The following is a 72,089-nucleotide window of genomic DNA, read 5'->3' on the forward strand; positions in this document are numbered from 1 at the left end:
ATATATAATATTTATACTGATATACATATACATACTGAATCACTTGGCTGTACATCTGAAACTCAGCACTGTAAATCAACTATACTTCAATAAAAAATGTGAAGTAAAATAGAGATGGAAAAGGAAAAAAAGGGCAAAAGACCTGATCAGATACCTCAAAAAAATTAGAATGGAATGATTATGAAGTAGAGAGGCATCAATTAATTCACTCTAAGACGCTTGGGAAGGTTGAAAATGAAGAAGAGAACAAAGATAACACTTAGGGTAACAGAATAAAGGGACATATTCATGGAATACAAACTAGGAAAACATGCAAATCAGTTAAGGACATATTTCAGGAGATCAGCTAACAGGGGAAAACAATTCAGCTCAGGCCAGGCTGAAGCTCAATAAATCAGTGGCCCTATTCAATTAAATTTGTAATAGTGAAAGTGAAGCTGGGGATTTCCACAAACAATAATGTCCCTCAAATATATTAAATAATAGAAAGGGTACTAAAATGGCAATGCAAAAAAGAAAACAAGGCAATGCTAAAGTATCGGTGCAGTTGAAATAAATGTCAAAGGCAAAAATGATGATAAATCTTCATAGCAGGGAAGAACAATGACCAGTCTCTCTTGAATGTGTTTGTTTATACTTCCCCATGAATTACCTAAAAGCAAATGAAAAAAACCAAGCTCCCTAGTGAGAAATAAAGCCTCATGCAAGAGAATAACAGTTCCTAAATACAAACATAAGTTTTTTACCAAGAAGAAATGTTATTTAAAGTAGGTAAATAATTAACTCTAGGAAACAGAACACAAAAATACACAAATTTTATATGTTTGATCATTGTTCTTTTCAATGGTGAGATATCTTTGTCTATGGTACCTTATGTATTCTGTATCAGTGATCCTAGGTCTCAACCCCGGCTGCATATTAGAATTTTGGGTGGGAGAGCTTTTAAAAAGTGATTCCTAGGCCCCAGTGCAGACCAAGTGAATCACACTGGGGATGAAGTCTCATCAGAATCCAATCCAAGTTATATGCTTACATATGGTCTGCTCTTTTCCTTAAAGGGTTTGAAGTGCTTCACAATCCTAAGGATGGAATTTAGTCTAACACGAATTCAACCTTACTTGGCTTAGTTACTACCACAATTTAGGCTATACATAAGAGGCACTAAAGTTGAAGCTTCAGGAGTTCCCTGGTGACAGTGGGTTAAGGATTCAGCATTGTCATTGCTGCGGCACAGGTCACTGCTGGTGTGGGTTTGATCCCTGGCCTGAGAACTGCCACATGCTGTGGGCATGGCCAAAATCAAATAAAACTGAAGCTTCAAAGCACTGACTGAACACGATAGGGAATACACAAATGACTTAGATCTTCTTCCTGCTCACACGACCCTCACAATCTAGCAGAAGGAGAAGAAAAGTGCTTAATAATCACAACAGTTAATACAACATGTAGCCATGGAAGAGGTACTCATGGAGGCAATTAAAAGTATAAAGATAATCACCATACACTTGCAGGGATGAGAGAAAGCTCCATTAAAATAGGTGACCTATACTATAAGCTAAAAGGAGAACTAGTTCTTGACAAGCAGAGGTAGAGGGGAGTGTATTCCAGAATGCAGGGATAGCATAATCAAAAAAGCAAAGAAAATAAACTGTGAGGTGTTTTCCAGAAGCAGTGAGTAGTATATTTCAGTTAGGTAGATAGAAGCAAAGACTACACAGAGGATAGTAATAGAAAAAAAAAAAAACAGTGAGGAATATAAAATGTGGTCAGATTATGCAGGCTTTCTAATGCTAAAATTAAGAAATCTGAACTTCATTCTGTAGAAGAGAAGAGAGATGTTTTTTTGAGCAAGGGAGGCCACTATCAAAGGACTCCTTTGGGAAACTAATTTGGACACTGGTCTATAGAATTGTTTGGAAAAGAAAGAATTTGAGGTGAGATAACACTAAGGAAGAGGTTGTTACAAAAACTTAGGTGACTGATAATGCCAAAAATTAGCTTAGTGGCAGTAGTCATGAAACAGGAGTAATGGCTTTGAGAGTAATTGTGAAGGAACATTTGACAAAACAAGGAAATTGCTTTGATATGTACAGGATAAGGCTGAGGGAGAGGTCAAAAAGATGAGTCTGTGGTTTTAAACCAAATGGATGATACCATTCATAGAGAATCAGAATAATAATACTAGTCAGCATTTATTGAGCACCTACTGTGTATCAAGCTAAGTGCTTTACTTACATTTTCTCATCTAATCCTCTAACACTCTTATGAGAATTAAATTGTTCAGATAAAGAAACAGAAATGTAGAGAGGTTAAAAATTTGCCCAAGAGGTTAAAAATTTACCTAAGCTAGCAAGTGGTAGGATAGAATGGTATAGGAGATGTATGCAAATGGTTTATTAAACAGTATGAACTCAAGAGAGTACAAAGAGAAAATGGCTTTATTTTTCATATACATTGACTTAAAGTGTTTGGCCAAGGTCTCCTTCTCTATCCCCTTTTGACGTGTCAGGCCAATTTTAATTCAGTCCCTTTTAATTATAAGAACAATTCAAGTAACCATAAATAGCTTTAGAATCTTAAAGATCTAGATCAAGTCAAAGTCAATATAAGTCAAAACTGTAACATCATGTCCAAATCGAACCTCTCTTCCTCCAGTTCAGTCCTGACCTATGTCCCTACAGTGGAGATGGGGGAGCACTTTGTTCCATTTCAGTCTTAACTTGTCTGCTAGCTTTCTCCCAGGCATCACACCAAGTGAGAAGCAGGTTCCAATATTTTCAGTAATGTATGCTCTCAAAATTTAGAGGACCAATATCAAAGTCTCCTAAGAAATATCCACATTCTATGTTATTACAGGCCTATCAATTTTGCAGCTCAGCAAGCATTCAGTTGGAAGTGAGTTGCCAATCTCCATTTTTCTTCCTGACAACTCCAGTGTCTTAGGTAGAGTTCTCTCAGAGAAAACCCTGAAAGAAGTATTTAAGTGCAAGTAGTCAATTTGGAAGGTGATCCTAGGAACTACTGACAGAGGAGAACAGAAATAAGACTGGGAAACCAAGGCGCTCAATACATACTGTGTTAAGAAAGCTGCATCAGTAGGCAACAAGGGCTGGGGAAACCCAGAGCTGATATAAAACATCTGCCTCAAAGTTCTACATGAGGTGGAAGAGAACAAAGGCATTTATACACAAATGCTAGCATCACTGGTTGAGGGCTGTACCTGGGGTGTTAGTTTTCCAACATTTTTCAGCTTGCCCTGCGCTGAGGCAGAGAAAGTGTCTGCAAGCTTCTCAAAGAACTTCCAGGTGAAGAGTACCAGATGTTGGTAGTTGAAAACAAGCCAGAGCACAAGAGAAAGAAAATTCCCAAATAAACCTAACAAGGTCAACAATTCACTAAAATGTTACAAATTCCCTCTTTCATGGAACACCTTTCTTTAATGAGCTCTCCTTATATGGCTTAGCTTTCTCCATGGGTTGGTTGGGGTGATGATGCAGATTAAGGTCTACCTCTTTTAAACTCTATGAGGATCCTGGCAGTATCCTGGCCCTAATGTTCAAATGGGGGATACTTAACACCTGTTGTCCTCAGTCTGGGAACTTTAATGGGAATTCAAACAATAGAAATATTTTTCAACCTCCTATTATAGCATATATAGTATATATATACTATATATGGTAGGAGGGCAAACTGGACAGCATTCCAAAAGAAGAAAGAGACAAAATAAATGTGTAATGCAGTAGCACTGTTTATAATTGTGAAAAAAAACCTAAATGCCCACCAATATGGAAAAAGTTAATAATGGTGCCTCTATATAAGGTATATATCAAGTACATAATACTTTCAGGAAATAAGGTCAATGTATTTATACTAACCTGGAAAGCCTCCTAAGCAAAAACTCAAACATCAAATTAGGAAATATAGAATAATCTTAATTTTGTGTGTGAATATATATATATATATATATGTATACACACATAGATATACACGTTCATTCATGAACACATATACATATATAGATATATGTAAATACACAATTCATTCCTGCACCTCTACAGCAACCTTTTCCCCGCTTCTAAGGAATATTTTTGTTTATCTCAGATCCTGAGTCTTTGCAGTGCTACCTGGGGAGACTATAGAGCTACCTGGGGAGAAAAACCGGCAGGCTGTGGTTTGTTGGAGAAAGAGAGCGAAAGAGAGAGGGGGTGGGGAGGAAAGGAAAGCGACACAAAGCGACAGACATCATGGTGACTCTGAGTGAGAGAACTGTTTAAAAAGGAATTTTTGAAAATTTTGCTATTTGTCTGTGTTTACTGGGGTGTTATTTCCTGCTCCGCATTCTCTGTGAAGGCGGTTTTAATAAAAGCGTATATTAGAGTTCAATGTTTTAGAAAGCTAAATTTAGATTCTTCTGAATATGACATTTTTAATGAGATCAGTTTAAGGTAGTAGCAAAAAAGCCTTGTTTTATTTGTAGGATATGTATATATTTTATGTATGTAATATATAAAATATCTGTATTTCACATATGTGAAATGTATATTATACACTATATTACACATTACATTATATATTATATAGAATTAGGGTTATTATAGTAATTTTTACTTATGTATTTTATATGCATAGAGAATATCTTCAGAAAACATCCAGGAATTCCCATCGTGGCTCAGTGGTTAATGAACCCAACTAGTATTTCTGAGGATGTGGGTTCAATCCCTGGCCTTGCTCAGTAGGTTAAGGATCTAGTGTTCCAGATGTGGCTTGGATCCTGTATTGCTGTGGCTGTGGTGTAGGGAGGCAGCTGTAGCTCCGATTCGACCTCTAGCCTGGGGATCTCCATATGCCACAGGGCGTGGCCCTTAAAAAAAAAAAATAGAAAAAAAATCCAATAAACTGCCTGCAGCCAGAAATGATTATTTCTGGATAATTAGGTTGGGCAGGGATGCTGAAGAGAAATTTGTAGTTTCATATTATATATTTCTTCTACACAAAGGGAATTTTTCACAAGAATATATTCTTTTTAATAATAATAATAAAACAGCAACAAAGAAAATGAAAAAAGTGTGATCTATTCTGGGACCAATTGGTAGAGCAGTCGTGTAGCTGGATGTTAAGTTCTTGAGATAGGAAGAATGTTTAGAGGTGAGACTGAAATGGTAAGGTGAAAATAGATTTTACACCTCTGCATCACAAAGGCCTTTGAACTTAACCCTGCTGGGAATGAAGGACCTAGAGGAAATTTTGCCCTGCAATAACTTAATCAGAGTTGTAATGTTTTTTTTTTGTTTTGTTTTGTTTTGTTTTTGTATTTTTGCCTTTTCTAGGGCCGCTCCTGCGGCATATGGAGGTTCTCAGACTAGGGGTCTAATCAGAGCTGTAGCTGCCGGCCTACACCAGAGCCACAACAACGTGGGATCCAAGCCGCATCTGCAACCTACACTACAGCTCACGGCAATGCCGGATCCTTAACCCACTGAGCAAGGCCAGGGATTGAACCCGCAACCTCATGGTTCCTAGTTGGATCCGTTAACCACGGAGCCAAGACAGGAACTCCTAAAGTTGTAATTTAGATAGAGGATACAATTTCTCTTCATAATGATTTTCTTTAAAAAAAAAAAAAAAAAAAAAAAAAAACTTTTTTAAAGGCCACACCTGCAGCATATGGAAGTTCCCGGGCTAGGGGTCCAACCAGAGCTGCAGCTGACAGCCTATGCCACAGCAATGCCAGATCCGAGACTCATCTGCAACCCATACCACAACTTGTGTCAACGCTGGATCCTTAACCCACTAAGTGAGGCCAGGGATGGAACCCAAATCCTCATAGACACTATGTCCTTAACCTGCTGAGCCACAACGGGAACTCCCACAATGATTTTTCTAACAGCATTTAACTTAATACTCTTTCCAACTTTACTTCTTGCATTTTGTTTCTTAAGTCATCATCTCTGATATGCTAACTTATTGGGCACTTGAATAGATTAATATGTGTAGTAAATCCTTTAGAAACTGTAAGGAACTATATACATGTAGGTTTATTATTATTATATTACTATTACATTATCCAGCTTTAATTCATAGCTTTTGTATATGAATAACTGTTTTTGATTTATTTCCAGATTGTCAATTATGTATTCTTTTTTAGTATCTCTCAGTTTAGTCTCCCATTCCAGTTAAAGATGTCTGAAGTTTTAAGTGACATTTCCATCACCATTTATTTATACTTCCAAAGTCTAGGCATTCTTCCCTTTCTGCTTTATATACTGTTATTTGCAGAATGCTGCTATTTTTTATCATTATCTGTTGTTGACAAATACTCACTTTGTCAGAGGGAGAGGGAATGCACTAACTACCAGAAAGTGCCCTCTGCTATGTGCTATTGGAGGCCTATGCCAGGAGAAAGAGAGGATTCAGGGCAAGAGCAGATTCGTGATTAGAAGTGATATAATTGAAAGGCCCATGTAATGTCAATGTGAAATTTCCAATCATGTAAACCTTAGCAAGCCTTCCAGGACCTTCCAAAACTCAGAGAAAAGAGAATATTTAGCATTTATCAAGCAAATTCCTAGCAGGTAACAAAAGGTATCTGAGGCAAAGGCAAGAAAGCAAAAGGAGTAGTCGTCCAATCTTTGTTTCATTTTTAAAACATGAATAGACTCTTTTTTCCTACAAGAATGGAATACCATCTTTATCACGACATTAATCAAACTCCCACTAGCCCTTTTAAGACAAGAAAGATCTACAGAAGCCAAGAACTTGAACTACTTAAGAAGCTGTTTTCTCCCCTCTTGAAAGGCTTAATGAGAATTCATTTTACCTTCAATTAAATCCAACTTCAGAGTACACTGCAGGCCAGAGGCTTATCCTAGATAATAATTCAGGGAAACAAACAAATTTGTTGGATTCTCCTGGCAAGAAATTTTTTTTTTTTGGTCTTTTTGCCTTTTCTACGGCTGCTCCTGCAGCATATGGAGGTTCCCAGGCCAGGGGTCTAATCAGAGCTGTAGCCGCCGGCCTATGCCAGAGCCACAGCAACATGGGATCTGAGCCATGTCTGCAACCTACACCACAGATCACAGCAATGGTGGATCCCCAACCCACTGAGCAAGGCCAGGGATCGAACCCGCAACCTCATGTTTCCTAGTTGGATTCGTTAACTACTGATCCATGATGGGAACTCCCAAGAAATTTTATTCCATATTAGTCTCCTGGAGAAATCACAGGTGGAATTCTCTCAGAGAGAGAGAAATGATGGCACTTTGGTCCTCATTTACCTTCCTAGGCATGATAAAGCCAGAGATTCCTTGTTGCCTTTTTCTGTTGGTTGTGCAAACAGGCTCTGAGCCTATCTGAAAGCTAACAAAGGTTTTTCTATTCAGATTTACCTGTCATGAAGTCTTTGCTTATGCTCATATAAACCTCTTTTAAAATTTTTTTTAAATTGTCCCTGTGATATTTTAGGTTACTCATGGATATCCATTTCTTCTTCAAATGAAATCATCTAGCCTAAGTTTTTAAGGGCACAAGATTTGAACAAGGAGTAGTTAGTATTTAAAACAAAACTGAATAGAACAAAAGCACTATTTTGTGACTCATGGGGTTGGGTGTGTGTGGGTTTATACGTGTGGTATTTTCTGGAAGGCTAGAATTACAAAACAGGCAGTTTAAAAACATACATAAGGAAAGAAAATTTGACTTCAAATTCAGGCTGTATGTCAGATTGTACAGCATGAACTACCCTCTCTAAATGTTGGATAAATACAAAGGGCATCATCACTGTTGAGTTCAAATGTAAAGAATCAATGGAAATAAAGGGGTTTTTTCCCCCTGCTTTTAGGGCTGCACCCATGGCATATGGAAGTTCCCAGGCTAGGGGTCAAATTGGAGATACAGTTGCCAGCCTATACCATAGCTACGGCCACATGGGATCTGAGCCACGTATGCAACCTATACCATAGCTCATGGCAACACCGGATCCCAAACCCACTTCGCAAGGCCAGGGATTGAACCCACATCTTCATGGATACCAGTTGGATTCATTTCTACTGCACCACAATGGGAACTCCCAAGATAAAAGTTTTTAAAAATTAAACCAAGAACCTGGGTGGAGGGTGGGGGTGTGGAACAGGTGGGAAGGGGAGCAGCAAAGGCAGCTTTCAACTTGGGGGTTTTGCTAACTCTGGAGATTTTGAGCTTCTTCCTTTCACAACTGTGCAAGGTGTAGAGGATAGGACCAAGGCCGTTCCAAGCAGAGTTTATGGAAGTCATGCTCAACATATACACAGGTCTCCAAAGGAGCACATTCACCACACCCATAGAACACGGGTGAATTGAAAGTCAACTTCCATCAGAAGAGACAGAAAGAAATTATTCAAAATCCTAAGTCCTCTCTACAGTTCACTATTCAAATTCACATTATTTATGTGGTTAAAAGTTTTCAAGTGGAAATTTAAATTTAATAGTCCAGGTTTCTGAAACAAATATCTCAGAAACAAACAGAAATTTGTTAAGGAAGAACTTGATTTTGTTTTGTTGTTGTTTTTGTCTTTTTGTCTTTTTCTAGGGCTGCACCCGTGGCATATGGAGGTTCCCAGGCTAGGGGTCTAATCAGAGCTGTAGCTGCCGGCCTACACCAGAGCCACAGCAAATTGGGATCCGAGACACGTCTGTGGCCTACACCACAGCTCACGGCAATGCCGGATCCCCAACCCACTGAGTAAGGCCAGGTATTGAACCCTCATCCTCATGGTTCCTAGTCGGATTCGTTAATCACTGAGCCATGACAGGAACTCCAGGAAGAACTTGATTTTAATCCAGACTTTGAAGAATAAGCAAAAATAAAATCCTAAGGAAAATGAACATCTTAGAATTAAAAATCACAAAATACATCAGAAACAAAGCATCATGAGTAAGAACCAGAAAAATTAATAGGTGATAGAAAGAAACACATAAAACTTGAAATGTTAAAAATTGTCAAGTACAGAATAGAAAATAACAATGTTTGTAGAAATAAAAGAACAGGGTGAAAGCAGCTATCAATACAGCCAACTAGAGCTTCTAGAAAGGAAAAAACAACATTGATTTTTGGTAACTTTTAATTTTAAATAATTATAGAATCACAGGAAGTTGTAAAAATAGTACTGTGAGGTCCCATGTTACTTCATCCAAATTCACCCAATTGTTACCTCTTAAGTAACTATAACCCAATGTCAAAATCAGGAAATTGACATTTGCATAAAGTGTGTATATAGTTCTACGTCATTTTATCAGATAGATTCTAACCACTATGGCAACCAAGATACAGAACTATTCTATCATCACAAAGATTTGCCTTTATAACATACCTATCCTCTCAACCTTCACCATCCCTAAGCCCTGGAATCCACTATCTCTTCTCTGTCATTTTGACAAAGTCTTAAAAATGGAATCATATAGTACATGACCTTTTGAGTTGGCTTTGTTTCACACAGCATAGTGCCTTTGCGATCCATCCAAGTTGTTGGGTATATCAGTCATATGTTCCTTTTTACTGGTGAGTAGTACTCAATAGCAATGGATGTACCATAGTTTGTTTAGGCATTCAGTGACTGTAGGGCAATTTGGTAGTTTCTAGTTTTTGACTATTGCAAATAAGCTGCCATGAACAATCATGTAAAGGTTGTCTGTGTGTGTGGATACAAGTGTTCATTTTTCTAGGATAAATGCCAAGGAGTGCGATTGCTGGGTCATATAGTAAATGTATGTTGGTTTTTTTAAAGAAACTGCCAAATTGTTTTCCAGAATGGCTATACCATTTTGCATACCCACATTTTCTCCACATTCTCACCAGCATTTGGTATTGTTGCTATATATTTTTTCTCTTTTTTTGGCCACACCTGCATCATGCGTAAGTTCCCAGGCCAGGAATCAAACCCACACCTCAGCAACCCCAAGCCGCTGCAGTGACAACGCCAGATCCTTAGTTCACTGAGACACAAGGGAATTCCACTGGTTTTTAAATCCAGCTGTTGTAATAGGTATGTAGTAATATCTCATTGTGATCTTATTCTCTAACAGCTAATGACATATTTTCATATGTTTATTTGCCATCTGTATATGATTTTCAGTGAAATGTCTTTTGAAGTCTGTTCTCATTCTAATTGCATCATTTAGTTTTTTTACTGTTGAGTGACTGAGAGTTCTTTACGTGTTCCAGATATGAGTACTTCATTTGCTATGTGGTCTACAAATATTTTCTCCCAGCCTTTAGCTCTTTTCATTGTCTTAACGGGGTTTTTACAAAGCAAAGTTTCTAATCTTGATGGTCCATAAGATAAAAAGAGATTATTATAGCCATCACATTGCCACATATTAAACCTTCAATCCTTCAAGAATATATCAATAATTAAAATTTGTATGTTTAATAAATTACCATCAAAATATAGTAGTGGATTACCTATAAGTAATGATAAACAGTTCAAAGACCCCCCAAATAAGCGCCATACACCCTCATGATTCCTGAACTTCCCTTTGACTGCCATGTCTGGGGTTAACGTGGATCTAAATGCAGAGCCAGACAACTACACGCACAGAGACCTGAACCACTTATGTGAAGAGGCCACTTTCAGGGATAAGCAATCCTTACAAGAGAGTGTTTTGAAGCAATGGGAGGTAGAAGCAAGGGCAGAACTTGCTTAAAGCTAAGACCAGGGTTAACAGGTGCCAGTAATCAATCACACTTCAGCTTTGTGAATGGTATTATGATAGGTGATGCAATAAGTAATATATAGTTCTGATGCTCAGTTTATAATAATAGTAAAATAATTAAATATTTGGAAAATAATATTTATAATTAAATATTTGGGGGATATTAAATAATTCCCTACTGTACACATAAAGCTCTAAGTCAAAAATTTGAGAAAATTCCTAGTATGGTACAGAATATTATACAGTTGAATAGCATAAGTAATGCCAAAGGAACTCTAAGGATGGAGCACAGAGGGTTTGAGACTGAGGGACTCTGTGGACTCCTTGGGTACACAAAAATTATCTGAAGGGAATGTGGTCATGGATAGTTTTAAAGCAATCAATTTCTAGAACTTCAACTCTCCTATGTATTCTTTCCTAAATTGGTCTGACCAGGAATGTGCTAGCCATCATTCTGCTTTTCCTTTCCCACGTTTGCTGTTAGAACCACTTTACAAAATGAAAAACCTATTATTTCTCAATCATCCTGAACCTTACTCTCAAGCATTGTTCTGGGTGTGGAAACTTTGCTGGTGCTAAACAAGGGGACAATTTGAAATATTGATTTCATTGTTATCAAAGTGAATGGTTCTAATGAGAAGATAAATCGTTTGCCAAGTGACAGTGTGCAATTCCATGCTTTCAGCAAAATTGAAAATAGTATTTAATCAAGTTATTGGTTGACAGATCATTAAAAGTTGTTTATAATAAAGCACATGTGATTTTTGGCATAGAACTTAGAAGGCATTCAAAGAACTGAGAGGCAATGCTGTAACTCAACTCCTTCCCATCTACTTCTGTATGTGTACAAGCTTGCTTAGTTCTCACATACATAATGTGAAAAAATGGAAAAGAACTGATGCTGACCCATCTCATTCTAGCAACAAGTGACTGTCATCCTTAAACACATAAGTAAATGAAAAAAAAAAAGCCCTATTCTCATTGAGAGATGCCTTTTTGATGAAACTTGGCCATATTATTTTGATGATTATCAAATTTTTTTAAGACCACATCCACAGCATAAGGAAGTTCCCAGGCTAGGGGTCAAATTGGAGCCATAGGTGCCAGCCTACACAAGAGCCACAGCAATGCCAGATCCAAGCCGCGTCTGTGACCTTCACTACAGCTCATGCCAGTGCTGGATCCTTAGCCACTGAGCAGGGCCAAGGATCGAACCCACATCCTCATAAATCCTAATTGGGTTCGTTACTGCTCAGCCACAATGGGAACTCCCAATTATCAAAAATATTAATGCATTTATATTGTTTTGGTTACACAGTAATATTTGCAAGTCAGGAGGCTTGGGAATTCTAAAACTCTGTAAGAATAATAAATATCTCTACCACCCCTGCCACAAACACACTGTTAAGTTTCCTACTTGGACTGTATTTATATCTGTTCTTTAAAATTTTTAATAACTAAAGATGTAAATTATTGTTAAAATGTTTCAATGTGTCACAAAGTTCTCAGCAAAACAACATTTATAAAGGCTCATCATGGTCTGGGGGTCAAGTATGTGGGGTGGCACATGGCGCTGGGAAGAGCTAGACATCCAGAGCTATTAACAGCCTGGCTGTGCAGCCATCTGAAATATTCCCTTTTGTTTGTAACTTGGTTTTCCTTAGTTAGCCATTGTCTAATCTCCAGTTTCTTTGTAATTTCTGCCTATATCAGCTATAATTTTGATTTAAAATACGCCAATATTTTGGCTCTAACTAACTTGGGTCCCATGAAGTGCTCTGGAAGATGGATGAAATAACAGAGGTTATCAAAGGAAGGGGCAGACAGGTCGGTTACACACACACGCACACATATACCAAGACAGGCTAATCTGGACCTGGTAGTGACTGCAGTTTGGTTAGATAAGCCAACAGCAGAGTGTGGCATGAGCTTACAAATCAAGAGACAAAATTTGGATATGAGTGATCAGAGCTCCTGTGCTGGCACAAGTAAGATGCTCAGGAGCTATTATCAATAGGCAAGGAAACATGATTAAGTAAGAGGAAATTCATTCCTTAAAAACAAAGCAAGCCTCAAATTCTGCAGGGCACAAGGAGGGGTCTAAGTAAATAAGCACACTGCTATTACAAGGTAAAATATGTTGGCTGTCTTGAGAAAAGTTCAGCCAAGTTTCCATGAGGATTTATATTTATTTAGTAAAGTCAGAGAAAGCTTTCTGATGTGACCTTGAGATGGGCAGGTTGATAGGATCTTGACATATCTCTTTTTGTTTAGGAAAAGTTGTGAAATACATTTCTTTCATGTCCATGATCCTTTACCATAAATATTACACTTAGAAGCCTGGTGGGAGGTTAAAGTTTGGAACCAAATGTTAAGGAAGAAATTCTTTCGCAAAAATAGAAGGGCATTAAGACCTAGGATTTTCAGTGTCCGGTGGTCGGGGAGGCTGTGTAATAATGTAACCATCTATTATCCTCAAGTCTTAAAGTATGTTATAAGCAAAAGCCTTTGTTCATAGTTGTTTTGGGGAATCAAGAAAAAGGTCAGTGTTCCATGTTAGAGTTGGCAAAGAGGGAAGAGACCCAGCATTGGAAAGGAGACATAAGAAAACAGAGCCATCCTAACCAATACAGTAGCTACGAGGCACATGGGGATATTGAACACTTGATTCATAGCTGATCCACATGTTGAAATGATCATATTTGGACATATTGGCTTTTAAAACCTAGAATGCTAAAATTAACTTGTTTTATTTTGCTTTTCCTAATGTGGCTACAAGAAAAATTTAGATTCTGTATGTGGCTTTAATTATATTTCTATGGACAGTGTTGAATAGAATGCAGAGGAACACAGATAGTAGAATAAGAGATGACTGGGAGAAATGTATGCTCCCCTAAAATTTCTCAGTCTCCCACAATGTGAGATGTGGACTCGAGCCACTTTATTTAAGTATGAAATTGAGAGGACTGCCCCAGGGCTGAGGAATTGGGAGTACACAGTTATAGGGATTACATGTATCCACATTTTTAATCCAATGACTTATTTGTATTTTACTAAATGATACCCTTTAAAATGTACTAATGAAGGTTGCAAATAATTTAATTATTTTAAAAAAAACCAATATAGGAGTTCCCGTCGTGGCACAGCAGAAACAAATGTGACTAGGAACCATGAAGTTTCAGGTTCAATCCCTGGCCTTTCTCAGTAGGTTAAGGATCCACCATTGCCATGAGCTGTGGTGTAGGCTGCAGACACGGCTCGGATCCCATGTTGCTGTGGATCTGGTATAGGCCGGCAGCAACAGCTCTGATTAGACCCCAAGCCTGGGAACCTCTACATGCCGTGTGTGCGGCCCTAAAAAGACAAATGACAAAAAATATATATATATATATATATATTCTCATAAAACAAAATAGTATCATGTTGTTCACAATAAATCCTGCATTGTGTTCTAAGTATAAAGAGGTCTCCAGTTCTCTTAACTGTCATATAAAAAGTGAAATTATCTCCCCATAGTTATTCACAACATACCATCTCTGGTAGTAGAAAAGTGACAAGAGGCAGTCACTAAAACCGTTCAGTAGGTAGAATTGTTCCTGAACTTTCCCCTCCCTGCCTGAAGCAGGAGGACTAGAGGAAACAGCTAGCACAAACAGTAGGGTACAGTTAACTCTTAGTTCTAGAGAAATAAATTTTGTGGCTGCTACTTGTGTCGCTTCTTCCTCTCACCTGGATATAGCTGTGAGTAATGTCTGCTGAAAACAATGCCATTCCATGGAGGAAAATTCTGAGACGGAGGTTGTGAAAAAAAATGTTCCAAAGTATCCTTCCCCCAGAAGAGCACTGGATTTGTATGTCGTGATGAGCAAAAGGGATGTGAGACCAATAGTGGAAATCACTTATAATGTAACTCCCCTCAGGAGTTCACAGGAATGAGGGTAGAAGAGTGGGATTCTAAGAATGGTATAAAAGGCTAGTCCTTTGCATCAAACCTATGCCTTCAGATTCAGTTGGCCCTCCTGCCATACTTTGGATAGAACTCTACGCAGGCTGGACAATAATCTGCTACTTAGAAAAACACCCAATGGAGATTCTAAGATAACTAACACTCACTGCTTGGAAATTCTTTTTTATATCTAACATTACAAGAAGGTACTGTGAGATATTAGAATGAAAAATGTGTCTTTAAAAAAATAAATGGGGAGTTCCCGTTGTGGCTGAGCAGGTTAAGACCCCCACTTAGTGTCCATGAGGATGCAGGTTCGATCCCTGGCCCCACTCAGTGGGTTAAGGATCTGCCATTGCCTCAAGCTGTAGCACTGGTTACAGATGCAGCTCGGATCCAGAGTTGCTGTGGCTGTGGTGTAGGCCTGCAGCTGTGGCTCTGATCAACCCCTAGCCTGGGAACTTCCATATGCCACAGGTGCATCCTTAAGAAGGAAATAAAGAAAATAAATGGAGTTCTCTTGTGGTGCAGTGGGTTAAGTATCTGGTGTTGTCTCTGCTGCGGCTTGGGTAGCTGCTGTGACAATGCCTGATCCTTAACCACTGAGCCACAAGAGAACTCCAGGAAACATTTAATAAGAAACATATAAGTAATTTTTTTTTCCTGCCTCTGAACTTAGGTATACAAAAAGATGTTAGTAGAGCTACTGCAGCCATTTTACAACCATGAGGGGAGCTATCATATAGAAAATAAAGAACTGAGTCCATGATAAAATAAATCTTTGAACAACTGAAATAGTAAACTGTAGAGCTGCCTTACCTCTAGACATTTTGTTGTGTGTGAAATAATAAACACCCTGTAGTTTAAGTTATTTTGAGTTGGGTTTTCTGTTACTTGCAGCCAAGATCATTCTAACGAATGTGACAATGTAGCACATAACTTAGAAAACTGATGCTGATTGAGTCATTCTGTGCCTCTGTGCCACAATATTAATAGTCCTAGTTTTCTTTCATTTTACAAAATAGCTTTAGGAAAATCTCTAAGTTTGGGCTTAAAATGGATACCCCAATGAATAAATTCCAAAATCTAAAGCCTTTGAAGTTAAAGAACTCTCTCTCATCATAGGTTGTATTATTCATTTTCCCTACCCAAATGTCTTCTTTTCCATTTACCACATACTGTAGGATTTTAGGTCTACTCTCCTGGCTGCTTCATCAACCAGAGCTCTCTTCTACTTGCTTAGAAGCCTGATAGTTGTAGCAAACATAGGCTGGCTAATATGAGCGGTGGTAGTGGCAGGAACAGCTGCTGCAAGTGCTTTCCAAGAAATCTGACAAAGAATCAAGGTCTGCTATTGGGAAAGTTAGAGATACTAAAGCATGACTCAGCCAAGGTAATACGTAACATCTGAGTTTTCTCTCTGAGGAAGTCCTTTGTAGTAATAAAGTGTGTGTTTCAGAGGCTAAAATTCAGAAAAAAAAAATATCAAGTGCAAACAGAAGTTAAAGGAGACTATTTGAGACTTCCTGATTTTTTAAAACTTGTCCTTAGAGGAACAACTCATTTGGTCAAGAAAGATTTATAGTTTATGAATTCCTTAACAGATTTGTTTCAATTCAACACATCTTCACTGAAAGCTTGAGCTCACTCGTTTGAGCTCAGCTCTGCACTAGGCAGTTGGCATAAGCATAGAAGCTGAGAAAATTGTTCTCTACTTTTAAGAAGCTCAAACTTGGTATTGAATCTAGCTAAGAACTACTAAATTAAGATACAAATAGAGTTCTCTGTGAGCAAAAAAGGTGGGGTTATCAGTGCTGACTGGGGGACCAGGGAATATGTCAGATAGGAGCTAACATTTGAACTATATCATAAAGGATAAGTAAGATCAATAGGGAAGAATGGAACCCAGATGGTTAGATTAGAGTGATGTAAAAAGACACTCCTGGAATGACAAAAGAGCTGCAATTAGGTTGTATGGTTTTTATGACTTCATCTTTGGAAGTTAGATAAACAATGAGACTCATTTCCCCATCTTCCTTTCCCCGACTTAACCAGCTGTTAGCATTTCTCCCATCTTTGACTATTGTTCAGCTCTTCAGTCTGAGCGCTGCAATTTCAATCTTAATGTCTGCCCTTTGTGTAACAGTTCTTGCATAAAATGCATTCTTAGTCAGTCCCTTCCATGGTACTTATTCCTGATGCAGGGAACAGATGGCAGAAGCCAAAGTCATTCCTTTTTATGGACAATTCAAGATGTAAGTGAAGGACATGGATGCTGTGACTTATGACTGTTAGAGACCTTTTACACGGTTTTTACTTCAATCATATGATGGTTTTTAAGAAGTACTTAGCCATTTTCTTTATATCTGAACAGGGAAACAGAAATGACCATCTATTCTCAGTCTTTTCCTAATCAGCTTTTACAGCTTTTAAGTATAATGGTATGATTTAACTTTTTACTACGGATTTAATAGCTGTACTATATTGTTCTTTGACATTTGCTCAGCCCCACCCCCACAGATTCTGGTCTTTTCAATATATAATATATACTTTAGGCACTACTGTTTGTTTGACCTAGGAAATACAAAAATGACTTCATGGAGAGATAGGTCATTAAACAAATACACCTGGGCAACATCATGATGACAAGCACTGGTCTAGATAATACATAAGTTTGGGTTTCAGGAGTTCCCGTCATGGCTCAGCAGAAATCAATCTGACTAGTATCCATGAGCACACAGTTTTGATCCCTGGCCTCACTCAGTGGGTTGGGGATCTGGTGTTGCTATGAGCTGTGGTGTAGGTCGCAGATGTGGCTAGGATCCTGAGCTGCTGTGGTACAAGCCATCAGCTGCAGCTCCGATTCGACCCCTAGCCTGGGAATTTCCACATGCCGTGGATGCGGCCGTAAAAAAAAAAAAAAAAAAAAAAAAAAAAGTTTGGCTTTAAATTTGAGATCCACTATTTGATAGCAGTGTGGTCTTGAGTAAGTCATTGCAACTCTCTATACCTTAATATCATTATGTTTAAAACAGGGATATCCATACATAGTTCCTAAAACTACTATACAGATTGCCTAAAATAATATATGTAAAAGGCTTAGTGCAGTGTCAGACAGAGAATAAATGGTTACTATACTCATTATATACAGGGTGCTATCCTCCAAATATTGCCTGATGAAGTCAGGAAAAGTCTCATAGAAGAGATATTATCTGTATTCAGAGTAGAATAAATAGGTATGCTAATAAGGCAGAGACATAAAGGGTCTTCTAGGCAAAAGGGGCAGCATAAGAAAAGGCATGGGGACAAAAAATGGCTTTAGGTCATTTGAAGAACTAAAAGAATTTTGGTATAACTGAAACTCAGGGTGAATGTGAAAGAATAGGAGTCAGAACATGGGAATAGGGAGATGAGGCCAAATAAATAGGTTGAGGCCAAAACACAGAAGCTTTTGTATGTCATTACAAGACATTTAATAGTTTAACTTGTGGCTGATCAAGACTAATACAGAGTTTTAAATAAGAAAGTGACATGGTCATATTTTCATTTGAGGTCAAGTTGGTAAATTTGGCGGGGGGGGAGGTGGGTAGGGGATTATCAGGGAGGATGACACTAGAAGCAGAGCATCCATTAAAATCTGGCTATTGAAATAATCCAGTAAAGAAACTACGTGGGCAAAGAGGGGCAGAAGATCTAAACAGACATTTCTCCAAAGAAGATATACAATAGGTACATGAAAAGATTCTCATCATCTCTAATTATTAGAGAAATGCAAATCAGAATTACAATGAAGTATCACTTCACACCAATCAGAATGGCCATCATCAAAAAGTCTATAAATAACAAATGCTGGAAAGGGTATGGAGAAAAAAGAAGCCTCCTCCACTGAATGTAAATTGGTACAGACACTATAGAAAATACTATGGAAATTCCTCAGAAAACTAAAAATAGAGTGGCCATATGATCCAGCAATTGCACTCCTGGGCAGATACCCAGACAAGATCATAATTTGAAAAGATTATGGATCTGGCATGTCTGTGAGCTGCAGTGCGGGTCACAAACGCAGCTTGGACCTAGCATTGCTGCGTTTGTGACCCCCATACCCCTATGTTCATAGAAGCTCTATTTACAATAGCCAAAACATGACAACAAACTAAATGTCCATCAACAGAGGAATGGATAAAGAAAATGTGGTATATATCTACAATGGACTACTACTCAGCCATTAAAAAGAATGAAATAGTGCCATTTGCAGCAACCTAGATGTAACTAGATTATCATACTAAGCAAAGTAAGTCAGAAAAAGACAAAAACCATATGATATCACTTAAATGTGGAATCTAAAATATGACACAAATTCATGTATCTACAAAACAAAAACAGACTCACAGACAGAGTACAGACCTGTGGTTGCCAAGGGGGAGGAGGGGGGGTGAGGGATGGACGGGAGTTTGAGGTTAGCAGATGCAAACTATATTACATACAGAATGGATAAACAACTAGGTCCTATTGGATAAGACAGGGAACTATATCCAATCTCCTGTGATGAACCATAATGGAAAAGAATATGAGGAAGAATATAGTCACTTTGCTATACACCAGAAATTAACACAACATTATAAATCAACTATACTTCAGTAATTTTTTTTTAAAAGAAACTGCAAGAGACTGAACAGAGGTAATCGATGGATATCCACAAGAGGAAAGGGCTATCAGCAAGGTCATCAAAGGTAGAATAAGGAGGACATTATGACCAATAGAAAAGAGCAGGGGTTGGTAAGAAGAGAGAAACATCTAGGATCTCTCTCATCTTTCTAATTTGGAAAACTAGATGGATTGAAAGCTCATCAACTTACATTGTAATAAGAGCTCAGTTTTGAACATGTTGAACTTGAGTGCTCTGTCAGATATCTAAGTAGAAAGATTGATTTGGCAATTCTATAATTCAGAACAAATGGACTGAAGTTGTGGATTTGTAGTGGTCAAAGCTAAATTAACTATTAGTTAATTATGATGAAGATTTGCAATAAAGAGTCTAATTCCAATTTTAAATTTTTAACTGCTGACAGCTTTCAAGCTCTGCCACTCTGTCTTCCCCTATAAATGGGCGAATTGATAAGAATGCCTAGATGCTCCCTACTTTGGTGTGAGGGGGATGCTGAAACTATGGAAGCCCCAGCCCATGCAAGGGAATCTTCATCCCAGAGCTCTACAACCTAGCCACAATAAAATCCAAAGGTAGCTGGGCCTTCTTGCTCTCTCAAGCCATTTTTGGACCTTTTTGGGAACCCACCCTTCTCTCTTCAGAAACTCTCATTATGTGAAGAATAAATCTCTTTAATAACCTCTTAATCCATATTTGATATCATCTGTCTCAATATCCAAACCAATTTTAGGTGGAGGGGGTTCCATTTCACCTCTCTTGTACAACAACAAGGCCAAATTGTGTCCATTATGTACAAGTAAAACGTTGTGTGTCTTTCTCATGATAATATGTTAATTTTGATTATTTAAGAGGTTAAGATCATGGCAATGGAATCACTTAGATATGATATGTATAATGTATAATGTGTATGTATAGAATCAAAAGGGAAGTGGTCAGGATGTGGAGAATACTGAGAGAAAACCAGCATTTAAACATCAAGTGGAAGAAGAATTCATGAAAGAATCTGAAAAAGACTTAGCAGAAAACTAAGAGAGAAGGAATTCAAGCAAGGAGAACATTTTAAGTAAGAAAAAGAATTCATGAGGATCAAATGTTTAACAGAGTTCAAATTAGATTTGAAAAATGTTATTAGTTTAATAATTAGGAGGTGACTAGTATAAAGAAAGTACTGTTTTGATTTCTCATATGGGATGAAAAAACTATCCCTTGAATTTTTTTTTTTCTTTTTAGGGCCATACCTGCAGCATATGGAAGTTTCCCAGCTAGGGGTCAAATCAGAGCTGCAGCCACTGGCCTGTGCCACAGCCACAGCAATGCTAGGTCTAAGCTGCGTTTGTGACCCACACTGCAGCTCACAGACATGCCAGATCCATAACCCACTGAGTGAGGCCAGGGATTGAACCTGCGTCCTTATGGATACTAGTCGGATTCTTAACCCACTGAGCCACAATGGGAACTCCACCCTTGAATTTTTGACTGTTATTACCCTTGGTCCACTTTCCTTTAGAGTATTAGATAACTTTCACTAAGACATTCATGTGAGCTGCTCTCAGTTTAACACTTTAGATAAACACAGATTTAAAAAAATCATAGAATTGGAGTTCCTGTGGTGGTGCAATGGTTAACGAATCCGACTAGGAACCATAAGGTTGCAGGTTCAATCCCTGGCCTTGCTCAGTAGGTTAACGATCTGGCGTTGCCGTGAGCTGTGGTGTAGGTCACAGACACGGCTCATATCCCACATTGCTGTGGCTCTGGCGTAGGCCGGTGGCTGCAGCTCTGACTGGACCCCTAGCCTGGGTACCTCCATAGGCCGTGGGAGCAGCCCAAGAAATAGCAAAAAGACAAAAAAAAATCATAGAATCACTGAAGAAGTTCTTTAAACCATATTTCATTTAAAGCTCAAGAATAGCAAAGAATAAATAAACACAAAGAATATCTAGCTTAAAGGGTATGGCTATTTGCTAGAAATCAGAGTATTTTCTGTCCTAAATTCTGGTCTTACTCCTAGTATTCAACACCAGCTTGGGACCCACCTAGATGTCTGTACTTCTAAAATCCTAGAACCAATAAAGCCAGCACAGCCTTGCACCAGCATTAAGATTTCCTATATGAGTGAAGTCTTATGTCACAAGCTCCAGCTTGATATTATCTGCCAAACTCAATTAATGTCAGTGTTCTGGGTTAAGGAGAATTCTAATGTCACAACGGAGTTTGGCGTGTTTTCTAACCTTGACTTTTCCACACTGAGTAGAGATTTGTTCTGTCATTTGCTGCTCGACCGTGACCACATCTTACAGTACCTGTTGGCTCATAGCTTTGCCTTTAGGCCACATAAGCTAATCTGTTTCCCCTCCAGTTTCACAGCTACAGGATCTCTCTCAGTTACATCCCAAAGCCAATAGGTGTTTTATGGTTTTTAGACAAAGTTCTTTTTTATGCATTTCTGAACTAAGGAACAGGCAAAATTATCAAGCACTCCCCACACTGTGGATTAATTATGATGTGATTCAAAATACAGGTTCAAAGTTAATGTCTTTCTTATTAAAACATATAGAGGTTGTTTGGTTTTATAGATTAGAATCATAGTCTATGGAATTAGAAAGGCTTTTGTTCAAATCCAAAACTGACCACACACAAGCCATGTGACCCTGCATGAGATATATAACTTATCTGAGCCTCAGTTATACATCTATAAAATAGGAATTAAAATAACTATCTCATAGAATTTTAAGCATATGGTGTATGTGTGTGTCTATGTTATGTGAAATGTAGCACATGACAAAAGAAATATTTTACAAATGACAAATATGTGAAAAACTTAGGTGATAGCAGTTAATTTTTTAGACCTATTTTATACATCAGGACGCTAAGATTTGAAGGATGAAAGTAAATATCCTAAGGCCATGCAGCTAGGAAGCAGTAGAGTTGATATTTTCAACTGGATCATTTGATTCCAGGTCACTTCTGTGTGTGGCTGGCTCATTACAACTCACTCTTGCCTTCACTGTCTTCACAGATCTAAATGTAGCTAACAGCATTACAGAAATCAGTCACTTCTTGCGGAGATAACTGATCCACTATGAGTGGGGTGTTCTGGTTTATTTACCAGGTCCAATATTCTTTCATCAACATTAAAGCAGTATTTTTTTTTTTTGTCTTTTTGTCTTTTCTAGGGCCATTCCTATACTCCTGGGGCATATGGAGGTTCCCAGGCTAGGAGTCTAATCAGAGCTGTAGCCACTAGCCTACACCAGAGCCACAGCAATGCAGGATCCGAGCCACGTCTGCGACCTACACCACAGCTCACGGCAACGCCAGATCGTTAACCCACTGAGCAAGGCCAGGGATCAAACCCGCAATCTTATGGTTCCTAGTTGGGTTCGTTAACCACTGCGCCACGACGGGAACTCCTCCTTTTTTTTTTTTTTTTTTTTTTAAGCAGTATTTTAAAAGAAAAAAAAAGGTCAAACACCCTCTTTTAATCATCAGATTGAAAGAAAGGCCTTAAGTCTGGCCTTTTATTTCAGTTGCTCCAAAAGACATGTTGGAAAATCTTCGGATGGTTAGATTTTTTCCAATATTTACACTTTGAAATCCATCTTCTTAAGATAGTTGCCTATTGTCTCTCTTGGAAAGGCAACACTAATATTTCTTTATTTTTAGGTATAGCAACTAGTTACTGAAATATGTGTCCACTGAGAGTTAACCTGTAGTAACGGGACAAAACAAAAAATATTAAAAACCACCAGTATGAACAGTATTTTCAGAAATATGGTATTCATTTCTTTAAAAACACTGTCACTCCAATGGTTATCTCTTACATCCATCTATCATGTATATTAACTATTACATGAGGGTAAGGGTAATATCTGATTCAAGTTGAAATGACTGAAGCACCAGAAAATTTTAATAAACACTGCAACTTTTAGAGGAGTTCCAATTTGTTTTACAAATCATTTCTCTCAACAAAACTGTAACATTCTAAAACTTCATGCTTGGGATTTCCCAGGCTTTTTTTTTTTTTTTTTTTTTTTGGTGATTCCTCATGAGATTCCACATATCAATGTCACTATTGTGCTTTTTTTTTTCACTTAGTATGAGAGCATTTATGTCATAAAATTACATGAACGAGGCATACACCAGGAATTATCTTGAGGTTTGGTGATGACCTTTGATCATCATTTAATTATTTACAACTAATTAGTAGATGGATTGCTAGGAGCTTTGCCAGTGGAACAATTTAAAATTCTGACCATCAAGGAATTCTCTTTTGGTGCAGCAAGTTAAGGATCTGGCGCCACTACAGTGGCTCAGGTCACTGATGTGGTACGGGTTTGATTCCTGGCCTAGGAACTTCCACATGCCATGGTGCCACCAAAAAGAGATTCTAACCATCAAACTTACCTGAAAAATTCCTCTTACTCTTGATTGATTACTAAATAAATAAATCTCCAAAAGTGTGGATCCCTATGGAATTGTGGATCAATCTTCAATGGCAGAGATACTTGAATGATTGTCATATCTGTGTAAATCAGGGAAATTTGGGTTGGAAATAACAGAATATCCAAACTAAACTAGTTTAAGCAAAGAAAGAAAAATTAAAGGACTTCATTCATCTACATAAATGAAAACCAGAGACACCCTGATCCAGAGGCAGGGCTAGCTACAGGCACAGTTGGAGACAGTGCTCAAAAGATGTCATCAAGACTTAGTTTCTCTAGAAATAGACCCACACTTATATGGGCAATTAACCTACAACAAAGGATGCAAGGCTACACAATGAGGAAAAAGCAGGCTCTTCAATAAATGGTACTGAAACAACTGAACTACTTTTTCACACAACATACAAAAATAAACTCAAAGTGATTAAAGATTTAAATGTATGACTTGGAAACCATAAAACTTCCAGAAGAAAACATAACTAGTATTCTCTCTGACCTTAGTTTTAGCAATATTTTTTTGGATATGTCTCCTCAGGCAAGGAAAACAAAAGCAAAAATAAACAACTGGGACTATATCTAATTAAATAGCTTTTGTATAGAGAAGAAAACTATCAAAACAAAAAGGTCACCTAGTGAATGGGAGAAGATATTTGCAAACAATATTTCCAATAAGGGATTAATATCTAAAATATGCAAAAAAATTCATATAGCTCAACATCAACAAAATCCAAAAAACCCAATTAAAAAATGGTCAGAGGACCAGAATAGACATTTTTCCAAAGAAGACATACAAATGTCCAACAGGCATATGAAATGATGCTCAACATCACTAACCATCAGGGAAATGCAAATCAAAACCATCATGAGATATCCTCTTACACCTGTTAGAATGGCTATTATCAAAAGACAACAAATAGCAAGTGTTGACAAGGATGCAGAGAAAAGGGAACACTTGTGAACTGTTGGTGGGAATGTAAATTGGTGCAGCAACTATGGAAAACAGTATGGAAATTCCTCAACAAATTAAAAATAGAACCACCACATGATCCAGCAAGTCCACTCCTGAGGATTTAACTAAAGGAAATCGAAGTACTAATTTGAAAGGATATATATGCCTCTGTGTTCACAACAGCATTGTTTATAATAGCCATAATATGGAAGTAACCCAAGTATCCATCAATATATGAACAGATTTATACACAATGGAATATTAGCCATAAAAAAGAATGAAATCTTGCCGCTGTGACAACATGAATGGACCTAAAGGGTACAATAATAAGTGAAATAACTCTGATAAAGAAAGACAAATGCAGAGTTCCTGTCATGGCTCAGTGGTTAACGAATCCGACTAGAACCATGAAGTTGCAGGTTCAATCCCTGGCCTCCCTCAATGGGTTAAGGATTCGGCGTTGCCATGAGCTGTGGTGTAGGTCACAGATGCAGCTTGGATCCCTCATGGCTGTAGCTCTGGCATAGGCCGGCAGCTGTAGTAGCTCTGATTCGACCCCTAGCCTGGGAACCTCCATATGCTATGGTTGCGGCACTCAAAAAGACAAAAAAAAAAAAAAAATACAAATGCTATATGATTTCACTTATATGTGGAACTTTAAAAACAAAATAAATGAACAAACATAAATAAATACAAACAGAGTCATAGATACAGAGACTGAACAGGTAGTTGCCAGAAGGGAGAGGGATGGGGGAGTAGAGAAATAGGTGAGAGAGATTAAGAGGTACAAACTTTCAGCTAAAAAATAAATGAGTCACAGGTACGAAATGTACAGGGGAATATAGTCAATAATTATGTAACATCTTTGGTGATAGATTATAAATAGACATATGATGATCATTTTCAAATATATAGAAATACTGAATTCCTATGTTGTACACCAGGAATTAACATAGCACTAAAGGTCAATTATACTTGAAAAACAAATGAACTCATAGAACAAGAGGTCACACTTGTTACCAGAGGCAGGAGTGAGAGGGAATTGTATGAAGGCAGTCAAAAGGTACAAACTTCCTGTTTCAAGATAAATAAGTACTAGGGGTGTAATGTACAGCATGATAAATATAATTAACACTGTTGTATGTTATATCTGAAAGTTGGTAAAACAGTAAATCCTAAGAGTTCTTATCACAAGGAAAAATATTTTTTGTATATATTTAATTTTGTATCTGTGTGAGATGATGGATGTTCACTAAACTTACTGTGGTAATCATTTCACGATGTATGTAAGTCAAATCATTGTACCATATGCCTTAAACTTATACAGTGTTGTCAGCTATATCTCAATAAAACTGGGAGGAAAAAAAAAAGGCTTATTTTCTCTACCTCTCACTATCTCTGACCCCCATTTTACTTTTAGCCTCAGGCTCCATGTTACAGCAGTATGAGTGCAGTCACTATAGTCCCTTATGTTCAAGTAAAGGAGGAAAGAATAAATGGCTTATCCCTAGAAGCCCTGAAAAACCCTCAGTGTGTTCACAGACTCTTACAGCATCATGGGACTATCACTGAACCAACCATTCGGACCCAGAAAATGCAATACACTGAATGCCTTTGGCCTAGCTTGGGTCGCTACAGCAAAATGCCATAGGCTGGGTAGCTCATAAACAAAAGACACCTATTTCTTACAGTTCTGGTAGCTGGGAAATCCAAGATCAAGGCACCAGTACGACTGAGTTTTGGGACAGTGGGGAGGGGATGGCCCTTCCTGGTTCATAGCCAGTGACTTCTCACAGTGTCCTCACAGGTTGGAAAGGGCAATGGATCTCTATGGAGTTTCCCTTTAAGAACATTAATCCCACTCATGAGGCCTCCACTTTCATGACCTAAGGACTTCCCAAAGGCATCACCTCCAAATACCATCACATGGGGCATTAGCATTTTCATATACTGATATTGAGGGGACACAAACATTCAGACCATAACAGGCATAATCTTGGCCATATTCTCCATCCCACTCAAAACCATGGGCTAAAAACAGGAGACAAATGAACCCACAGACATCTGTACAGATAGGATGACTAGATGCCCAGCCACCAAAAAGTAACATCTGTACCCTCACTTCTTTATGCTTTCCCATGAGTATCTCCAATGCACCCCTCCCCCTACATGGAGGTCATGAGGTAAGGAATATTATTTCCACATTTAATTTCTACTAACAGGTACTCTTTAAGGGGAAAAAATGCTCAAGTTGCAGCACCCAGAATATATACTGTAGGAGTTGGCTAATAAGGCTCTCTGTATTCTTCTGCCACCTGTCATTTGGGATCTATCACCATTCATTATCTGGTAGCAGGCCTGCAGTGTACAGATGGAAAAGTCACCCCAGAGGGAAGAGAGCTGTTACACTCTACCCCCCTTCTGGTTCCACTTCTGTGCAATGCTAACTTAATCGGGCACATGATTCACTCACTCACCTTAAGCTCAAGCCAGACCTCATTCTATTTTTAATGTTTTAATTTTATTATTCACCCACAAATGTATCCATCCCAGTTTAGGCATACTTCTGAGTAGTCAAATATTAGTTGAAGGAAAAGGTCCTCTCTCTTCACTCCTATTCCAGTTCTCCCCAGATCATTCCAAATATTTTGTTCTAAGCCATATACTTTGAAAGCATTAGTTTCCCTGAAGCCAGAAGTGAATAGCATACTGATTGAAAATCCAAGTCAACATCCAAAATGACCCCTCATAGCAACTCCACTGGAAACAAGTGCCAAAACCAGTGGGGAAACTTAAGCTGATTCACATGAGGCCAGGCTGGCATGTTTGGGTTATCATGCAGAAACTGAAAGTTTTTAGTCCCATTATCAAATTTGGTATGATCAATATCAGAGTTTGCAAAGGGTAATAATGTAGGTAGAGAAGTGGGAACAAGAGAACGGAAGGTTCTAAAAACCCAAGGAAGCCATAATCACTACTTTTGGATAATAGAAATTCCAAAGCAAGCACCTACGAGACCTTTGAAAAATAAGAGAAAAAAAAATAAGAAAAATAAGAGAGAGAGCTCTCACACAGCTAATTAAAATTCCTTTAGCCACAATAGTGACTGTGGGTGGGTGGGGGTTATAATGTACTGCTGCTAATTAACCATTAGAACCTGGTCAATAACTCATGAGTCACCCCATCTCATTTAATAATACCAAATTATATTTGATTCAGTTACAAAGAAATGCTTAGCTGCACCAGTGAAATCCACACTATATAGATAAATGCTTCAATTTGATTTTCAAGTTGATGATAGAGATGTGGAAAAAACTTAATATTATTTGCTATTACATATATGCATGATAAACTGAGTTCTGATTATCTTTCCAATATTCTGATTTATGGGAGGAAGAGAAGAAGGGAGGTGGTGAAATATACAAGATAATAGTCACGTCTCAAAGCAAAATTTACATGAGACACCGCCATGTAAACAACATTCTGAAAACATCACTCTTCAAGAATAGTCTCCTGCATAATAAATAGTTCTATGCTGAATCAATAATTACTTGAGGCACTAAAAATTATTTTAGACAAATTCTAAAGTTCCATTGGAGCCTGTGAAATATCCAATAATGAAAGTTGTATTTTAATGCCTGTTAGTGTGTGCATTATAAATTAACTAAATGAGAAAGTTATTTCAAGAAGAAAAATAGAACAGTGTGGATTTTAAAGTAACTAATAATTTTTAAACATCTCATTATAAATTTTCACATCTGATAACAGTAGTTTGTAAGTCTTGCTATCTATTGGCAATGAAGATATTAAATTGAAGTTTTTAATAGTCATGGAAGATATGACTGAAAACTTTTAGCATCCAAAGATGCTCTCCATATCTTTAATTTAGTGAGAAACACTATCGTTAAACATTTTTTTCTCATTCAATTACACCAAAAATTATTGAATGCTATTATTTGGAAAGAAAATTACTAATGGCTGTGGGAGATACAAGAGCATTTTGGATGCTCAGAAATTAGTGTAAGAAAATAGACAAGTACCTAAATAACACTTAAAACATGGCAATGCTATAATAGAAACAACATTATTTTAAAATTACAACAGCAAATAATATTTTTGTATTTGAAGTAAAAATAACTTTAAACATTTATTTTTCTAGTTGGCCACTAATACTGTCAGACATCCTACTAGGTGATGGATAATACTAATGGCCAGCTAGAAAAATACTCTGGAAGCCCTTAAACGAAAGGTAGTACAATACAGTGCAATGGTTCTTAAATGTGAGTATGAGTCAGAGAGGGCTTGTTAAAACAGATTACTATATCCAATCACTTGTGATGGAACATGCTGGAAGATAATATGAGAAAAAGAATATACATATATGTACAACTGGGTCACTTTGCTGTACAGCAGAAAATGAAAGAACATTGTAAATCAACTATAATAAAATTAAAAAAAAAAAAAAGATTGCTGGGTTCCACCTCAGCAGTTTCTGACTGGGTAAGCCCAGGGTGAGGTCAATTAATGTGCATTCCTAACAAGTTCCCAGGTGGTGCTGACCTGGCTTGGGAGCCACGGGATTAGAAGCAGGGAAGAACTCAAGCGCCAGATCACCCAAGTCTGAATCCTAGCTCACTATTTATATCTGCACAATCTTTGGACCGTGTCATCATCACTTCACCCAAAAACTGTGTGTAATGAGGGCACTGTGGTGCAAACTGCAAAGCCATGTCCAAAACTTTGTTTTCTTCTTCCTGGGCCTACAGCTAGGCAACCGTTGACATTAGGTATGGACTTGTGGCTGAGATCTAGCAAAGGAATATAACCAGAAGTGATGTACATCACTTCCAAGCCTGACTTCTAACGACTCCTACACACATCCTTTATTCCCTTTCCCTCCCTTCTGGCTTGTAGCAAATAAGTATGAGAAAACTTGAAGGCAGCAAGCTGAAAACAGCAGAGATACAAGTTGGAAGGCAGTTGAATCCATAAAACAAGACTTGGAAAAGAGATGCCCACCAAACAGCAACACCCATTTGGGCTTTCTACATGAGAAGAAGGTTGACTTATTCTGCTTCATGGTATTCCCAACAGCTAGCATGCCATCTGAGACATAATTTCTCAGCAAATAATTGCTAAACTGACAAAGAAAAATTTTAGGAATAGATCAGTCTAACAGCAGCCCTGAGTGGAGATAATAAATTCCACAGCAGTGAAGATATTTAAGCAAAACTAGATGGTTGCCAATCAAGGGTTCTATAGAGGTATTCCTTGGGTGGTGCAGGGGGATAGGATAAAGCAGTCAAAAGGTACAAACTTCCAGTTATAAGATAAATAGGTATTGAGATGAAATGGACATGTTAAATATAATTAACACTGTTATAGGTTATATATGAAACTTTTTAAGAGAGTGAATACTGAGAGTTTGCATCACAAGGCAAACATTTTCTCGGTTTAATTTGTAATTATATGAGATGATAGATGTTCATGAAACCTACTGTGACCATCACTTCATGATGCATGGAAGTTAAATCATTGTGTTGTACACCTTAAAATTAGATAGTGCTGTATGTCAATTATATCTCAATAAAACTGGAAGAAAAAAAGAAGAAGATATTCCTCAATAGGTAGAAGGTTAGGTTAGAGGTCATCTCTGGGGACCCTTCTATAATATTATATTCTATGATATAATATTTTATGATGTTATATAATATTATATGACGTTATGCCCCAAATTTAAATGACTAGGATGCAACTTTTGAGAGCTGTATCTTACTCCCCAGGTCCATTACAATCCACTCCTTTTTTCCCCTTTTCTAAATGTTTCACCTTTCCTCAGTCATTATTCAATAAGCATTCACTGAATAATAAAATATGCCCAGGCCTGTCCACAAGGTACTTGGCATCTTGGTGGGGAAACTGCTTGGGAAGCAACAACACACTGGAAACAAGTGGTAAATAATATCAAAGAGATTACTGAATGCTACAATGAAATGTGATCCAGTTGCTTCAAACATGTTACTGTGCATGAAAAATCCTATCAGCCTACTGGACAGAAATAAAAAAGTTGAAATTCAACTTTCTTTTCTGTAGATAAGCTGTGCAAATGTGAGCAAATCATTTAACCTCTCTTCTCCCATCTATAAAATAAATAACAATTCTGTCCGATTTACTAAGGTGCAAAACAGAAAAAAAAAATGGATTCATGAGTAAAAGAGCATGATCCTTTAGAATAGAATGCTCTATTTTGGAACCTATTGTTTTAACTCAGCTTTACTTGCACTGCTTGTTATTCTTTCTACATGGAATCAGCATTTTGGTTGTTTGTGAGGGTTCATCTAAGAGTCCTTCATTCCACCTGTCTGCAGTACCCCCCAGAACTGCCTGTTTGGGATCATGGTGGAAAAGCACAATAGGCCTGTGGCACTCCACAGCAAGGAATGTGATCGATGTGCTTCATTTTGGACTTATGCCCCCTTCAGTAGCCAGTTGTCACCACTGCTGTCGACCTGCCACCTGCTTGAGTTCAGGGTGGAGACAGGAAACTCAAATGTTTCAGTAGGATTGCTAGGCCAGCTGCTGATGTTACCAATTCAGAGATTACATTTCATAAGCATTGTTTCATGTTCTGGCAGATATACTAAATATTCTTTCATATCCAAAGAGATGGCAAAGAAAACTTAAAAAGAAGAAAATTTAATGTTTTTTGTAAATGAACATAATGTAATAATAATTTATGTAAAATTGGGCAAGTTCGCCCTGACTAGCTAAGCTTCTTCCCCGCCAGCTGTAAACACTGCCTCCAGCTGTATTCTTTTCATGAGGAAACAGTTCAAGTTTTGTACATTTTTACCAGAGTCATTTTAAAACCATTTCCAAAATGTTTTCCTCTTGTTCCATTTTAAGGATTCTTGCATCTGCAATATATTTCCTAGATATTTTTCCCCGATTAAGTCATTTGAAAAAGAAGTGAATGAAAAGTCGTATTTCAGCTTTTCCAAAAGTTTGACTTCATTTCAGATGGCCCCCTGAATATCTGTGAGATGTATTTATGAAAGTTGTCTGTTAATTCTTTTGTCTCCCAAACTGGTTACGATCTTATTAGTCCAAGAACAGAAGATAATTAAGTATCTCACTGTTCTGTGTTTTTAGCTTTGCTATAGAGGACTTCTCCATAAATGCTGGAAATCAGTGCCTCCTAGAATTTAATGTGAATAAGATAGCCCAGAATTCAACCCACACACCTACAGCCAACTAATCTAAGACAAAGGAGGCAAGGATACAATGGAGAAAGGACAGCTTGTTCAATAAGTGGTGCTGGGAAAACTGGACAGCCACATGGAAAAGAATGAAATTAGAACACTCCCTAACACCATACACACATATAAACCCAAAATGGATTAAAGACCTAGATATAAGACCAGATGCTATAAAACTCTTAGAGGAAAACTAGGCCAAACACTCTCCGACATAAACCACAGCAACATCTTCTCAGATCCACCTCTTAGAGTAATGACAGTAAAAACAAAAATAAACAAATGGGACCTCATCAAAATGAAAAGTTTCTGCACAGCAAAGGAAACCATAAAGAACACGAAAAGACACCCCACAGAATGGGAGAAAATCTTTGCAAGTGAATCGACTGACAAGGGATTCATCTCCAGAATTTATAAACACCTTCTGCAAGCTCCATACCAAAAAAACAAACAACCCCATCAAAAAATGGGCAGAAGACATAAACAGACAGTTCTCCAAAGAAGACATACAGATGGCCAAGAAACACATGAAAAGCTGTTCAGCATCACTCATGAGTAGAGAAATGCAAATCAAAACCACTCTGAGGTCCCACCTTACACCAGCCAGAATGGCCATCAGCAAAAAGTCTATAAACAGTAAGTGCTGGAAGAGGGTGTGGAGAAAAAGGAACCCTAGTACACTGTTGGTGGGATTGTCAATTGGTGCAACCACTGTGGAAAGCAGTATGGAGATTCCTCAGAAAACTACACATAGAACTACCATCTGATTCAGCAATCCCACTCCTGGGCATCTACCCAGAGAAAACCATGACGCACAAAACACGTGTACTCCGATGTTCACTGCAGCACTATTTTCAGTAGCCAAGACATGGAAACAACCTAAATGTCCATCGACCGAGGAGTGGATCGAGAAGATGTGGTACATATACACAGTGGAGTATTACTCAGCCATTAAAACGAACAAAATACCAGCATTTTTAGCAACATGGATGGACCTAGAAACTATCATGCTAAGTGAAGTCAGCCATACAATGAGACACCCACATCAAATGCTTTCACTGACATGTGGAATCTGAAAAAAGGACAGAGTGAACTTTTTTGCAGAACAGATGCTGACTCACAGATGTTGAAAAACTTATGGTCTCTGGAGGAGACAGTTTGGGGGGTGGGGGATGTGCTTGGGCTGTGGGATGGAAATCCTGTGAAATTGGATTGTGATGATCATTATACAACTACAGATGTGACAAATTCATTGAGTAATAAAAATATATAAATAAATAAAAAGCTAACAACAAGGTTGTACTGTATAGCACAGGGAACTATATTTAATATCCTATGATAAGCCACAATGTAAAAGAATATGAAAAATAATATATATGTATAACTGAGTCATCTTTCTGTATAGAAGAAATTAACACAGCATTGTAAATCAACTACACTTCAATAAAATTTATTTATTTAAAAAAAAAAAGATCCGTGTTAAAATTCAGATTATGACTCAGGAGTTCTGGGGTAGGACATCAGTGTCTGCATTTGTTTTGTTTTGTTTTCCTTTCTTTTTAGGACCACACCCGCAGCACATGGAAGTTCCCAGGCTAGGATCAAATCAGAGCTGCTGCTGCTGGCATATGCCACAACCACAGCAACGCCCAATCCAAGCTGTGTCTGCGACCTACATCACAACCCATGGCAATGTCAGATCCTTAACTCGCTGAGCGGGGCCAGGGATTGAACCCGCATCCTCAAGGATACTAGTCGGGTTTGTTACTGCTGAACCACAACAGGAACTCCGAGTCAGCATTTCTAACAAGTTCTCACATGATGCTGAAGCTGCTAGTTAAAAACTCTAAAGTTTAAGTCAACTTTCAGCTTCCCCTGTTATCTCAACAGCTCTTGGGGACAGAACTAGTTGAACTGGTATTCACAACTCTTTACAAAGGTAAGGAGATTTACTTTAAAATAACTTTTTAAATTCAATAAAAATAAAGTGGGGTAAACACAAGGAGAATGATGTCCTTTAAGAATGGGTCAAAGGTACATGAGATTCAATTAAGGAAAGAAAGCAAATCTATTCTGTATGGCATTCAGAAGTGGAGTAAGTAAAATATCATTAGAGGTTGCTTTGTAAAGATCTATTCTGTTTTGGTTGGTACAACCTCTGGGTGAAATCTCCCTGGGATACCAAGAAATATCCTCCACTCTAGGTGTCTTGCTTCCTATTGAATTTTGTTGCTTGCTCAAGTGTGTAAACATAAGCAGACAATGGTGCTCTTAATCTGTTTAATCCAAGAAGCTGTCTGGCCTCTGTCTCCCAATTTAGGAATCTCTTTCAGCAAAATCCTCAGATTGCCAAAGATGAGAGCACTTAGTCTTTCCAAACTGTTATATCCGCACTGAAAAAAGGGATATACTTTTTTCCACCGTCTGCTACTGGTATCTTTAGATGCCTGTTTCCACAGTTATCCAGTGCATAAATAACCACTAATCATTTTATAGGCAGATTTAAACTTATTAATTATAGAAGTGCATTCTACAAACAATGTAAGTACCTACTGAAGTCTATTAACTCCATAGAGAAGGACAGCCACCTAAAAAAGGTAACCAAGGGAGTTCCCCTTGTGGCTCAGTAGAAACAAATCTGACTAGCATCCATGAGCATGGGGGTTGGATCTCTGGCCCCATTCAGTGGGTTAACAATACAGCATTACCGTGAGCTGTGGTGTAGATTGCAGATATGGCTGGGATCCGAGTTGCTGTGGCTGTGGTGTAAGCCAGCAGCTGTGGCTCCAATTTGATCCCAAGTCCAGGAACTTCCATATGCCACAGGTGTAGTCCTAAAAAACAAACAAAAAGTAACCAAAATGACAGAAGGGATTGTAATAGAGAACTGATTTTTAAAAAAATGAAGTTGATGGTTGTAATGCCAGGGCTGCTCCCATTCTTTGCTCAAAACCCATCAACCCTTCCCACCTTTAGCAGGAGTGTCCTAGCACACAGCCTGCCAACCCCTGCAATCTTTAGCAGAAGTTAACATAAATCTTTAAGTGTCCAGAGGTAAGAAAGGAAGCTACAGACAAAGATGTAACCAGCTGCGACCAAAATGGCACTGAATCCTACCTCCAAAAGACCCTGAGTCTCATTATATGTTGATTTTACTATATTAGCATATTAAATGAGACACCTACCAGTAGCCAGGACCAGACATTAAGGACCAAAAAAGGATAAAAAGGGGATGGTACCCTTGCCCCTTCCCAAGTAGACTAATGCAGATATCTCCCCATCATTAGCCTCACCCCTCCTTCCTTTGTCTTCATTCTGTAAAATTAAATCCTTCTCACCAGGTGGACGAGAAGATGATATGTAAACTTAGTTCCCCTTTTCCATTCTTTGACCACTGAATAAGGCTTTTGCTGTGTCTCAGCTGAGGTTTTCTTATTTTCCTACTAGAAGCCAAACAGAAAAAGAACTCTCTCTCACTAAGGCAGAGAGCCTCTAAATGACTTAGTTCAGTGACGTTTTTTTCATTTACAGTTACCTGCCAAGACTGTTCATGCTCATCTCTTCTTTACCAAATGGCAGGTAGAAAAGGAAAAATGCAAAACCCAAATGCTTCCTTCTACTTGTGTTTTCTATACGCTTCGATTCCTCCTGCTACTCTTATTATTTCAGAGTTTGTTTTGGCATAATTATTCAATCAGGTTCTATGTTATTACTAATTTTATAGACCCAATGGCCAGTGCAGTGCCATGATATAAAACTGATGCTCGATAAATATTTGCTGAATGAATAAGTATGTTAGCCATATGGTAATTCATTATTTAAACTTTTTTGCACCTTTTCCTAAGAGAATAGAAAAAAAATACACTGACATTTAAACACACATGTACACTGTAAAACTGGAATGAGTAATCTATTTGGTTTTTATTCATAGTAAGGGATAACGATTCATTTCTTTTTATTAATTTTCTGAATACCAACACCAGTGACATGACTTCTAATATTTAGCAAAATCTCTTAAATATTTGCCCCAGGAAGTGGCTTATAAATCAGAAAGAGGTTTTCTTAATTTAAAAGTAAAAATCAAATCTCACTTGTCTGACTTTGGAGCTCTTGGTACTTGAAACCACTACTATTTGTGGCAGACAGTGTGATGTGCCACCCCAAATTCCCTGGGGCTTATTGCCTCAGCTGCTGGCAGTGCTGTTGGCAGGCAGCCTTCAGCTGTCAGCCGCTTCATGGTTGCCTCAGCTGCAAAGAGCCATCTGGTCCAATATTATTCCCCTTACCCAATGACCCATGTCCAACGAACGATCAACACAAAGGTAAAAAGATCTGGCCAACTTGACCCAACTTGGAAGAACTCTGAAGGGCCATTCTCATTTCAGAGCTCTCTGTAAGGAAGGCCATTGCTGTTGATGGGCCTACCGTGTACCTCAACTTCTCCTTCTTTCCAAGCCCTGCTCCCTTCCCCTAGTGCCCCAAAGGTACTCCCTAATAAATATTTTGCCTGTAAAACTTCATCTCAAAGTCTGCTTCCTAAGGAGCTCAACCCTTATGATAATATTATTTTCATGCTCTCTTTATACAAAATACAGAAAATGTTTGTAAGTATCCACTGACAACAAATTGCTACATTTTGTCGAGTCTATTCTCTGAGAGGACACTTGTTCTGGGTCAGAGCTGCTTGACAAAAACCTACATTGCCAAGATTACTGTTCCCTAATACATTTTAATTTCATTATGTTGAGGGCACAGGGGGGTGGTCCAAGATCATAATGCCATGATCATTCCCTTATAGTGGAAAAAGCCTCATTTGAGATTCTTTCCTTGTACCACAGGGTTAGGGCTGGTTTCTCTCCTCAAATCATGCCAGGCTGACATGAACTAAACTCTCGAAATTTCTCCTCTTTCCTGAAGAAACAACACAGTACCCAGAAACATGTGACTTTGGAAGACCAAACTTAGAAATTTCTTCTGAATTGTTAATTCACCCCATCACCAGCTCTGGGACTCTAGCCTGCTTGTTTTGCAGTCTTCCCTCCTAAGTTTATTTACATATCTGTTTATATGATGTACTGATCATTTCAGGTGAAGAATGACAGGAAGAGATCTCCATGGTGAGAGCTCGTTTGGTTGTCTCCATGGTAATCTCTGCATAGTTAATAATTCTACAACTTAATTTCTTATCGTGAAATTACCAATGGCTTCAGCTTTGGAATATGTGTGGGTGAAGCCATCAGGGCTCATAGTGCAACTTGTAAAGTAAGTAATGCCAAGCATCATTAGAGACTCAGTCTGTCTTTTACATTTCTTTTCCCCCCTTCTTTAGGAACCTAAGGTCCTCATATGTTTTGTATTCTGTTTCCTCCCTACTCCATCATTTTAAAAAAGAGACTAAGGTATAAAAAATGATAAAGCAGTATATTACTTTCCCCTGGGGCATTCCTTTTTAAATGGACGCAAGGGAATGAATCTCTAAGGAGTTTCAGGAATTAAGAAAATATGTGAATGGGGAAGAGCAGAAGAGGTTGGGGAACAAAACCTATATATTGATTACTCTGTACTCTAGTTTCCCCATCTGTAAAATGGGTAGTAATATTACATGTCTCTGAGGGTTACTGAGTGGATTAAATAAGACATGACATCTAAAGTGCTTAGAACAGTATGTGACTTGTTCAATTACTTCTACTACTTATTTTTATTCATAAGGGCGAATTAGGAAACATTCCCTTCTTCATCTTTAACCCCAAATATTTAAATTAACAAAGGTCTGGTCTTCCCCTTTATGGGGAATCTATGAAGCCTTGATCTTCCAACAGTGGTCCAAGGAACAGAAGCATCAACCATAGCAGGGAGCTTGTTAGAAGTCCAGAATTTCAAGCCCCATTCCAGATATGCTAAAGCAAAATCTGCATTTTAACAAGATTCTCTGGTCATTCCTACACACATTAAAGTTTGAGGAGCCCTGAAGTAGGTATAGATGTCCCAAACTGGGGCTCTGGAATCAAATAGACCCAAGCTCCAATTTATTAGCTGTGGGACCTTGGGCAAGTTACTTAATCACTCTTAGTCTTGGGTCTCTCATGTGTTGTAGGTGGGATAATTACATCTATTTAGTAGTATTGCTGTGGGGATTAAATGTGAAACTATGTAAAGCACTTACTGATGTGCATGCTGGGCAACTACCAAGTGTCTTATGAATCGTGGCTATAACTACTCTCAAAAAATCTCCAGGCTTTTAAAATATGTAGTTTCAAGCTCCCAAGGGCAAAGAACTTGACTTCACTCAGGGTAGGAGTGTTCAGATACTCATATGATTTAAAAGATACACAAGGAATGCTAGGGATGAATCAAAAGAAAATTTGATTAGGTTTATTTTGTATTGAAAAGCTTGGCTACTGAGGAAAGGATTTTCCTTTGTGTATGAGTCTTCCTCCGCCCTGCTGGCTAAGTTACATTCAGGTTAGAAACAAAGGTGATCAGTTGGCCATGACAGGTAGAGAAGAACCTGCACGTATAGTCAAGCATTTCAATCTTTTAGATATGATTCTCACTGCCAGTGGCCAGCTTGTTCACATCTATGAACCTAAAATGTAATACTCCCAGAAACTCTTTGACGACTGGAACTGGATGTTGTTGAAGTTGAAATGGCAAGCACAGGTTCCACATTCTCAAATATATTTCACTTTGATCTCATGGTCAAGAGCAGGGGCTCAGGCATCCAATCACTAGAGTACAAATTTCTTCACTTGAAAGTAGGGATTGTTATAGTTCCTTTCTCTAAGGATGTTTAGAATTGATGAGATCATCTATGTAAAGATGTTAGCACAGTACCTGGCAATAAATGTAAGCTGCTGTAATTATCATACTTGCTCCATCTGCTTTCGCTAGGATCCTATATTTGGTATGTCTGACTCCAGCCTATGATCTTGAACTCAACACTGAGATGGAGGCTACATCCAGCCTCTAACTAGATATAACATGAACAGTTTGGTTAGCAGAATTAAGAGTTAAAATCATGACATACCAATGGAAAGATGAGACTACCTAGTAGATTTCCATATTAGGGCACTTTGTAGATGACTGAGTACTGGGAGAACGAATTTCAGTGTTGTTGAAGTTCTAGTGTAGTCAGGCTCTAAGAGGCTGTCAGCCATTTTCAGGCTTTTAATGAGTTCCCCAAGGAGAAGCAGAAACTACCATCCCAGCAAGCCTTTCACCACACCTGAATTGTTTATCATTCAGTTGCTAGTGCTCTGGAGTCTAACATACTGGTACACTATGGTACAGAATACTGAAACAAAAATCTCTGACAGATTCTTGATCAAAAAGTGCTGGCAATACAAAACCATTTGGAAATGGGACAGAACAGATAATGTGAAAACTTGGACCATTTTCCATGGGACTTCTGGATATAGAGTACAGTATGGATTTGGGAGACATCAGTCACTTGAGCTAGTCAATCTACACTAGATCAAATGACAAGGCTTTGAATGTTCTTCCATACTGACTGAAATACTACTTTGAGTATAATTATTACTAGATATCATTTGTGTGTGTACACTCATGAATTGATTACAGACATTATCATCTAAGGATTTAAATGCAATTAACTTTAAGATGATTGTATAGAGTACTTGATGAAAACAGGGGCAAAAGCATGTCAGATTTAAGTGAAAACATACAGTATTTGTCTTCCTCTCATGGACTTATTTCACTAAGTGTGGAATACAAAATAATAAACAAAACAGAACAGACTCACAGATACAGACAACAAACTAGTAGCTACCAGAGGGGAGAGGGGTAGTGGTAGGGGCAAAATAGGTGAAGGAAATTAAGAGGTACAAACTACTAGATACAAAAAAAAAAAAGTAGCAACAACAACAACAGCAAAAAGACAAAAAAAAAACCAAAAAGTTACAAGGATGTAATGTACAGCATAGGGAATATAGTCAATATTTTAAAGTAGCTTTGTATGGAGTGTAACCTGTAAAGATACTAAATTACTATGTTGTACACCTGAAATTCATATAATATTGTAAGTCAACTACAATTTTAAAAAATGTTAGCAGGGAGTTCCTGTTATGGCTCAGTGGGTTGGGAACCTGACTGGTATCCATGAGGAGGTAGGTTCAATCTCTGACCTTGCTCCGTGGGTTAAGGATCCAGCGTTACCATGAGCTGCAGTGTAGGGTACAAATGTGGCTCGGATCCTGTATTGCTGTGGCTGTGACTGTGGCAAAGGCTGGCAGCTGTGGCTCTGATTTGCCCCCTAGCCTGGGAATTTCCATGTGCCACAGGTACGGCCTTAAAAAGACAAAAAAAAAAAAAAAAAAAAAAAGTCAACAAAGAATAGTAACAGTAATAAGAAAGTCAAGTTGAAACTAAATCCTTCAGAGAAGTCCCATACTCCTGATTCACTGAAGGGAACAACTTTATATTATCTCTTGTATTCATTCAGTTAACTTCATTTGCAAAAAGTATTTAATAAATACCAAATACTGATACCTTTGTATTATATTAGCAACACTGTGTAATACTAACTGACTTTGCAAAGGTCTTTCCTTCAATGCAACAAATACACTTCAAAATAATTGAAAACACTACAACCGTAAATTTGTTAACAAATTTTATCTTAATAATCCATGTTTCCATAATGAATACACAAACAGAAAAATGTATAAACTCATATAAAGTAAACATATGAAAAGAAGAGAGGGATGAAAAGAGAAAGGGTGGTAAAAAGACATCTGAATTCATTAGTTTCTATAAAAGTCTAAAAATACTTCCACCCAAATTTATTCTCTGAAAATTGAAAGTGATATATAAGACTGTACCCACATCACAGAAAGCAGAATCTACATTGGGAAAAAAGAGGGGAAAGTATGGGTTGTCAGGAAGTAACCATAGTCTCTGCCAATACCATTATCAGTGATAGCTGGTTTCCAAAAGGGTAACATCAAGGAACTATTAATCATAGAATAATGGGGACAACAAAAGGCAATGCTTCTCAACTATTTAGCATACTGTTGGCAATAGGTTCCCATGGCATACCTACTATGTGCATGAACAGTGTGCTGGACCACATGTTCTCAATAAATATGGTAGACTGTGGTAAAATGATTGCACTAACAGTCCCAATTTTTGGTGTATCCTTGTATCCATGCCCTTTTATACTGCCCTCTCTATACATGTGCTTTGACCAAAGGAATTGTTATAAACTTGATGCAAGCAAAGGCTAGAAAAGGCACTTGTATGGTTCTGATTTCTGCAGCTCTGGAATGGGCAGAACCCAAGAATACCACTTTTGAAAAAACAAACAATCTCCTTAGATGATTCAGATATGCACTACTCTTTAAAAATCTGACTTAGCATGTTCCAGAAATTCTGAAGACTGTGGACACATCTCAGGATTGTTATATACTCCTAAGAAAATACCTGAGAGAAGCTTTCATAGAAATGGATTTTTAGATTCTGAAACCACTGAAAACACTTGATGTTATCCAGCCTGTAGCACTAAGAAATAATATAACTTGTTTAATAAAGTAATTTTAGAGCTGAGAATGTACTTAGAAATCCACTTATTTTGCAAAAGAGGAAGCTTAAGGAGCAGCTTAAGCATGCTTCTTGGTTTCCTCTTCATCATAGAAAATCTAAAAAGTTTACTTTCAAATGCTAGTTTTCATTTCCTCTACTATTTTTCTCATTAGCCCTTTTAATCTGAATTAAGATTTATCTCCTTTCATTTTTTTTTTCCATCTTTTTGAGCTGCACCCACAGCATATGGAAGTTCCCTGGCTAGGGGTCCCATCAGAGCTGTAGCTGCTAGCCACAGCCATAGCCACAGCCATGTGGGATCCAAGCTGTGTCTGTGACCTACACCACAGCTCACACCAATGCCAGATCCTTAACCCACTGAGCAAGGACAGGGATGGAACCCACATCCTTATGGACACTAGTCAGGTGTGTTACCGCTGAGTCACCATGGAACTCCTCCTTTCATTTTTTTCCCCACTCAATGGTAGAGATGCTAATAAATGTGATATGGTAAAAATAAGCTTCTTCTAGTTTCAGATTGGAGGAACAATGGGAATTGGCACTTAGAAGCAGGCATAAGCTATATAAAGATCTAAGAGAAAAGGGTTCTAGACAGAGAAAGAGCAAGTCCTAAGCCCTGAGGCAGGACTAATCTTGGTATGTATGAGGAAGAGTAAAAGGTTCATATGACCTGAATGACATACGAGAGGCAGAAAATTGTAGGAGATGGTGGCAGAAAGATTAGCAGATCCTGTCATATAGTTATTTGGGTTCACCTCTGTCTCCTACGGCAATTATGTGCAAAGTCTTTGATAACTACAGTCTTTTGGATACAGATTTTCAATTTCCAGTAATGGGAGACTTATTTATTCTGACCAAACCTCCAGAGAAAAACAACTAAAAATATTGAGTGAAGGTTTTTTTTTTTTTTTTTAACCAATCTCCTACAAAGCAAAAAGAGCTGAAAAAGAAAAAGAAAATAAATAAGGAATCCAGAAAGCTAAGTGTACAAGGAAGCTACTTTTGCCCTGAGGGCACTGGATATTTCCATAAAATAAAAATGTTTATTCGGATGGTCTCACAGGATTAGGAGCATAGAGATCAAAGCCTAAGGCCCACAGAAGATGGGAAGTCTATTAGGAGACTCTCCCTGCAAAAAGCTTTCAGCTCAAAGGGCTACGCCCTCAAGGAAGGGGTAAATGGTCTTTCAGCCTGGAATCATGTCATTTTTGTGGTTCAGGGAACTTAAGAATTGAACTTGGATTAAGGTGAACCTTGACTGGTACTAACTTCAGGCATCTGGTAGAAACAAAAGCAAGTTCTTTCTGAAGGAAGTTACTTTCATCCTAAGACTTAAGGTATTCTTACAGATAATTTTCAGGTACAACAACCAGCAAATACTTGAGGATAACCAGGCATACTTGAGGAAAAGAAGATATGCAGAAACAATAAAAAGAAACAATAAAAGGAAATAGACCTATAATGACATTACATATTGGAATTATTAAATATAGACAAATAAACCATGCTTACTATAAAATGCATATAGAATTTTTTAAAAATATATTGAAAAAACAATTATCACAATGTTTTGCACATAAAAGGAAGTAAAATCTTCTCCATTAGCTTTATGGATTTAAGCTAATAAACATCTAGCCTTTTCCATGATGTCAAGTATTACTTCACATCATATTTTCATTCACTCATTTTATACAACAGACACTTTTGCCTATTCATGGTCTTCCATACAATGTTTTCAGCATGAAGAATATAATAGTAAACAATATGCACACAGGGTTCTTGCTCTCAAAAACTCTCACCTTCAGCAGAGAAGACATACACACAGCCAATACACACAGTGGTGGGATTAGCACTCTGTGGAGGACTACAATAGGACCAGATAATTGAACATACTCACAAAACTCCCAAGAGCCTTTCAAGCACAGCTCCCCATGATCCTTCTTATTTACCCAAGGATGTGAAAGATTTGTGCAATGAATCTTTTTTAGGGAGAGCTCCTTAAAAGATTCCAACAGATTCTTCCATGACCTTCTGGTCACATAACCAAGCTTGACTGTCTAACTGGTTACATCAGGTGTAAAGCATCAATAAACTAGCCCTAGATCAAGAATAAGACAAGGGTGCCCATTCTCACCACTCCTATTTAACATAGTATTGGATGGCCTAGCCTGAACAATCATGCATGAGAAAGAAATAAAAGGCATCAGAGTCATAAAGAAAGAAGTAAAATCTTCTCCATTTGTAGATGACATGATTTTATATCTAGAAAATCCTATGGATTCTGCAAAAATTTTTAGATCATAAAATTAAGTAAAATTTGCAGGACAGAAAATCAACATATGAAAATCAGCAGTGTTTCTATACATTAATAATGGATTATATGAAAAATAAAGAAACAATCCTATTTACAATAGTCATCAAACACAATAAAATACTTAGGGATAAATCTAACTAAGTTGGTGAAAAACTCCACACTGAAAACTGTAAGACATTGATGAAAGAAACTGAAGAAAACACAAATAAATGGGATGACACCCTGTGTTCATGGACTGGAAGAATTAATAATGTTAAAATGTACATACTATCCAAAACCATCTATATAGTGAATGCATTCCTTATCAAGAGTCCAGTGGGATTTTTTTTTTTTACAAAAATAGAAAAAACAATCCTAAAATTCACTTGGTACCACAAAAGACTCTGAAGAGCCAAAGCAATCCTGAAAAAGAACAAACTTGGAGGCATCACACTTCGTGATTTCAAACTACATTACAATACTATGGTAATCAAAATAGTATAGTACTGGCATAACAATGGAATGAAACTGAGAGCCCAGAAATAAACTCTCGCTTATGTGGATAACTAATATTTGGCTCCCTTAGCCAAGAATATTTAACAGAGAAAAAACAGTCTCTTCAATAAATACTGCTGGGAAAATTGGATATTCACATGCAAGAGACCGAAACTAGATCCTACCTACCTTACACCATTCACAAATACCAACTAGAAATAGATTAAAGACTTAAATACTTAAATGTAAGACTAGAAACAATAAAAATCCTAGAAGAAAACATAGGAATAAAGTTTCCTTAACACTGGTCTTGACAACAATTTCTTCAATATGCACAAGCAACAAAACAAGAAAGAAGTGGAACCACATCAAACTAAAAAGCCTCTGCACAGCAAAGGAAATAATTAGCAAAATGAAAAGGCAATTTACAGAATGGGAGAAAATATTTGCAAACCATACATCTGATAAGGGGTTAATATCCAAAATATATAAGAACTTAAATAACTCAATAGCAAAAAAGTCAAATAATTCAATTAAAAATTGAGTGAAGTACCCAAATACGCATTTTTTCCAAAGAAGACATGCAGATGGCCAACAAGCATATGAAAAGGTGCTCAACACCACTAATTACCAGAGAAATGCAAATCAAAACCACAATATCACCTCACATTTACTAGAATGGCTGTTATCAAAAAGATAAGAGATAACAAGTGTTGACAAGGAGGTGGAGAAAAGGGAACCCTTTAGCATTGTTGGTGGGGATTTTAAATTGGTGCAGCGCTAGGGGAAATAGTGAGGAAATTCCTCAAAAAATTAAAAACAGGACGACCAATCTTTTCTAATAACTGACAAGGTGGTAGAAGTAGAGCGAAGAAGCAGACCTTCCAGAAGTTCACCTACCTCAGGCATAGACCTCGACCAGCTGCTGCACAAGTCTTACAAGCCGCTGGTGCAGTTAAAACAGTGCCCGGCTGCAACCAGAAACTAAATCGGACCTGTAGAGGTAGCCAAACTCGCTCCTGAAGCGCATGTGCAAGGCTAGGAAGGCGGTGCTGCACGTGGAGGAGGCTAAGGTTGTGAAGACACACACCTGTGGGACGTAATCATCCTGCCCTAGATGGTGCATGTCTACAACGGCAAGATCTTCAACCAGGTGAAAACCATACCTTGGATCATCTGCCACTACGTGGGCAAGTTCTCAAAGACCTACAAGCCTGTGAGGCACAAGCCACGCAGACATCAGGTCCACCCACTTCTCCAGCTTCATCCGTTTCAAGGAGCATGCTTGGCCAATAAAGGCACAGGCTTCTCTAAAAAATAAATGAATAATTAACTTTTGAAAATAAATAAAAATAGGACAACCTTATGATCTGGCAATTCCACTTCAGGTATATATCCAAAGGAAAGAAAATCAGTCTCAGAGAGATATCTACACCTCCATGTTCACTGCAGCGTTACTCACAACAGCGTCACTTAGAACAACCTAAGAGCCTACCCACACGAATGGATAAAGACTTTATATAATTCAGCCAATAAAAAAGGAAATCCTGGAGTTCCCCGGTAGCCTAGAAGTTAAGCATTCCACGTTGTCATTGCTGTGTGGGTTCCATCCCTGGCTGGGAACTTTGCCATGCTGTGGGGCCAGCCAAAAAAAAAAAAGAAAGAAAGAAATCCTGCCATTTGCAACAACATGGAACAACATGATAGAAGGGAGCACTGGGCTAAGTAAAATAAGTCAGATAGAAAAAGACAAACACTGTATGATCTCACTTACATAAATAGAATCTAATAGAAGTGATCTCATAGAAACAGAACAGATTGGTGTTTGCCATAGGTGGGGTTTTGGAGAGTGGAAAGGGGAAAGGGGGGATGGGGGAAAGTGGTCAAAGTACAAACTTTCAATCATAAGATAAGTTCTGGGAGTGTAATGTACAGCATGGCAACTATGGTTAAAAATATTATATTGCATATTTGAAAACTGCTAAGAGAGTAGATCTTAAAAGTTCTTATAAAAATTTTTAACTACATGTGGTGATGGATGTTAGCTAAACTTATGGCAGTAACCCTTTCCCGAAATATACATGTATCAAATCACTGTGTTACGTACTTTAAGCTCATACAACATTATATGTCAATTATATCTCACTAAAACTGGGGAAAAAACATAAACCAGCCCTAGGTGCTGCCAGGAGAGTTTTGAACTTTAAACAACATGTTACACGTCATTAGTTAGCCCACTGCCCTTATCTTGGCCTAGGGTCAGTGTCAGTCAGTGTCCCAGTCTAGATGGAAAATAATTCTATCCTTCACAGCTACAAAGGTGGTAGCCTACAGAAAATGCTGCTTAAGCCAAATCTTGAAGAATAAATAGGCATTTGTGTTCTCTGTGAATTTAGTAGTGTCAGTCATTTGCTTGATAGTCAATAAATATTAAATACTCGTTATTTGCTATATGAAGAAAAATAATTTCTGACTGAATTCTGTGATAGTTAATCTTTTCCTTCAGCATCTGTATTACCCGTAAAGTCTTTTGCCAGCCTTTAAGGTTTTAATGTCTTACTATTTCTGTACTGAGCTCATTTTAGATCTGAGAAGCAAGATTTATTCTTATAATAACAAAAGCTACCTTTTTTAGATCCTTCTTCTACCTGTTAAGTACTGTAAGTTTGTTATTTTATTGCATCTCGACAATCATCCTGTGTGGCATCCATGCTATCTCTGACTTGTTGATGGGACTAGATCCAGAAAGGCTACATAAGTTGTTTCAAGTCATAGAGATAATAAAGAGAGGTAAGCAGCAAATCCAGATGAGCCTAATTCCATAGCCAGTGCTCTACAACTACAGCAGAACTTGTCATGCCCCAGTCATATCACTTTGGCACTTGTCAACTACTTCATGCTTGCCTGCAGCATTATACTGCTAGGACCCATGAGTTTCCACCTGCACAGGGCAGACCAGGAGGACTGAAGAAATAATGTCCCAGAGAGCAGTCCCCAGCCAGGAGAAATGAGAATGGAAGATAGATATCCGTGCTTTCTTACCCCTTGGGTGGGGCAATTCTGAAATGTGTTCCAGAGGTCCCCAGCAAGACTCACATCCCCACCCTCCTACTAATACCTCCTGGGATTACCTCCCCAATAAACCACTTGCATTTAAACCCTTGCTGGAGAGTCTACCTCTGGTGCAACCAGCCTAAAACAATATCACATTACCCTGCCCTCCCTTAGTTCAGAAGTAACCTGAAAGGTCACCCAGTTCAGTCTCCCATCCACTGCAGTTTTCTACATCAGTGAGAGACAACCATCAGATTCTGCTTACAGAATTCCAGGAAAATACAGCTGAATATTGGCATGACAGTCTATTTTACTTGTTATTTCTTACTTGTATTGAATAGTGCTACTCTTTCAAGTTACTGAAAACTTCATGTACAGCTAAAGGAAGGCTATTTCCTTTTCACTTGCCCAACTTTTGCATATCTGAAGAGAGCTATCTAGTCCTCCCCAAATCTTCCTTACTCTAGTTTTTTTCAGTTTACTTGTGTAAAATACCTGATTAAGAGAACCAAAACTCTAGTAAAAACTTTTAAGAGTTATCTGACATAGTCTTCCTCCTTGAAGCAAGGCTAGATATCAGTCACTGAAGACAGATGGTAAAACTCTGTAAATTTGTGCTCTATAATTTTTTACACTATTTTTTTCCTGGCCACTACCCAGAATTATGTCCCCCTTTCCCCCACCCACAACTCTATTTCCTAATTATAAAGTAGAAAAAGAAGGCTAATTGGAATTCATCTACGGCATGACAATTTGCAGTAAAATATTAAAATTCATTTTTATGGGATTTTCAATTTTAGGGTTTGGCAATGATGAAAAGCACTCAGATCTTGGAGAAAAAGGAACGTGATTACTGTCTAATTCTGTGATCTAAGAGTAGAAAGTATGTCTTTTTCCTTTGAAAAAAACTGTCCAAATTTGAAGAACTCAAAATTAACATGAAACTACTTCTTTCATAAGTGTTGGCATTATCAGCTTTCAAAAAAATGAACTACTCTCCATCATTTTGTACAAATTTACATCATTATGTAAATGTCATCTATCTATCTCTAAGTCTTCTACAACGAATTCATCTTTTATTCATTTTGTGGTTGTGTGCTGGGCAAGTGTATCATGTCCGAGATAGTCATTTTGGAGAGAGATATCTTAAGAATTTTGCTTTCCTGGCTTTCTAGTAAGGTTTTAGAAAATTATTGGGCTTACCTAACTGCAAAGTGTCTCTATTGTTAACTTTTCCAAGTATGTGTCCCTTAAGCTTATTCTACTATCCCTCTTCTAGGTAAAAATAGATAAACTATTGGGTTTTGAGTAGGCTCAACCCTTAGCAAGACTGTGTACCAAAATCTGCCTTTCTCTATGGGAGATGCCACCTTCTTTCTCCATCACTATACATCAGGTGCCTTCTTCCTCTCCCCCACTCACCTGTTCTGACTAAATTATCTTGTATGAATCATTTACACCTTAGACATGTTAAAAGAAAGAAATCTCTTTACCCTGATGTGAATGGTCTTGTTCACTGCCAAAAGTATTTTAAGAATCAACCCAAAAATATGTAAGATATTTGGAGGCGAGAGTGCTCTTCCCCACCCTTAAAATCACCTGTGATTACTCAGCTATCCACACAGAAGGCAGGTCCTGTTTTGAAACCTCTGGGAACATAGGAAACCTCTGAGGATGTTCACAAAATCAGTACTGGGCTGACTGCATCAGGATTAGAGGAGTGTTTACAAAATCCAAATCCCCAGGATGCACTACTGGAATTTCTGATTCTGTAGGTTTGGGGAAGGAATTGAGGGAAGGAGGGAATAAGAAAGTGAACAAATAATTGTGATGAACTCCAGGCCTAGGTTTTTTGTTGGTTGGTTGGTTGGTTTTTTGTTTTGTTTTGTTTTTTCCAGCTGTGACTGTGGCACATGAAAGTTCCTAGGCCAGGGATCAAATCCACACCACAGCAGCGAACCGTCACTTCAGTGACAAGGCCGGCTTCTTAACACACTGAGCCACCAGGAAAGTCCCCAGGTCCAGTTCTGAGTAATGTTTATGGGCCAAGCTTATGAGATTTCCTCCTCCAAACCTGCTCTGAAAGTTTGTCTGCCCGCGTATAAGGCTGTGCGGAATGCCAGAAGTTTCCTCAATGTAGCAAGCATGCCTATCTGGGGATCAGGGGAGGTAAAGGAAAGAGGGAGTATGATAATCATCATGCTTCATGGAAAGCAGAGTACGATTTTCTTCCCCAAGTCGATTATCATTACAAGTCCAGTGGTTTCATATTTAAAACCCAGAATTCATAAAATTAACATAATATTTAATTAAGACCCTGAACATCGTTTTTAATCTTCATTCTCTCCCTAATGGACATTTGCTGAGGTTTCTCTGGAGCCTCATATCAGATGGATTAGTTACAGTGATCTTGTTATAGTATTTCCCAGATACTCTTGGAGAATGGAGCCATATTTAGAAGCTTCTGAAAAGTTTTTTCAATGGGGATCAAGAAAACTTTTTGCAGAGTTCCCATCGTGGCTCATGGTTAACGAATCCGACTAGGAACCATGAGGTTTCGGGTTTGATCCCTGGCCTTGCTCAGTGGGTTAAGGATCCGGCATTGCCGTGAGCTGTGGTGTATGTCGCAGACATGGCTTGGATCCCGCGTTTCTGTGGCTCTGGCATAGGGCAGCAGCTACAGCTCTGATTAGACCCCTAGCTGGGAACCTCCATATGCAGCAGGTGCGGCCCTAGAAGAGGCAAAAAGACAAAAAAAAAAAAAAAAAAAAAAAAAGAAAAAAGAAAAGAAAAGAAAAACTTTTTGCCAGAACAGAGCTGAGGCTTCATGTCTCAGGGTCTTCAGTTTCTTTCTGCTCCTCAGATCATTCCGGCTCTGCCTGACTGTGCTATCCAGGTGTACACGGAGATATCCAAATAGAACTTTCTAAGTAGGGACCTGTCGTGATTCTAGGCTTATTTGCGTGTGTGTGAAGCACATGCTACCTTGTCTCTGACCCCACAGAGAATGTTCCCATGTACTGATGATTAATGTGCCTTTATATTCACAAATGTAGTGTGTGGGTAAGCTCCATCATTACCTCCTCCTCGCCCACCTCTTCCCTCGGTGCTTTCCTCTTCACGCTGCTGTTTTTCTCTTCGCCCACTTGTGACTCCACCATGTCTTACTTTCCTGATGTTCCCGCGGTCTAATTCCGTCTCCTTGTTCTTCATAGACATTTCATCCCCCATCCCCACAAATATATCTTACAACTCCACATATCTCATTTTTTCCCCCCTTGGCCTTCCAAATTCTCCAAAAGGAAGCACTCTCACAGCTGGGCATCTGGCTGGTCTCTAATCTCTAGTTTTCTCTGTGAACATCTCACACAACAGTCTGTTGGAATAATTTTGTTCTGTGTAATTTAGTCATACTGAATTTTCTTAGGGAAAAAAAAAAAGCTCAAGACTCCATTATTCGATTTTGTTCCCTTTCCCTTTCTCCCATTGAATCATAATGCATTTTAGAGCTTCTTTTCATTTTCGTTTTCTAATATTACAAACACAGAGGCAAAAAAAAATACACTTTTTTCCTTCCTTCAAAAAGAACCCAGAGCTGATAGCATGAGAGATTCAGTCCAATTTAAGCTCTATTGAAAGTACAGTGTAGGCTTGTGGTGTTCTATAAATAACAACCACATTTCCCAAAGCTGTCCCTGGTTTATACAGAGGACCCCAATTAAACTCAAAACAGCTAAAGAATAAACCTGTCAAAGAAAACACATTTATAGTGTGCCAGGCAGGTTAGACTATGGAATAAGTCAAATTCTAATTTCCTTAAAGTCATTGAACTTCCGTGTTTTGGCAAGATCAAATCCTAAATAATAAACCCAGCTGATTTTACACACTCCTACAAACAAGCTTTTTATTTTATAGGTTCTTGATAGCAATTTTTAGATGAGATCACATTTAGGGCAATCAAGCGTAAATAAAAGCTCATCTCCATAACCCTGAGAGTATGAATCCACCCTTTCTATCATTTCTTCTCTGATAACTCATACATGGACCTCAACTCCATATGTAAACCTTTGTTTTGATGTTTTAAAACATTACATTAGGATCCAAAGCAAACATGGTGTGCTAAATTTCAATCCCTACTACCTTGGTAGGTCTAGGCTAGGGCATGTGGAAGAGTGTGGGAGATGACAGCAATGAATACACAGACTTTCATGAGCAGGTGTGTATCCCAATTTACCAAGGGTAGATGGGCACAAATAATGGAGAGGAAATGTGGTGGCAGTGACTGGTTGGTCTGTCAATGATACCCAGCTAAAGTCAACATTTGCCTTGGCAGGCTGGTATTTCTACCTGGTGAAATGTTTTGATTTGACATGATTTCCAAATTGGTAACCAATCTTTTACCAAAAAAATTAAATGTTTTTATTTTTTGGCTGCACTCACAGCATGCAAAAGTTCCCAGGCTAGGGATAAAACCCACACCACAGCAGTGACAATGCAAGATCCTCAACCTGCTAAGCCTCCAGAGAACTCCCAAATTAGTAACCAGTCTTTGATAAGATTGTCCCTTCTCTCCTTCTGGTGTAAGGAGTTAAGAAATCCTTTTGCCTCCCATCAGGGATTGGATAAGAAAACTCTGTCTTTTAATAAATAGGACAAGTTTCCTGAGTAGTGTCCTACACAATAGAGTACTTGAATCATTCTTAGACTTCTGAGTCTAGGCTTTACTATTAAGCATCCACACAAGAACTTTCCCCTCTCTTTCCAATACAGTCATTTCTTCCTCCATTTGCTTCCCCAAGTTTATCACCTGAGAATATTGGCAGTAAAGAGCTGTAAACAGTAAAATCAAATAGTTGTATTCTGACATGTGTTAGCACCATACCATCCAGACTGCCCCTATTTGCCTGCCATCTTTTAAAGCAACACTATTCTTTCAGGAAAGGACAATTAGACAACAGTCTAAATCTGGTCTTGAGTTTAAGAGTAGATTTTCCAAAACGACCTCAGAGATGGAGCTGCCAATTCCTCCTACCCATAGTATTTGTCTTCAGTGTCCTGAAAAAAAAATATCCATTTTGCCAGTCAGTTCACACTCATTTGGACACATATCAGACAGGGAGAAAGAGATCTTCTAATCCAGTAGAACTAAATGAAGGACCAGAAAAACGGAAATGCAGCATCAAGTTGTGAATATTTTGGAACTCACTGGGCAAATTATTTCTAAGTATTCACCTCAGCAGTTTTTCCCACCATATTTAGTGGGCAAATAGCACAGTCAGTGACATCTGGCCCTCTTCGCTCTGTCACATTATTCCATTAATTTGTTTCATTTAACTGTGCTTATTCCTTTCGTTTTGCTTCTACTAGACTACTAGGCTTTTTCTTGCATTTTATCAAGCTTCCAAACAGTCAGCATTGATCCTTCATCCATCCAATTCCTTTACTAGGTACTGGCACAATACCTCTGCTTTGAACTTCCTTTGGAAACATTCATTACCTTTCTTGCTGTTTAAAATTCTGAAATATCCCTGATATGCACATTTAGCCTGAGGTAGACGAATACAGTTCTATAAAATGAAACAACAGGGTGTGATAGTTTCTTCGAAAGAAATAAAGTCCTTTGAAATTAGCGCTCTAGGAGTCTATTAACCCCTCATTCATATCTTTTGAATATTCTATGTAAAACACAGTACACTGCTAATATAATCTCCGGACTGTTTTATTCTTTTTTTTTTTTAATTTTTTGTCTTTTTGCTATTTCTTTGGGCCGCTCCCGAGGTATATGGAGGTTCCCAGGCTAGGGATCGAATCGGAGCTGTAGCCGCCAGCCTATGCCAGAGCCACAGCAACGCAGGATCCGAGCCGCATCTGCAACCTACACCACAGCTCACGGCAACGCCGGATCGTTAACCCACTGAGCAAGGGCAGGGACCGAACCCTCAACCTCATGGTTCCTAGTCGGATTCGTTAACCACTGCGTCACGACGGGAACTCCCGGACTGTTTTATTCTTTAATGAACAAAAACTAAAACTAAAGGAGAAGAGAGATTATCCCATAGGGCGATATTTGAGAGCATAGTTAATATTTTAATTTCTTTCTAAGCACTGACAGGTTGCCTGTACATGAGGCAAGGGGTTTTTAATGCATTAATTTATCTGGAATGTTATTTTGCCCCAATCTGAGTCAGGTAATCTGCTAGGCACTGAGGTATACAGTTATTAAAGACAACCCTTCACTCAAGCAGTATCTAAGATAATGCATAGAGAGACAAGAAAATAATTATAAAACCACGTGTTGTTACAAGTTATGAACAAGCTAAGGACCAGGTGCCAGTTTAGGGGTTGAGGAAAGACCTCCTCAGGACTGAAGGAGTTAGAGTAGGATAGGTTAGAAAGGGAGAATGGTATTGGTCCCAGGCAAAGGGGACAGCATATGCAAAGGCACAGACATGGGAGGATAAACTGTATGTGTGGGAGTGGCTAAATTTTAGGAAGGTCTCCATCCTCCAGGATGCTCAAGATTGCAACTGGTGTGCTTGTCTCAGGTTTCCCAATAATTTATTTGTGATATGGATCAGTGTTAGAATAATGTATAACGAAACAGTAAGTAGGCTTTCCACTGTCTGCATGTGAGGATCACTTTAAACTTCATGCACTTGACCACTCTCAAGTGGTACTTGTTTGTAGATAAGTTTGATGGGAACAGACAAAAAGGTTATTTACCTGGGAAGCCAATTTCAAATTATCAGTATGGGTGAGAAAAGATACATTCTTTATGAAAATTACTCAGCCAAGACCATCATCTTAGACAAGCAGTTCTCAGACTTTAGCATTCATCATAATCCCCTGGGGGCCGTGTTAAAACACAGACTGCCAAGCCCATCTCCAGAGTTTTGATTCAGCAAGTCTGAGGAGGGGCTGAGAATTTGCATCCCTAACAAGTTCCCAGGTGATGTTTATGCTGCTGGCCTGGGACCATTCTTGGAGAAATGGGTCTACACACTTCTTTGAAAATATTGCATCACAGGACTGAAAAAAGAAAGTCACATGGACTCTTAGATATTAACCATAAATCAGAGTTTAACGTTCTCAAAATAACAGATTGCACCCAAGATGTTTTCTAACTGAAGCCTAGAGACCTTAATTCTCTTTCACTCCCCAGACCCCCACCTCCTTAGCTTTGTCCTCTGGGCTTCAGAAAGCAATGTGATTTAAATAATTTATTCTCATACTAAAAGCCTTGTTTTTGACAAGTGCACGCTCTCCTGTACTCTGGTGCTTTCTGAAATATTCTGTTATGTAAGGAACAAATTTCTCCCAAATTTAAACAGATGTCAACAGCTATTACCCTTGTGAAAGCTGCTCGTGAAAGTGTAGAGAGGGATCTTTAATGTTTTCTCTTTCTGGTAAAGGGGAAAGCAAGAAAATAAATATCAGTTTGAAGGTCCAGATACTTGCAGTTGAATTTAAATAATGAAATAAAGTGTCAATATTTTCAGGAACCATTTGTCTTAAAAAAAAAAAAAAGGTTTTTTTGCCTCCCAGAACATACATGGCATTTTTGCTAAATGAGCTTTTGCTAATCCACTGAGCACATTTGCAGAAACCGTCAAGTGAACCAAGCCTCAAAGTAGCCTCAGATTTTTTTAAATGACAAAATGGCTGTGGTTAAACAAAATATAGGCAGCGAAGCTTCGTTTTTACCCAGAAGAGGCTGTTCCCCACTTGCCTTGTTACGAAATCTGCTGGCTGAGGGAGCCTCTGGTACAATGACTCTGCAGTTATTTTAAGTATCTGTGTGGGAGGGGTGGGGGGATGGGATGGACCCAAGATTGATAAATTCCCTTACCCATCTCTGGAGGAGAGGAACTCTGGGCACAGAGAAAAGTGGAATCCATTAGATTTGGCCTTGGGGTGTGGAGGGAGGGAGGAAAAGGAAAAAAAGAACTTTGAAAATATTTCCATTTGTCCATAATTTCCGAAGCAAAACCACACAGCAAGCAGTAGAATATTTTTTTAAAAAAAGTTGTAATGAATACATCACCATTCATTCATCTCTTCACTGTCTCAGTGCTCTTGATAAACTGAGCTGAAATATTGTGTGGTTCTTATCATCTGTGTGCAATTGGGGCTGTCAGAGGCATGACTGAGAGCAACCTCAGCCAATCCCAGTTAGAAGCAACAGATTTCACTCTGGGCAACGTTTTCTTCTCACCTAGAAAACACTATATATTATTTGTGGACCTCTTGGTGAGATGATTTCTCCTAGGAAACTTGCCCACATCAGACTTCCCTGTGTCTAGCCACTTGTACAGTGACTTCCCTCTTCATGGTACCTGTCCCCCTAAACCAGGTCAGGAGTCATGAGCACTGTATTTCCTTTCCCAGGCCCCTCCCAGAACACCAGATTAGAGAGAGCAGGAAGAAACAAAAACAAGTGAAATAGCCACCTTCTCAAATGTTAGGAGTCTGACGCTTAAATCATGTAATTTAAATGTGGCCTCATAAATTTTAGACCAAGACATACACCTAAAGAATACCATAATACTGTAAATACCATAATATTTAAATATCTCTGACAACAGAGAAGACATTTGTCAAATGCATAAGCATCAAAAATAAATGAAGCCTAAGTGGATTAGTGTAAGTATCCATGCTACAGGGTTTTGAAGGAATCTAACCCAAAATAATTATTTCTGTTTTTTAATATACTGCAAATTATCCATAACTAATAGCTTTGTAGAATAAATTATATTGCTATTAAACCATTAAACCACAATGATAACTACTGTAGTTCATAAATTCTAAGATGCAAATTTTTTAAACATTTTTACATCCAAAAAACTAGGCTGCATCTTACAGTCAATGATGTAATTTTAAAAATGCATTTATTTTATTTTGCACATAGGACAACAATGCAGCTTAAACTCAATGGTGTCTTTGATTTGGTGAAATGCATAATTATCTACGACAGGAAAGAGCTTTAGCATGAAGCATTTTAACTAACAAATCATAATTTGAGTGACTACAAGGCATGAGGTAATGAGGAGACAAAGATAAATAGAATGTATCCCTCATCTCAGAGTTAACGGCATAGTAAGGTAGAGTCGTATATAAGCAACTAAGTAAGTGCAAAATTAGTGCTATGGAAGCACAAAGGAAGGAGAAAGTCATCCTGATTAAAGGATCGGAGAAGGCCCGTGGAGGAGGTGATTTCTGAGATGAGAAAGTTTCATCATGCATATTTGATGCAAGAAGATATAAATGTAGAAGGTTGAAGGAGTAGGATCTAACCTCAAGAAGAGGAGAAGTAAATTCAGAGTCTGGAAATTACCCACAAAAAAAAATGTCAGAGATGTTCCCTGGCCTTGCTCAGTGGGTTAAGGATCTAGCGTTGCCGTGAGCTGTGGTGTAGGTCACAGACGCGGCTCGGATCTCGCGTTGCTGTGGCTCTGGCATAGGCCGGCGGCTACAGTTCCAATTAGACCCCTAGCCTGGGAACCTCCATATGCCGCGGGTGTGGCCCTAGAAAAGACAAAGAGACAAAAAAATATATATATATATATATATATGTATGTCAGAGATGTGATTTCATTAACTGAATAAGTAAAGCAACTGGCAAGCCCAGTTTGAGCAAAAGTGGGAAGAGTGAGTGTGGAGTGGAATACAGATTGGTTGGGGCATGTTAAGTTGGAGGTATTTATAGGACATTGTAGTAGGCATCTGCCATTTTTGAGTGCCCACCCCACACTGGGGAATTTCCCCACTGTGTAAGTCTTGTTAGAAGGTAGAGGCCACTTCCCACTACAGAAGTTTAAAAAGCCAAATATTTGCTTTCCTGCTCCTCTCACTGCTAGGGTACAGTTGAGAATAGCTTTGGCCAAACAGACATGCCTGTCTTGGGATTTGAATCTGGAGTTAGTGATGCAAATCTGCAAGGCCAGAGGAGAATTCTTCTGGAGATAATGGCAGTGGCAGGATCCAGCGTCCATTAGAAGCTGCAGTGTCCAGCATTCACAAGTACTGTCCTTACCACACTAGTTATGCTGAATGATTTTGGCCAGAGTCCCAGGTATGAAATCTCTCTAGAACGTTGCTTGTTTTCCAACCTGGTTTTCCAGCTTTCCCAGTGGTGCTGGGAGAGAGCCAACATCTTTTCAATAGGTTGTTTTTCTGCTTAAATCCGTAAGAGTCAACTTCTGTGGTTTGCAAAGTAAGAACCCTGGGTGCTAAAGACAGACAGAAAACTTGCAAAAGGGGCACACAGCCTAGGAGAAAAGTCGGCCTAGAGAACAAAGTAGGGGAATCATTTGATTAGGGCTAAATTAAAACTAAGGAAGAAAATACAGATACAGATAGACAAAAGAGGGAGGAAGGAAATGACATTGTTTGGGAGGGAGGATGAGACCAGAACACTCAGCACATGTAAATGAAGGGAAAGAGAAGTCTGCCATAGAAAGCACATGTCCTGAGGGCCTACCATGTGCCAAGCATCTTGCCTAACCTAATTCATTTGATTTTTACAAAAATTAAGTATTGCTATCCTAACTTTACAGATAGAAAAATGAGATGTATAAAATTAATTTAAAAACTTTCTGAAAGTTATACAAATAATAAGTAGTGTGACCAGGATTCAAAGTCAAATATGACTGATTCCAGCATCACACTGCCTCCCTGGCAGGAGCTTTAGGAAGGGATTTGACACAGAAGCCAAAGAAAAGGCTTAGTGCAGAGGTTCTCAACTCTGGCTGCACATTGGAAACATCAATGGAGATATGGGAATTGCTAATGTCTGGGTACCACCCCCAGAGTTTTCCATGTAACTAGTCAGAGGTGCCTCCTGGGGATCAGTTCTTTTAAAAACTTCCCAGGTGGTTCTGATGTTCTGGCAAGGTTGAGAAACACTGTGGTAGGTGCTATTTTAGCAGAGTGAAATGACTTGAAGAATGAGCAGGAAATTAGGCTACAGAGCCACCAAGTACCGAAGTGAAGTATTGATAGGGAACAGTACAATGACAGGGAATAGTGACACGAGTTTCAAGTGAGTTGAAAAGTAAATTGTAAGTGGACACAAAGTGAATGTAGATCATTCTTATAGTAATAACTATGAAAGTGAAAGGAGATTGATAGACAGTCACTCAAGAGTCCTGCAGATGGAGAAAATGCTTTGGAGGATAAAAACCAGTGAGAACATCTGTAAGATGAGAGAAAGAGGCCCATGGGAAGTGAGAATTGCAGATGAAAGTGAGAGGGTTGGGTCCTATAAAAGACAGAGTCTGGTATATAAGAGGAGAGAAAGATTAGCTGTTTTGGAAGGGAAAAGGACACTTTTGCCTTAAATAAAGGAAGAAAATATTTTTGTTTTCTTTTTTGGTCAGAGAGGCTGAGATAGGTGGTAGGAAAGTTATGGGGGGAGCTTGAGGAAAGTGAAAGACTAGGATTGGAAAAATATAAGGAAGGGAATAAAGGAGCCAAAACAAAGGGATTAAATAGCTTTCACCTGAGATCATAGAAAAGGCATTTCAAGTGTAATCAATCATTAGGGCCACATGACTTTCTCAGACAGTACTTGGGAGTTTTGAGGAGGTGAGAAAATGGATAAGGACATTTGCCCAGAGCTGGGAACTGCCCAGACTGACTATCATAGGTCAAGGGAGTGAGGAACTTTGAGGTGCTACTGAGAGCACTTAAATCAAGCAAGTCTATTTACTTTGACATGAAATTTAGTATATTAAAATTTACATGAGGTTCTATCCCTGATTTGGCACACAAAATATGTGAAATCCATATGTTCATGCTGGAATCCAAATGCATCAGTATAGATAATGATGACTCTAATAGAGGAATAAGTTGTGGTTTCACATCAAGAAATGATTAGAATAGTGAACAGAGCCCTAAATAATTAATTTGGTAATTCAACTTTCCTGCTTTCAGACTGGTCACATTTCAGGCACTGGCCAAAACATATAGATTTAAATATAGATAAAAATCACCCCAATAAATACAAAGAGCTAGTTCCATCAATTATGCCTTTTCTAATTCAACAGACATGGAAGTTTCTCAAACATTGCTCAAGCTGATGCATCTGTTTCCCTTCTCCTAACTCAGATCTCTGAAGGCTCAAACTTTCCAGGTGTTTCTCAAACCTCATTCTAGCCACAAACCAGTTAATAGTAAGTTTTATTTGTGACACAGGTTTTGGGAAATGTTCCTCCAGACACCATGGCACTGAACTTGGTATTTTGTTCTTTGAAATGCTCTTTCAACTCAATTTGGCACAAAAATCCCTGCTGCTTAGAATGCTCTTCCTCCACCCTCATCCCTCACCCCTGCCCCTGCCCTTTCCTTTGCTCTTTTCTTTAGACAATTCCTTCAGGACTCCACTCAAGTATTCCTGTAGGCTTTCTCTGGACATATGGCCCCATAATACTCTGCTCTTACTTTCTACTTCATACCATGCATCCCAGTTCTAATTATTTGTCTAGAGTCTGCCTGCCCTGCTAACCTATAAGATTCACCAGGCACATGTCATAAGTATTCAATAAATATTTGTTGAGGGAGTTCCCGCTGTGGCTCAGCAGAAATGAATCTGACTAGGAACCATGAGGTTGCAGGTTCGATCTCTGGCCTCATTCAGTGGGTTAAGGATATGGCATTGCCATAAGCTGTGGTGTAGGTCGCAGACGTGGCTCGGATCTGGCATTGCTGTGGCTCTGGTGTAGGTCGGCAGCAACAGCTCTGATTAGACCCCTAGCCTGGGAACCTCCATATGCAGCCCTAAAAAAAAAGACAAAAAAAAATATTTGTTGAGTATTCGAATGAGTAATCATGATTGGAAAATGGATTGTATGAGACAGAAACCAAGTGAAGAAGGTTCACTTAGGAAGCTATCACAGTCAACAGATAGAGCAACTCCACCTATAGTCACTTCATTCTTATACCATTTTCATGCACACTGGCCCCTAGTGTGCTTTTCCTCCCTTGGACTATGGTGTGGGTCACAGATGTGGCTCGGATCCCATGTTGCTGTGGCTGTGGCACAGACCAGCAACTACAGCTCTGATTCAAACCCTATCCTGGGAAATTCCATATACCATGGGAGTGGCCCTAACAAGCCCCCCCCACGCAAAAAAAAGAAAAACCTAAAAAGTTTCTGTGAAAGTGATAACCACAATAAATAGCAAATGGATGAACATGAAGATGTAAAAGAGGGCATCAAAATCATAAAACGTGGCAGAGGAGAGTAAGCAGATGTAGATTTTTTTTCCTAGAATGTGTTCGAATCCATATAACTACCAGTCTAAAGCAAGTAGATGTAGGAAGAGGTTAACATACTTGAAAAACAGGGCAACCACAAATCAAAAACATACAATAGATTCACCAAAAACCAAAGAGAAGAGAACATAAGCATAATACAAAAGAAAATAATCAAACCACAAAAGGAAAAAGAAAAAAAGAATGGGAAAAAGAAGAAATATAAAATTTCTTTAGGGAAAACAAAGTTTAAAATGGCAATAACTACATATCTATCAATAATGACCTTAAATGTTAATGGACTGAATACTTCAATCAAAAGACACAAAGTCATAGATTGGATTAAAAAAAAAAAGAGCCTACAATATGCTGCCTACAAGAGACTGACCTTAGGGCAAAGGACACACATAGATTGAACGTAAGAGGATGGAAAAGATATTTCATGCAAATGGAAATGACAAGAAAGTGGGGACTGCAATTCTCATATGAGACAAAATAGACTTTAAAACAAAGTCTATAAAGAAAGAAAAAGAAGGACACTATATAATAATAAAAGAATCAATACAAGGAGAGGATATTACACTCATCAACATATATGCACCCCATACAGGAGCACGTAAATATGTAAAACAAATTCTACAGACATAAAGGAAGAAATTGACAGGAATACAATAATAGTAGGAGACTTTAACACCCCACTCACATCAATGGACAGATATTCAAGACAGAAAATCAATGAGGCAACAAAGATCCTAAATGATAAAATAGGTTAGACTTAATTTATATCTTCAGGACATTATTACATCCAAAAAAAAAAAAAAGCAGAATACACATTTTTTCAAGTGCACATGGAACAAAGGATTGACCACATACCAGGGCACCAAACAAGCCTCAACAAATTTAAGAGTATAGAAATTATTCTAAGCATCTTTTCTGACAACAATGGCATGCAAATAGAAATCAACCACAGGAGTTCCCGTCGTGGCGCAGTGGTTAACGAATCCGACTAGGAACCATGAGGTTGAGGGTCCGGTCCCTGCCCTTGCTCAGTGGGTTAAGGATCCGGCGTTGCCGTGAGCTGTGGTGTAGGTTGCAGACGTGGCTCGGATCCTGCGTTGCTGTGGCTCTGGTGTAGGCCAGGGGCTACAGCTCCAATTCGACCCCTAGCCTGGGAACCTCCATATGCCGCGGGAGTGGCCCAAGAAATAGCAAAAAAAAAAAAAAAAAAAAAAAAAGAAAGAAAGAAATCAACCACAGAAAAACAAATGAGAAAAAAATTACATGGAAACTAAACACCATGCTACTATAAAGTCAATGGGTCAATGATGATATCAAAAAAGAAATTAAAAAATACCTTGAGGCAAATGACAATGAAAACACAACCATACAAAATTTATGGGCTACAGAAAAAGCAGTTATTAAATGAAAGATGCTAGAGGAAGAAGAGGACAAACTGTGTGATTCTATGTATATAGTTTAGAAACTAAGCCATATGGGGGGAAGGGATTTTAACTGGAAGTGAGCATGGAGGGACATTCTGTAGTACAGGTAATATCATGCCTGTGTGTATTCTGTGAAAATTCATTCAACTGTATATTTATGGCTTTGTGATTTGTGCACATTTCTATATGTAATTATACTTTAATATGAAGTTTACTAAAAAATAAAAGCAACATAGGGATACTCTGACAGACCTCTGAGAGAGAAAGAAATGTGTGGGAGAAGTTTGACATCTATAGAGCTATTCTTGAATTCCAGTTATATTGTACTGTTGCAGAATCTGGAATCTCTACTTGTTGAAATATGTTAAAACTATTCTTTTCTTATTCCTTACTTGTCCTCAAAATTTTTAGTATTTCCCTCAGATAATTTATGTGAACCTAAGTTTCCTTGATGTTTCCACTTCATTTTTCACCTTTTATTTTCAGTGATCTAAAAAATATGTTTAAATGTATCCAGATTCATACTATGTTCTATGGGGATAAATGGATAACATTTTAGATAAAAAGTACAAATCAATCTTCTTTCTTTTACTTTCAAAATAGTTTTTAGGAGTTCCCACTGTGGTGCAGTGGGTTAAGAATCTGACTGCAACAGCTCAGGTTGCTACAGAGGCACAGGTTTGATCCCCAGTCTGGTGCAGTGGGTTAAAAGAGCTGGCATTGCCACAGCTGCATTGTAGATCACGGCTGTGTCTTGGATTCAATTCCTGGCCTGGAAACTTCCATATGCTGCAGGGGTGGCCATAAAACATAGGGTTTTTTTGTTTGTTTGTTTGTTTTTGTTTTGTCTTTTTGCCTTTTCTAGGCCTGCACCCGTGGTATATGGGGGTTCCCAGGCTAGGGGTCCAATTGGAACTGTAGCCACTGGCCTACAACAGAGCCACAGCAACGCAGGATCCGAGCCGCGTCTGCAACCTACACCACAGCTCACGGCAATGCCGGATCGTTAACCCACTGAGCAAGGGCAGGGACCGAACCTGCAACCTCATGGTTCCTAGTTGGATTTGTTAACCTCTGAGCCATGACAGGAACTCCCAAAACATAGGTTTTAATTGGCAAAAAATCTATTACTCATTGCCATTTGGAGGGTGCTATGTGGCATTATATGATTATAAGTCTCATTATGTAACATTATTAAACTATTATAAAAACTTTCAGAGTTGGAAGGAATCTTAGGGTCATCTGGTCCAACCCTCAAACTAGATACAAAACTCTCTTGCCAACAGCTTATGGTACTTCCAGAGACCCTGACCTAAGGTTCCCAAATTCGTTGTTGAATTACCATTATTGTTATAAAGTTCTTCCTTAGATTAACTAAAATCGGCCTTCTTGTAACTAAGAGGAACCCACTCTATAGCACAGGGAGGTCCACTCAATGTTCTGTAATATGGAAGAAAAGAATAGATATATGTATAACTGATTCACTTTGCTGTAAACCTAAAGCTAATATAACATTATAAATCACCTATACCACAATAAAAATTTAAGAAAAATCAGGCTTCCTTTAACTTATACCATTGGTTACAGTTTCATTCTCCAAAACATCATGGAATAAGTTAAATTGTTTTTCCATAGGATGTGATAGTAGAAAACAGCATTTAGTGGAATAGCTTTGGGTTCAAGTCCTATCTCTTTTACTAACTAATTCACCTTATTTTTCTCATATACAAAATGGAGTGAAAAGACCATCTTGCCAAGTTGTTGAGACAATTACATATATTATATATTACGCACTAGCAACAGATTCAGTTCCTCATAGTAGAAGACCAATAAATTGTATCTTTAAAAAAATCATAGGTGAAGATAATATATTTTCACTTTGTCATCTTTTCTCCAGGTTGAGCCTTCCAATTACTTGAAACTACTCGTTATATGACATGTTCAAGCTTTTCAGAGTCTTTGATCTTGTCTTTGTGATACATGGCACTTAGTTACCATGTCACATGACACAGAATACATTATGCCAAACATTATCTGACTACTTACTGGATTATTACTTCAATCTAGACTATCTAGACCAGTGCTGTCCAATAGAACTTTCTATGATGAGAAAATATTCCACATCTGCACTGTCGAATATGATAGCCGCCAGCTATGTGTAGCTATTGAGCGCTTGAAATGTGGCTCATGTTTCTGAGGAACTGAATGTTTAACTTATTTAATTTCTATTTAATTAGCCACATAATGTTAGTGTCTACCATTTTGGACAGTATAGGTCTAGACATTATACTGCCATTAATGCAACCTAAATTGGGATAACTATCTTAGAGTTCATTTCTTACTGAGAGTTTGTGGTTAGCTATTTTAGTTTTTTTTCATAAAAACTAACTTTTACTTTATAGCAACTTCTATTAATATTGATCCAATTCTCCTTCACCCTATAATTATGGAATCTTTTTTCTGCACATTGGAACCTAACTTTAGAGAACCTCAATTTCCTCATCTGTATAGTAACAATTGCTTATACTACATACTTCACACAGTTAACCTAGAGTGGGAAAGTTAATGTGTGTAAAAGTTTGGAATGCCATAAAGTGCTTTACAAAGTCCTAACTTCAGCATCACTGCCACTGTTAAATGTTCTTTAAGGAGTTCCCGCTGTAGCACAAAGGGATCAGCAGCATCTTGGGAGTGCCGAGATGCAAGTTTGATCCCTGGCCTGGCACAGTGGGTTAAGAATCAGGTGTTTCCACAGCTGTAGCTTAGGTCACAGCTGTGGCATAGGTCACAACTGCCACCCAGATCTTATCCCTGGCCTGGGAACTACAAATGCCATGGGATGGCCAAAAAAAGAAAAAAAATGTTATCTTTCAGTCTATCAAGATATTTCTTAATCTGGATGCTTTCTCATTCCATGCTTCAGCTATGTTGAGCTATACTTCCTCTCTTGCCTCTCTTGCTCTGTCTTGACACATGCACTCCCCCATCCTGAAACTCTGTGGTCTATATCCCCTCCTTACCTGGGAGAATGATGTGGTTTTACTCTTGGGGGACTGGCTCATGGGCTGTACTAGTCTCCTTGGGCTACCATAAAAAAGTACCAGTTTCTGTGGTTTGACGACAGAAAGCTGTTTTCTCACAGTTCTGGAGGCTACAACTCTGAGATCAAGGCATCAGCGGGGTCTGTTTCTTCTAAGATTTCGCCTTGGCTTGTAGATGGCTGTCTTTTCCCTGTGTCTTTACATGATTTTTTTCTCTATGAGTGCATGTGTTCTAATCATTTTCTTATTTTATTTTTTATTATTTTTATTTATTTTTCCTGCTGTACAGCATGGGGATCAAGTTACTCTTACATGTATACATTTTTTCTCCACCCTTTGTTCTGTTGCAGTATGAGTATCTAGACATAGTTCTCACTGCTGCTCAGATCTCCTTGTAAATCTATTCCAAGTTGTGTCTGATAAGCCCAAGCTCCCCATCCCTCCCACTCCCTCCTTCTCCCATCAGGCAGCCACAAGTCTATTCTCCAAGTCCATGATTTTCTTTTCTGTGGAGATGTTCACTTGTGCTGGATATTAGATTCCAGTTATAAGTGATATCATATGGTATTTGTCGTTCTGACTCATTTCACTTAGTATGAGAGTCTCTAGTTCCATTCATGTTGCTGCAAATGGCATTATTTTGTTCTCTTTTATGGTTGAGTAGTATTTCATTGTGTATATATACCACGTCTTCCTGATCCAATCATCTGTCAGTGGACATTTGGGTTGTTTCCATGTCCTGGCTATTGTGAATAGTGCTGCAATGAACATGCGGGTGCATGTGTCTCTTCTAAGTAGAGTTTTGTCCGGATATGTGCCCAAGAGTGGGATTGTGGGGTCATATGGAAGTTCTATGCATAGGTTTCTAAGGTATCTCCAAACTGTTCCCCATAGTGGCTGTACCAGTTTACATTCCCACCAACAGTGCAGGAGGGTTCCATTTTTTATAAGGACAACAATTACATTGGATTATGGCTCACCCACATGATTTCTTTTTCCCTTAACTATCTCTTTAAAGGACCTATCCCCAAACATAGTCACATTCCGAGTTACTTCAGATGAGAATGCCAATATATGAATTTGAAGGAGACATAAACTCAACCAATAACAGGAGCTTTTATATCCACCTACAAGCTACTACAAGATTGAGATAATATCTGTACTAACAACTTGAGATTTATGGATAAAATTCAGGAGTTTTGTGAATATAAATGGAGCAAAAATCACATCTACATTTTCTTTATTTTCATAATCATTTAAATAAAATTTAGAATTTCCTTCAAATATGAACATAGGCAATGAACCACACTAGCATTAGCTGTACTGTGACTTAATCGTCAACACTAATCACAGATATTTTCACATAACACTACAGTTTTTCCAGAGGTCTCAAATATTGTTTATGCTTATGTCTAACACTGAAATTATGACAATGCAGTCTCCCAAAACAACAGAAATAAGACCAAAAATAAACCAATGGGACCTAATCAAACTGACAAGCTTTGGCATGCCAAAGGAAACCAAAAAGACAACTTACAGGATGGGAGAAAATAGTTTCAAATGTTGCAACTGACAAGGGCCTAATCTCTGAAACATACAAACAACTTATATAACTCAACAAAAAAAAAACCAACAATCCAATGGGAAAACGGGCAAAAGACCTGAAGAGACATTTCTCCAAGGAAGATATACAGATGGCCAACAAGCACATGAAACAATGCTCAACATCCCTGATTATTAGAGAAATGCAAATGAAAACTACCGTGAGATACCACCTCCCACCAGTCAGAATGGCCACCATTAATAAGTCCACAAATAACAAATGCTGGAGGGGGTGTGGAGAAAAGGGAACCCTCCTGCACTGTTGGTGGGAATGTAAGCTGGTCCAACCACTACGGAGAACAGTATGGAGGTACCTTGGAAAACTATACATAGAACTACCATACGACCCAGCAATCCCACTCTTGGGCATATATCCGGACAAAACTCTACTTAAAAGAGACACATGCACCTGCATGTTCATTGCAGCACTATTCACAATAGCCAAGACATGGAATCAACCCAAATGTCCACTGACAGATGATTGGATCAGGAAGATGTGGTATATATACACAATGGAATACTACTCAGCCATAAAAGAGAACAAAATAATGCCATTTGCAGCAACATGGATGGAACCAGAGACTCTCATCCTGAGTGAAGTAAGTCAGAAAGCGAAAGACAAATACCATATGATACCACTTATATCTGGAATCAAATATATGGCACAAAGGAACCTTTCCGCAGAAAAGAAAATTATGGACTTGGAGAATAGACTTGTGGTTGCTAAGGGGGAAGGGGAGGGAGTGGGTTGGTGTGGGAGCTTGAGGTAGATAGATGCAGAATGTAGCCTTCGGGATGGATTAGCAATGGGATCCTGCTGTGTAGCACTGCAAATTCTGAATAGTCATGATGGAACATGTAATGTGAGAAAAAAGTATGTTTACATGTGTGTGTAACTGGGTCACTATGCTGTACAGTAGAAAAAATAAATAAATAAACATTATTCTGAGAAGAGGGTGCATTTCATAGACATCATCATATGTCAAAGGGGCTCATGCACAAAAAAAAAAAAGGGTCAGAACCCCTTACTGATGGATCCAACCACAAATGGCAGCCCAGTCACAGGTGAAATTAAGCCAGTTTAGCCATGGCAAGATAGGTCATGTTGGGTTTAAAGTCTTTTTTTTTTTTTTTGTCTTTTTAGGGCCACACGAGTGGCATATGGAGGTTCCCAGGCCAGGGGTCAAATCAGAGCTACAGCTGCCAGCCTACTCCACAGCCACAGCAATGCCAGATCGGAGCCTCATCTGCAACCTACACCACAGCTGACTGAAACACCGGATCCTTAACCCACTGAGCGAGGTCAGGGATCAAACCCGCGTCCTCATGGATGCTAGTTGGGTTCGTTGACCACTGAGCCGTGACGGGAACTCCTAAAGTCTATGATACAATGTCTAATTTATTCATAATTTGAGATAACGAGTCCCCATTATGTGCACCATGCCTCCCAAAACTTATAAACACCATGATTCATTTTCTTTTATGTCAGCTCAACCTGGCCTCTACTGTGCCCTCTTTATGAGGTCCTCAACTTGGGATGTGCCTCCCTTTTTGCCCACCTTGCCTTCAATGTCACTGGGTTCTGAGTTGGTGCTCTGGATATATCGGCTAAACTTTGTCCCTGAGGAGGCCACTGACCCAGGATTTTTCTGAAGAAAATGTTAAGAGTCTGTTGCCTGAGAGAGGGATGTACTAAAAGAGACGGGGCGGGGTGGGGGGCGGCTTAAAGATTTGGCATTATCAGTTTCACTGCCCACACTCTAACAATATTTTGTTCTTTTCAGTACACCTGCCTTTGTAATAGGATTAGACTATGGCAAAACAGAAAGAATAATAGAAAGAGTATTATATTTGGAGTTAGAATCAAGCTACTAATCTATCACCTCCAGCCTAGAATACTTCCATGGTCAGAGAGGCTAGGGGAAATGGAGGAGCCTAGCAACCCAGGAACATAGGGAGCCATGTATCTCATCCATAAGAACACCATCCTTGGGAGGGTTGTTTGACATTTGATATGAAGGGACCAAAAAACTGAAGAGTGCTAATAAAATGTGAATTGTGGTTTTATTACAAGAGGTCTTCTTACAGAGAGGTCTTTCTCTACAACTCCTTGGCTGCCAAGCAAGAATCCAGAGAAGATGTCAGTGGAAGCCTTGGACATTGTTCTTTCCGCATGGCTGGACCAGGATGAGAGTCAAAGTAACCACTCCTTCTACTGTCTTCTTCTTGACTTGAATCCAGAATGGTCTGTATACTAGCCAAGTTTTAATTAAAAGGAAGTGGAATAGTAAGATATAATTTTTCACCTATAAAATTAGCATATAGGTGGGAGTTTTACAGCTTTCTTGGAAAGCAATTTCAGAGACTGTTAGTTAAGAACTTAAAAGATGAACATGGATACCTATCCTAGGGAAATAATTAGACCAATGAATATTTTGACAGGGTTATTTATCATTCTGAATAATTGGAAACCTAAATGTACAATGTCCAATACTGAGTGAATGAATAAATTAAGTAGCATACTAATATAATTACAGTGTATTCAGATAATGGGCTAATATGCATTCATTAAAATAATACTTTAAAATATTCCTTTAAATGAATATGTTTATGATATAATGCTATAAAAATTATGTACAGAGTAAAATCTCAAGTTTGAAGGAAAAATGGTAAAAGATTAACACTAGTCATCTTTTTTTGAGAAATGTTACTTCCTTTCCTATTTTATGTATTTTCCAAACTTTCCATGTTAGACATATCATAATTATAATCATTAAAAAAAATCTAAAAAAATGAAAGAACTTGATCTGAAAATGGAGATACCTATTGTTCATAAGAAGCTTGGTTTCAGATGCACTTCATTACCAGTATCAGTTAACAAGACTAAGACTTTGCTGGCAAGTGCCTGGGATCAAGTTTGCTAGAATTTTAAAAAGGTCTCTGTCTGTGAGCAGTAGACAGGAACAGTTTAGTTTTATAACATGGTAAAAGACTGGGCAAATGGAGCCTGATTCTACTAGCTTGTCTGCCTTTGAAATTGTGCTTTATTTGTGTAACTGCTCATGCTTGGTTGACAGATCAAGGGGTTCCCTGCAGATTCTCACATGGCAAGAACTTAGATGGTAATTTTAGGCCACAGCAGATGGCAACTGTAAGTGCAGAAGGCCACTCAAAATATTGGTTGCTTTATCTCTGTAAAGCTATGAAGAGATGGAAAAAGTTACAGTCTTGCCATAAGATAGTACATTTGGTTCATTCTGGAGCACTCCTATCAGTGTGCTCGAAGTGTAGAGAACATATGAGGGCAGACTTTCAATTAAGTCACTCACCAAAGACCATCAGGAACAAGGGCAGAGAGTGACAGCCTGGCCAAAAAACATTGAATTAAGGGTTTCCATGTATGTATAATATCTCAAGGCCCTACAAATAAATGTATATTGGAAAAAGCATGTTCTACTGTTGTTCTACTTAGTAATATGAGGCCTTAAATGATTCAGAATAAAAGTTGAATGAAAAAAAGTTTGGAGTTCCTATTGTGGCTCAGAGGTTTACGAGTTCGACTAGTATCCATGAGGACACGGGTTCAATCCCCGGCCCCATTCAGTGGGTTAGGGACCTGGCATTGCCTTGAGCTGTGGTGTAAGTTGCAGATGTGGCTTGGATCTGACATTGCTGTGGCTGTGGTATAGTCTGGCAGCTGAAGCTCCCTAGCCTGGGAACTTCCAAAGAATGAAAAATGAAAAATAAATAAATAAATGAAAAAAGTTTAAAATATTGGTAACACTAAAAGTGCTCAAATTTGCCACTGAAATCTTCTTTAGAGATGAATTTTCCTTTTTAGGACTGAGATGGTGCCAGTTTTTATAGGAAAAAGAAAAAGAATATTTCAGTAGCAGAGCTAAAGTATGAAAAATGTTTTCCAGATCTTAATAAGATGATTGAGTCTATGAATAGGATACTTTTAAATGAGTAAAAAGTGATGAAGTCATGGGATGTGAATTAAATTTAGAATACATGAAACCAATTGGGCTTTGAGGATCATGGCTCATATTTTTCCCCTGCCGTTTGCTGAATTTAATGAAGTCCTTTGAAATTTTCATACTTCTATCATTCAAAAGGCCTCTGAAAATATGCTTCATTACAGAAGGGGGATACCATCATAGACATATAATTAGGGAAAGGAGAATAACAAGTGACATAAAGAATTGAGAGAAAAAAAAAGTAAAATTAAACCATTTAAAATATGCTTGCTTTTAATTCAGAATATATTTGAAAAAGGAGTTATTAAAGCAAAATAGGAAAAGTTTTTATAAATAAAAATATTTATTTATCATTTTTTTTACACATCATATCTGATTATCTGGACATCTGGTATTTGATCTTCTAAATGGACTTTTCTTAACCAGTTCATAAACTATTTCTATCATAGGCAAATTGCCAGAGAGTAAAAACTTTATGGATTAAGAAATTATCAAACTAAATGGTGTTATGCTTAAGCAAATGAGACTCTTCTTAAGCCTTAATGCAAATATATAGAATCTTAACTGTGGATACACTTTTAGGAATATATTCCACAGAGAATTTGAAAGTTGGAACTTCCAAAATCCTTTGAAGAAAGTAATTGTAAAGCACTTGTGAACTTGGCATGGGCTTTCTTCTTCTTCTTTTTTTTTTTTTTTTTTGTTTCCCCAATACATTATTTTTTTTCTACTGTACAGCATGGTGACTCAGTTACACATACCTGTATACATTCTTTTTTCTCACATTATCATGCTCCATCATAAGCGACTAGACATAGTTCCCAGTGCTACACAGCAGGATCTCATTGCTAATCCATTCCAATGGATGGAACTAGAGACTCTCATACTGGATGAAGTAAGTCAGAAAGAGAAAGCAAAATACCATTTGATATCATTTATATCTGGAATCCAATATAGGGCTTTCTTATTCATTCAAGCAGTTTAAGTAACATTATTTTGAGTGTGATGCCAATGCAGAGTTTCATCGTGTGTACCTATGCTGTAAAGTTGAGTAAGGATATGGAGAATTTCTAAATATGTTTCTTTTTTTTCTGGCTCTGCCTTTGGCATGTGGAAGTTCCTGGGCCAGGGATCAAACCTGTGCCACAGCAGCAACACGAACCACTGCAACAACAACATCAAACCCTTGACCTGCTGAGTGCTGAACCATGAGAGAACTCCTACATTCTTTTTTTTTTTTTTTGAGTGTTTCTTCAATGTAGTAAACATTTGTTTGAGTGTCTACTATGTGATAAACACTGGAGACCATGATGAGTAAGACAAAGTCTCTACCCAAGTTGCTCAGAGCTCATGCTGGTCTGCCTCAGCTCTAACCCAGGTATGTAAGCAAAATGATGTCTCTTTTGCTAATCATTGCCTTAC

At 38.3% G+C, this 72,089-nt stretch overlaps 1 long non-coding RNA gene across 1 annotated transcript; it reads right to left on the reverse strand.

The window, feature by feature from the left end:
- LOC110257772 lies at window positions 22,736-49,874 on the reverse strand. The gene is made up of 3 exons (XR_002340742.1): window positions 45,195-49,874; window positions 23,706-23,823; window positions 22,736-23,008 (listed from the first exon to the last, which is right to left on the reverse strand). It is a non-coding gene; the product is annotated as an uncharacterized LOC110257772 (long non-coding RNA).

This window comes from Sus scrofa, chromosome X, assembly GCF_000003025.6.
Source record: "Sus scrofa isolate TJ Tabasco breed Duroc chromosome X, Sscrofa11.1, whole genome shotgun sequence".
NCBI classification, from domain to species: Eukaryota; Metazoa; Chordata; class Mammalia; order Artiodactyla; family Suidae; genus Sus; species Sus scrofa.